The sequence below is a fragment of the Amblyomma mixtum genome, chromosome 10, assembly GCF_055824585.1.
Source record: "Amblyomma mixtum isolate Tamu chromosome 10, ASM5582458v1, whole genome shotgun sequence".
NCBI classification, from domain to species: domain Eukaryota; kingdom Metazoa; phylum Arthropoda; class Arachnida; order Ixodida; family Ixodidae; genus Amblyomma; species Amblyomma mixtum.
In genome coordinates this window covers 175,706,488-175,778,391 of record NC_143021.1, presented here as the reverse complement: position 1 = coordinate 175,778,391, position 71,904 = coordinate 175,706,488, and the positions used below count along the sequence as shown (strand labels likewise).

General features: G+C 46.2%; 2 protein-coding genes across 2 annotated transcripts; both read left to right on the top strand.

Annotated features, from left to right (window-relative positions):
* The first annotated feature begins 27,059 nt into the window (after positions 1-27,059).
* LOC149327806 (uncharacterized) lies at positions 27,060-37,632 on the top strand. Its single transcript, XM_089562746.1, has 5 exons — positions 27,060-27,602; positions 30,187-30,304; positions 33,350-33,483; positions 35,408-35,507; positions 36,379-37,632. Exons 1-5 carry the CDS (start codon positions 27,512-27,514, stop codon positions 36,563-36,565), a joined length of 630 nt encoding a protein of 209 aa, XP_089418872.1. The 5' UTR covers positions 27,060-27,511; the 3' UTR covers positions 36,566-37,632.
* A 13,294-nt stretch (positions 37,633-50,926) lies between these two features.
* On the top strand, positions 50,927-66,052 carry LOC149327805 (uncharacterized). Its single transcript, XM_089562745.1, has 5 exons — positions 50,927-52,912; positions 55,855-55,975; positions 58,595-58,728; positions 60,329-60,428; positions 61,249-66,052. Exons 1-5 carry the CDS (start codon positions 52,822-52,824, stop codon positions 61,580-61,582), a joined length of 780 nt encoding a protein of 259 aa, XP_089418871.1. The 5' UTR covers positions 50,927-52,821; the 3' UTR covers positions 61,583-66,052.
* The last annotated feature ends 5,852 nt before the right edge of the window (positions 66,053-71,904 follow it).

The following is a 71,904-nucleotide window of genomic DNA, read 5'->3' as shown; positions in this document are numbered from 1 at the left end:
GGAGCTGATATGGGTGCCTGCCCACTCAGGGAATCCTGGAAACGAGGCGGCCAACGCTTCAGGCCGAAGTTCCCTCAACCGGGCACCGGCGGCCGCCAATCTCGGGTTCTGGCGAGAGCGCACGCACTCATTCAATGAAATGATAGAGTCCTGCAAAAGCCGATCGTCGGCTCTACCCTCCACCCCATCCCTTTCTCGACAATTACCATCAGACACTTTGATACCTAAAAAAGGAGGAAGTGATCGGCTGGCGCAGATTACAGACCAACTCCTTTCCTAACCTACACATATCTAATAAGATGTTCCCGACACAATACAGAGCCACCTGCCCTTGGTGCGATGCCACACCTACACTTTATCATATCACGTGTGAATGCGAACGCAACAAAGCATTCCACCAACACGAACACCCGAGTGCGGAGCAATGGGAGAGTCGGCTCACCAGCGGCGAGCTCGCGACCCAAAGGGCCTTAGTGCAGCACGCGACTGATGCAGCACAACTCAGTGGAGCCTTGGAATAGGGGCCCACCCTTGCTGACGAGAAGCCTCAAGTCGCCAGCGCCAAAGAAGATGACGAGGACTTCACAACCGCGAAACCCTTGAAAGATCCAATAAAGTTTTCACTCACTCACTCACTCACTCACTCACTCACTCACTCACTCACTCACTCACTCACTCACTCACTCACTCACTCACTCACTCACTCACTCACTCACTCACTCACTCACTCACTCACTCACTCACTCACTCACTCACTCACTCACTCACTCACTCACTCACTCACTCACTCACTCACTCACTCACTCACTCACTCACTCACTCACTCACTCACTCACTCACTCACTCACTCACACACTCACTCACTCACTCACTCACTCACTCACTCACTCACTCATTCAGAAGGCGGCCCTGAACACCAGCTTTACCCTCCTCTTATAGACGCCTGCGCTATCACCAAGTCAACAGAAACCCCTTTTGTACCCTCTGACACACCCCAAAGCCACCCTCGACCATATCCCTTTTCTCTGCCCGGAGGATCCTCCCCCGTGGGGCCTGGAGCACCTTACCACTCGGGGGGCTTATGAGACCCTACTGCGCTCCGAGGACAGGCCAAGCAAGCCATCGCCGCAAACCGGGCTTCAAACGTCATGTCCCTCCGGGACATGAAAGTTTAAGGGCCGTGGGGAAGTGGGGGGACCACGAACTTATGTGTCCCAAACTCCCCTGTTGCAAATAAAGTTTTTACCACCACCTAGATTTCGACTTGCATGTCATTAACCCGCGCTTACTCCGCCACCCACTCTGTCCGCTTCCTGATCTCTTAACCTTGCACCTATGATTTTTCTTTAAATAGCTCGGTACGGTGTCCTTAACTTAAACTGGATCCTATTCGATAGCTTGCATGTTTCTGACCCATAGGTGAGAAAAGTGGAGGCTAACGAAGAGGGTTCAGCTAACAGCTGCTAGATGTGGGCTCTCGGCTCGTCGGGTGTCACCTCAAAGAGGTACAGGTCTGGGAATCCCGTCTCGGAAAGCTGCTCCTGCTGATGATGTTGTGACGACGTTGGACGGTTTCGAGGAGAAGGAGTTTAAAAGGGGTTCATTTTCATATTTAGAAGGCACTTTAGATACCAGAAGAAATCAGTAAATTCAGAAGCTTCTTCAAAGTCTTCGCACGCGCGTCGTCAGGACGCTTAAATACAGTTCGTGGTCCTCATATCCCTAGCTTTGGAAACTTTGCACTTCATCAGTGTACGCCCCGCGGCGCCGTCAGCGTGCGAACGCTGGCGCGGAACCCACATGCGAGGACTACGAGATCTGGCAGTCGAGAGGGTGGCAGAGGCATCGCAGAGAAGGAGTTGAATCCTCCGCGCTTCTGGAGGTGAGGTACATCGCTCGGAGTGGATGTGAAATAGGCACTAGAGAAATAAAAATGCTTCTCTTGATCAAGTAACATGGACCAAAATGAACGAGTGCACTAACATAAACAACTCAATCTCCGAGTTCCTTTTTAAGCAATTACACTATCTTAGAGCAACTTCTAGCACCAGAAAATATCGCAACGAATATTTTCCTTTCATTTTTATTTCTATTTTTCTTTCTGCCAAGGGACGTGACAAGCAATGGCCGCGTAAAACTTGGGGGCTTCTCTTCAACCAGCAATGTTTCGAGAAAAGGAAAAACATTGCAAACTATTAATGTATTGCTCGGCTCTGGTATAATAAATCGATTCCATATCAACTTCTTGTTTATACTTTCTCTTTACCTCAGGGTTCCAAGACGTACGATGCCCCTGTTAAAGGTGCACTGAAGAGGAATCTGAACTCGTCTTTTTGCCGCTGGAACTCGATCTACACGTTCCGAGCATTCTTAGAAACCTCGATTTATTGTCCTGTACGTGGCTGATTTACCTAATTAAATCGAATTAACATCCGGCTCCCGCCTTTTTTTTTTTAATTCTCCCTCGTACGGTGGGCGGAGTCGACCAACGCGTGGAGTGCCTTGCAGACAGCTCCGTGGAGGCTTTACTTTCGCTTTAGTTTGTTTTTTAGGCTTCCGTGAATAAATAGTTTCATTCGCAGATAATATAGCCGCAAAATAATCCCGGAGAAATAAAATTGCGCGCTGACTATTTGCTTCTACGGACTACTACGTATTACTCCGCCGATGGCAGAGCGGTAAGCCGCCGCGGGACTGGCTGAAAGGCACTCCACGCGTTGGTCGACTCCGCCCACCGTACGAGGGAGAATTAAAAAAAAAAAGGCGGAAGCCGGAAGTTACTTCGATTTAATCAGGAAAATCAGCCACACAGGGCAATAAATCGAAGTTTCTAAGAATGCTCGGAACATGCAGATTGAGTTCCCGCGGCAATAATACGAGTTCAGATTCCTCTTCACTGCACCTTTAAGACCGGCCACAGTGCGTGGCCGTGATGGACGATAGTAACAGTATGTGACTATAGTCAAGAATCTATATAGTAGTAGTAGTAGTAGTAGTAGTAGTAAAAGAATTTTATTCGACCATAATTTACAGGCCGAGCATTTCGACCGCCTGGGCGACCAGAAGCCGCTGTTCTTCTTCCCCTTCAGCGCCAAGCCAGTCGAGCCAGGTGGTGATGGATAGAGAGGGTGGGGGGAAGGAACCCGACTGCTGAGCAGCCGTGCAATAGAAGAGGCAATGGGCCAGGTCCGCATAGATACAGGGGCAGTTGGAACAGGAAGGGTCCGATCGATAGCGATAGAGGAAGAGGCAGGACGGGGTGATAACTGCATTCATCTGAACGTGCCGAAGAAGGCGAGACTCCGGCACCGTGAGTGATGGATGAGAGGGAGGGTAAAGGCGTTTGTCGAGGCCGAGCTCGAGGTAGGCCTCTTTTATAGTGCGGCGAAGGGTGAGTCTCCCACCGTCCTCCGAGGGCTTGGGCCAGGGGATCAACGGTGGCCGGAAAAGTGTGTCGCGGGCGAGCTGATGGGCCAGCTCATTGCCGTCAATCCCTGAATGCCTATATATTATACAACAGACGCCTTGTTATCGGTTGAAAATCGTCAGTGCTGCAACAGGGCATTGGTACAAAACAAATCATATATTTTTACGCCCAGCGCTGAATAAGTAGGTGTGCAAGAGGACATAACGTCGGCCTGTTCGTAATTCCTTGCTTCCAAGGGCTCTTTAAAGAGAGGTTTCGCTGCCGTCAAAACCCCGGTATTGCTTTTGTTTTCTCTTTTTATCGTATACCTCCCAAAGACACTTTCAATGAGCTCTGAAATTTTAATGCTTAGAGATGACACTGCTTTTATATATACCGGGAATTAGCTTCAAGTATTAAAGAACGTGAAGACTAATGAATTGGTAACTATTTCGGGATAGATTTATAACAGCTGTTTAGCTTTAAACACAGATAAGAACTAAGTATGGTATATTTATAGAAAAACGGGAAACTAATGTCTATGCTATATCTGTTGAAAACAATATCATGGAAAGTTGTTGCCTTGTCCGTAGGCAGGGATAATATTTCACCATTATTTATTTCAGAAAGAATGGCCGCGTAAGGTCTGAAGGGCTACATGCCTGTGTTACTTTAACAGATGCGCACCACGGTAGTTCCCATATATTCTTCTAACGCGGCACTGTTAATTATCCACGCCATCTCAATTACGCAGTGAGTCCATTAGGGCCAAAGCAAAAACTTACTGCAGGTACTAAGGATACACAGACGGTGCTTAGTAACGGTGCGATGACATTTTTCGATATCAGCGGTGTACATCTACTATATAGCACAATTTTTCTTTAATGACACCTCCATGCTACCAGAGAATATTCCTCGTTGCTAGCAACATCGCTGATACCAGCGGCCCTGCATACCTATATGGTCGTTTTGTATTCCAATGAGCACCTCCACGAAAAGAAGGAGCGCAAATTTAATGATGTTTGCCACAATGTCCACGTATAAATAAGCATTGAATTTTCACCTGCAAAATTTAGCAACTCCATATCAACTGACGTGAATCAACTGAGGAAGCTTACGTTGAAGCGAAAACATTTTTTTAAAATCGAAATAAGGTTACTGCGTAACTTCTCCTTACGTACCCATAAAGGTCGATGGCTATATTAGTGTTTATGTAATTGGACCACTGACTTATACTGACTGGCTATGTCTGTGTTAAAATTCAGGGGTACTTTGGCTCTCTAAAGTGCTGCAAGGCGAAAGCGTTTCCTGGCGCAGTGTTTGTTTTTATTTATTTTTTATTTTTAATCTTCTGTTTATTTTTATTTTTGCTCTTATTTTTATTTTCATATCTTATTTTTATTCTGTTTTTATTTTTGTTTATTTTCGTATTTTTATTTTTTTATTTTTCCTTTCCTTCCCTTTATTCCTTTTATTTTATTTATGAAACCCATGCATTCACCAGATGTGCTGTTATTCATGCTCGAACCTTGAGCCTTCGTGGCTGAGTGGTAGTGTCTGCGCTTTAAATGCCAAAGGCTCTGGTTCGATTCCCACCCTCGGCGCAGTTTCTTTTTAAGCAGTGAAGCCGAAAGGCGGACAAATCTGCCGAGGCGTCTGTCGACGCGGCTGCCGACAGCACATGCTAACAACACTATGAGGCATTAAAGGCTTTCGCCTTAAAACTTCTCCCTTCTTACTGAATGAGGCCGCCTTGATGCTAAGTTTTTCCTCCTTGAAAACGCGACGGCCAATGGGCCCCGCATCGCGACGGGTAGCGGCCCAAACCTTATGCGCACTGGACTTTAAACGCTCGACGGCCGCTCCATCACGGCGCTCATTGCACGCCCGCCAGTTCGGAGCCAGCCTGAAGCCCCAGTAGGCGGGTGGCATATCACGCTGCGCCGGATGTTCGCGCGGACCGTGGCATCGGGTGCCAGGCCGCTGTCGCGCGTGTACTCCACCAACAGGCATCCCGTCCCTGTACTGCGGCTCGCGTGCCACCTTTTGTTCGCTATGCCCCTGCCTCCGCCTTCCTTCTGTGGCACCGGGCAGTGGTACCACGTGGGAGTCGGGACAGCACCAAACGCTGCGCGGACCAGGCAGCTCATCAGGTGGCCGAAACGGTTTCCTCATGTGTGTCGGCAAAGCCGCCCTTTAATGGGGCTTGGTGGCAGCCCTGACCTTTGCATGTACGGCTGTCTTCTTTGAGGCTTTGGCAGCGTGCGAAGCATATGCCCTGCAGCGCCACTCGTGGGAACCTCGTTCATCAGATGTGTGTGGTGACAGCGGCCATGCTTTTGTCGGCGCGTGCGGAGGTCGCCGGTTGTAATGCGGTTATAAGGGTTCGTTGGGAACGGGCGCGGATAAGGCTCAGTCGCGTGGATCGACACGGGCAGAATTTGCGGCCTTGTTATCGTGCGCACTGTGCGAACGACTGCTTGGAAGTTCAGCTCGTTGTTTCCTCTATAGTCGGCTTCGCGTTATCCAGTCACGAATATTGGGAAGAATTAAAATATTGTTTGAAATGGTGCCATTCATTAAATCATCCGACCATGTGCGAAGACATTCACAAACCACAAGTAGTTAAAGGTTTCGAGTAAACAAGGTCATAACTGAAATATCGCACACAGTCGAGCGTTGTTATTCACGCACTGAAACTGACTCATTCTTTATGACAGTATTTTTATTTGCTCTATTAAAGTGCGCACGCAGCGCTGTCTTAGCCAGTCGTGCTTGCTGTACATGTGGCCTGACGCTTTCCAGGGTCCACACGCGATTGGAAAGGAGCAGTGCTTAAGCACCGCTAACATGGCTGAAACCGAATGAACACTTTAATGCGGTCTTTTAATTAGAAGGAAGTGGCGGAATATTTCATTGATTGTTAGTTTAACAGAACTTTCAAAACAAGTATGGACCCAGACTTGTTTTTCACAGCGCCACCTCTTCCAGTCTTATCCTTTTGTTTTTCATCCCGTGGTTGTCGTCCACTCGAATTGACGTCATTCTTAGGGCCCGGAAATTTAGGCACTAAAGAACCCCGAAAAGCGCAGGCTTTCAGGCTCTAAAAAGATATTGAAATCGGCACTATAAACTAAAAATAAGCGTTTTGTTCAGCAATCTTTACTCATTACCCACGCATCTTGGTTATTATACAGTGTCTGTCCACTACCTGAAATGGTATTAATAACAAAATAAGAAATGAGTATGACTTGTTTAGGCAGTTAAAGCAAAATATTGTTCAGTCAGACAATGCGCGTACGCAGTCGTTGAAGAAGGCTAGAAAAAAGGCTAACGTTTTTATCCCGTATTTGTCGTCCACGTGAAGTCACGTGTTCACGTGGCAGGCTCACACGAAACACTGGCACCCAAACTGTCATCGCTATAGCAAAATAAGCGTGCAACTGAACCCCGAACTCATTGGGCGGTCAGATCGCACATGGGGTTGCCGTTACACATACGCAGCCGATCATGTAACACCAACGCCTCTTCAGCTTTTCTTGGTTTAAAAAAAGATCCCAAAAAGCGACCGCTTTTATTTCTACGCTCCAGGGGTCACAAAGTAGCCTAGAAGTGTATTAAGCAGTTTACGCAAGCAAAGAAACGTGCCTCGGTAAATTTCAAACCTCGTTAGTAGTCCTAAGCTATGTGCGTATGAACTTATATTTGTCTCGCTACGTAGACTGGCATTATTGGAGTGCTGTCGCTTCTGCAATTGAAAGACCTTTCGAGCTATTCTTGGTTGTATCTTGCCGCGTATAGCACCGACTCTGGCAATCTTCCGGAAACTTTGTCGTCCGTATTCATATGTGAAGCGTATGGACGATTCAGCATGGACGGACGAACAATTTTTCTTATGCTTGCCCTCACCGCAAACGCCATTTTTTTGTTTTGTCGAGTGACTGACAACTTCGTCAGTCTGATGCCTCGCGTGACATCCTCTTCATCCGTGGCAGAAGCGATACCGCACCGTTCCCCGTCGTTCTGCGCTCTTCCTTTTGGGTCAGCGGCCACTTTCCGTCTTGATAAACCGAATGCGCTCAGCTCATGTGTCTATGATTCAGGCGGTAATTTTGTCCGGTATTTCCTTCCTCCCGGCCAAGTTCTTCTTTCCAGTAAGTGCGCCTGGTTGCAATCCCTTCATCTAGTGTGCAACGTGCTCCTATGAAGCTGCTTCCAGCGGCTGTAGTCGGAGAGTACTGCCGGCTTTGAAATGACGATGCATGCAGTACCTACTGTAGACCCCTATTGCCTAACAAATAAAAAAAAAACGATTTACTCACAATCTAATTCCGACTGACAGCTTTTTGAAAGAATGGGTCTGCATTTGTCGAGGTGAGACAAGTATAGAAAGTGTGACTGACGACCTGCGACTATGCTTCGCGCTAATTATGACGTGCAGAGGATTGACTCTACTCTAGCTGAAAAATTCAGGGGGCACTTTGACTGTCTAAAGTGCGTAGAGGCGAAAGCGTTTTCTGCACCACTTTGACTGCTTCTGTGGCACTGGTGGCGTCACATGTAATTGAGTACTAATTACTAAGTGACGACAAATCACTAATTAATGGTTAATTACTGATTTGTGCCTGAATACTAATTAACTGCTAATTAATGACGCTTAAGCTTCGCCTTTAGGAGTGGAACGCGACAGCGTGTTGAAGCGCTGCGAGGGAGTCCACGGAACGCCACCACCCGTTCGGCGCGATGCCTTGCCCTTTGAACGCAACGCTTTTTGAGGAAAGGAAATGGCGCAGTAATTCTCTGTCATCTCGGTGGACACCTGAATCGCACCGTACATGAAGGGAAAAAGCTGGAGTGGAAGAAGAAAGACAAAGATGGCCCGTAATGAAGAAAATGAAAATTGTATTTGAGGAAAGGAAATTACGCAGTAACTGTCTCACATATCTCGGTGGACACCCGTCAAAATACAGGGGGGCACTTTTTTTGACCTAAAGTGTGGTCACTGTTGTGTGGTTAAGATGTTAAGCTTCGCCTCTAAGAGTGGAACGCGACAGCGTCTTGCAATGCTTCCAGGAGCCCATAGAATGCCATCGCATATTTGCTTCTATGCCTCGCTCGTCGGTAAATTGGTTTTTGAGGAAATGAAATGTATCTGTCTCTCATATCTCTGTGGACACCTAAACCTCGCCGGAAGGGAAGGGAGGAGGATGGGAGTGAGCGAAGGCACCGTAATCACTAGACGCACCTTTGTTCTTCCCAAACCATCGAGCTGGCATGGTGGAGTGGATAGCATGCTTGTCTCACACTCCGAAGACCGGTGTTCGATTCCCGAGCTCGACCAATTTCTTACTCGGTTTTATTTATTTATATGGCCTGACTAGGAAAATTAATTAGGATAATTGAGTAATTAAGCAATTAGCTAAGCTCAGTCCCACTTGGAGCACTTACGATCCCTTCAATTGGTTGCCTGGTTACTAATTGGCCCCGTTTGAAATTCGCGGACTGGGACGTCACGACTGTTTCGACCAGCTGAAAAGCGTGACATTTCTGTCGACAACTGCTGCTTATCCAGCCTTTCAGCGCGAGTTGACGCCCTGGAACAATCCACGAGCTCAAATCAGTTAAGTAGCCCGAGTTTATCAGCCGATCCTGATATGGCTAAACTTTCATCCGACATTAAGCTACTTTCAGATAAATGTGATGACGCTGAGAACCGCCTCCGACGGTCCAATTTGCTGTTTTTTGGAATCGCAGATCAACAAGATGAATCTTGGTCCGAGTCTGAATCGCGGATTATTTCATTCTGCGCGGACGAGCTCGATGTCACAATTGATAGCCACGATATTGAGCGTGCTCACAGACTTGGCCGTTTCCAACAAGGAAAAAACCGCCCTATCATTGTAAACTTTATGAGATTTAAAGACAAAGGGCGTATCCTTTTTGCCAGCTCCAAGCTTAAAAATTCTTCCTTTTCTGTCCGTGAGGACTACTCTGCACGCGTTCGCTTGGCAAGGAAGAAACTTTTTTCGTATGGTCAGCAACGAGGTGGCTCATTTAAAATCCGGTTTGATAAGCTCATCATGAACAACAAACAGTTTGTGTACGATGCTGTTAAAGACTCTGTGGTTGAAATAAATTTATAGCGCTCACCGCAGGCACACAGGTCCTTTATGCACCAATGCTTCCAAAATCGCACGCGTGCAGCCCCTGCCCCAATCGATAAATCAGTTTCCGTTTTACTAACAAATATCCGAAGTTATTTTCCAAAGAAAGAAGCCGTGGAAGCTATATTGCAAGACAACAGCACAGATATTGCGATCTTTACTGAAACGTGGCTCACACCTGATATACTGAATGACGAACTTTTCCAAGATAAGCAATCCTTCACTTGTTTCCGCCGTGACAGACCAGGGCGTAGGGGAGGCGGCGTGATGGTTCTTGTTAAAAGTATTCTGGTCTCTTCTGCTGTCGCAGTCAATAGTAAAAGTGAAATAATTTGCGTGAACGTTTCTCTTGCTCACTGCACCAATATAATAATCGCATGTTACCGAGCACCTGACTCCGATCATTCCTTCATCGACGACCTAAGTACCATTCTGCTCGACATAAATAAACAGTTTCCCAGAGCCAACCTTATAGTTAGCGGCGATTTTAACTTCCCTGACATCGATTGGGACAATCTAACCGCATCTTCCCGCCATTCCAGAGAATTTTTGGATCTTATTCTTTCGTTTGACCTCTCTCAAGCAGTCAGAACACCAACTCGGGGCACTAACATCCTAGATCTTGCACTTGCATCTAATCCTGATTTAATCCAGCCTTTATCATCCATCGCCGGTCTTAGCGATCATAGCATAGTGTTGTTCAATTTTTCAGTTCGCATCACTCCACGACAACGCTCAGTGAAATACATACGCGACTACAAAAAGGCCAATTTTTCTAAAATCAATGAAGAACTAGCCAAATTTCTTCACCACTTCGAACAGACTGCCTCTTTCAGGTCTATTGATGATAACTGGTCAATGTATAGAGATAAAATTACCTCTTTAACTGAATCTTATGTACCCCTCGTTTGCATTCGTGGTGATGCCGGAAAACCGTGGTTTACCAACTCTTTAAGAAGTCTGTGCAATAAGAAAAAACGATTATTTAGAGAAGCTAAGGGCTCCAACTTAGCGTCTAAATGGGATAAATATTTTAGCTGCCTGAGAAATTACACCAAGTTGCTTAAGAGCACTAAAGAAAATTTTTACAGCAATGACCTACTCGATATCCTTCGAAACAACCCCAAAAAGTTATGGACTATTTTAACTCCAGGTCGTAGCGGTTCGCATAATATATCTTTATTAGATCAAGATGGTTTTCATGTTCCAAATGAGCTTCGCTCGGACGTAATGAATGCGTACTTCTCATCTGTTTTCACCCACGAACCAGCCGTAAACATTCCTACATCACAGAGCCTAAATGTATCTGAAATGCCACCTGTTAGTATCTCAGCCGAAGGAATATGTAAACTTATTGAAGATTTAAAGGTATCAAGTGCTCCTGGGCCCGACAACATTTCTGCGAAAATTCTTAAATGTACCAAAGTAATATCCAGCCACTTCCTGCAAATCATTTTCACGCAATCTATTTCTAGTGGCCAAATTCCGTCTGAGTGGAAGATTAGCCGAGTCGTGCCTTGCTTTAAGGCAGGAAACCGCTCTGATCCATCAAATTATCGTCCCATCTCGCTAACATGCATTGTGTGTAAACTACTTGAACATATTATTTACTCCCAAGTAGCTAATCACCTCGATAGAAATTCTTTTTTCTTTCCAAACCAACACGGATTCCGTTCTGGCTACTCATGTGAAACTCAACTTTTTGAATTTACGACTGACCTCCACCTAAACCTTGACACCTTGTTTCAAACAGATATCATCTACCTCGATTTTTCTAAAGCTTTCGACCGAGTTCCCCACCAGCGCCTTTTGGCTAAACTTTCCTCCCTTTCACTGCACCCGCTGATATTATCATGGATTCGCAGTTTCCTAACTAATCGTTCGCAATACACCGTCATCGACAACCATCCTTCTACCGTTACTAAAGTTACCTCCGGAGTGCCTCAGGGCTCAGTTCTTGGGCCGCTCCTGTTTCTTGTCTTTATCAATGACCTTCCTGCTGGCATTTCATCATCCATCCGTTTGTTCGCAGATGATTGCGTTCTTTACCGCCGTGTTAGCACTACGAACGACCTGTCATTGCTGCAGGACGACCTGAACTTGATACAAAGTTGGTGCTCTACCTGGCTCATGAAATTGAATGAAACTAAATGCAAGTTTATGCACGTGTCCCGTAAACGATCTAACCTGCACTTTTCATACTCGCTAGACAGGACCGCGCTATCTGAAGTTGAATCCTACAGATACCTCGGCATAGAAATAACAAGTAATCTTAACTGGTCGAAGCACATTACGTCCCTGGCTGCTAGCATTTCTAAATCACTAGGATTCATCAGACGATCGCTCACATTTTCTCCCCCTAAGGTTAGACTAATCGCATACGAAACTTTCATCCGCACTAAACTTGAATATGCATCGAGCATTTGGAATCCCCATCAAGAGTATTTAGCAGATATGTTAGAGGCCATTCAAAATCGAGCAGCTCGGTTCATAACATCAAATTATGATTCTTGGTCGAGTGTTACTAATATCAAATCCTCCGTTGGTCTACCTTCCTTGGCATCCCGTCGTAAGATAGCAAGGCTCTGTCTATTTCATAAACTTTATTATAATTTTCCCCAACTGCGTGAGAGCCTAATTTTGCCCCCTTTAGGATCATCGCGACGTTTGTTTAATTGCCGTAGTATCCAACGCATTCATGGTTCAACCAATGCGTTCAATTCCTCGTTCTTGCCAGCTGCCATAGCCGAGTGGAATGTCCTTCCTGACAGTGTTGTGAATGAAGTTAATTCCCTAAAATTTAAACAGATGTTAATTGATTTATTCCCCAAATGATTCCCGTTGAAGGCCCTTTTTCTTTTCTTCTTTCTCTTTTTCTTTTCTTTTTTTTCTTTCTTTTTCTTGTGTTTACCTGCTTACTCGCTTGTTTTTCTTTTGAAGTGTTCACAGCTGTATCTACATGTGTCTAAGTTTATGTTCCAACTTTGTTCTTTGTTCTTTGTGACTTGATTACTGTTCGACCCCCCCCCCCCCCTTATGTAATGCCCCCTGGGGCCCTTAAGGGTAAATAAATGATGATGATGATGACAACGATGAGACTTTAAAGGCTTTCGCCTTAATATGAGGGATCGTGGGTGCAACTACCCAACAAGAAGAACGATACTGAGTTTCGTGTTACCGTGCAGGCGTGGAGCAAAAATTCGTCATGAGCACCATTGCCATCATCATCAGCCTATCTAGGTACACTCCAAAAAAAATGCGTCTTTCATGAATTTCCAAGTATAAATGTCCTGCGCCAATTGAGGTCAACTTATCCGCGCAAATATTCGAATTGCAACCTGCCAACAAGCCTATTATTAACCTGTGCTGCTCCCTCTTTAATCTGAAGTGTTTCCGTGAGCTCCTAAATATATGAAATATTACAGGTTGTGAAATCTCCAAAGACGTGAGGTTTCAATCTACCAGCGTATTAGTTGTCAGCAGTTTAGCGAAACTACCGCCTGTGACGGGAATGCAAACTGTTGCTTCTCGGAAAAAGCAAGCTCCAGCTTTTAACAGCTCCGAGGCAACCTGGTGTCTTAGTTTTCAATACACATCTCTATACACATTTCTTGTTGGCTGAAGAAATTGTCACGCGCTTAGGCATCATATTTCGTAAGGAGCCATTTCCGGAGCCATTATTTATCTGACTTATCTTTGTCTTTGTTTCTCTTTATCGTGGTTTTATTTCAGAAAGAAATGTCCTTCGCTAGGTCCGGTATCAAAAGCACAGTCGGCACGCTGCAATGAGGCAAAACACTGAAACATGAAAACGTCCTTAAAGCTTGAAATATAAGAACCATCGCCAAGGATGTGAAAAATTCTGCCTCTCGCGTAGTCGCCAGCTGTACATATGTGTTCCACTGTCCCTTGGATGCTACCTGCACAAGTTTGGAAAATGTCTGACTTTTCTTTGAGCCCTGTATCCATATGGCTGAAAGCTGTAGTAACAAAAGGTAATTTGTATCAAGCTGCTGACACCGCCATCCGTAGGTTTTCGATATTTACTCAAGGACTGAAAAGTGCCCAAGAAACTGGTTCCGTTGACACTCTAAAAAGGCTAACACATTTATGTAATATTGGTCATACTCACCCAGCCTTTCGAGACGCGCGTAAGACCCAGCGCTCTGATCACCACCTACTGTGAGCTCGCGAGTTTCCAATGCAACATACTGTGGGTCAATTTAGAAACCTAGGAAGCGTGCATTCACTGAAGTCCAAGTTTCCCTGCTGTTCACCGATCGCGCCACGTAAAAAATATTCACGAAATGAAAATTTGGAAATGTCCCGTGCCAGTGCATACGGGTCAGCTCATCATAACTATCGCAGTCTCATGCACGAACAACCCCCCCCCCCCCCCAAAAAAAAAAAAAAAAAAGAAAACAAGTGCGGAGCAGAGACAGAGCATTCTTTGGTGCGCCTTTTTTCTCCAGTGATACAGACATGTCCCACATCACAATTCGTCTGCGCGAAGACAACTCGGAGGAACACCCCTGACAGACATTCGGGTTTGCTGCAATTGCAAAATACGCACAAGTACCCACTTTCGCGACACTGAGAAATAAATGTAATAAAACAACTACCGAGACTTGCAGAAATGCAAATTCTCTGGGAAAGCGTCCCAAAGATAAGGGCAGAGGGTGCTTTTCGGGCACGCATGAAGCTGCAGCACATGAGGCTCAAAGACGCTTTTTCACGGACGCGTACTTTTGAGTTGCAGATTCGTCTTCTATTCAGTAAAGAGAAATCTTTTCCCTATAGTGCTTCAGCTCCGGATGTCTGCAAACAACTACTCACAATCATTCTGAAAACTTCCTGGTCGACATCGCGGCCATTATTTCAAATAAAATAGATTCTCTATAATAAACATCGAAGGGAACAAGAAATGTGTTGTAATTATGCGTCGTGCGATTTAAGACCAGCTGTTTTTTTTTAACTTTGACTGCATCATCAAAGCGTTAGTTGGAGGGTCTATTAGAGTCCATTCGCTGCACTAAAGCAAACTCGCTCCAGACTGCTGACCCTCGTCAAAGTTCTGGTCATGAAATGAAGTGTTTCTTTTCTTGCATACACCCCCCTCTCGCCCCCTCGGTTAAATTCAGGAATGAGTCATTGCGGTGAAGAGCGCTTAAGACGAAAGTGTAGATAACAAGTTGACGCTAGGACAAGAGCTGACTCTAACGGCACCTTTATTCACAAACATTTCGCTTAAAAGAAAATGCACAGAAAATATATGAGGCAAAACCAGCGATTATACACAAAAAATGGAATTGATTAAAGCATATCAATTGTAAAAGATTATCATAAATTTTTTAGTAAATCCACTGTAGCTCTGTTCGATAACGAGTTCATTTTCCTGCCCGCTGCTCGACGGCAACGCAAAACGCGTAATCTTTTTCTTATTGTCGTCAATCCATTTATTTCCTCTGTATATTCCTGTTGAAACGAAAAACTTCATGAAAGAAGCTTCTATTATCAGCTCTTGTCCTGTCTTGTTATTTCATCTTAGACCTCCGACTTCTGTGCTTTTTACACTGGAATCGGTAGTACCTCACCCGACATACGATACTTCCCGGGTTATTCCGGGTAATTCCGGTACCTTTTTCATCAGTGAAGGCGGCAGGGTGGTACTTTTTTGGTTATTACGTATGACGTCAGCGGTGACAGAGGTAGAATTTTTCCTCATGCAAATTGTCTGTGCGGCAGTCTTCGCACGAGCCACAGATTCAATTAGTTAATGAAAATAAGGGCAAGACGAAAAAAAACTAAGAATGACAAGGCGACACTTGCCACCGAAGCGACAGAGGTAGTAGGCACAATATTGGTAGTATGTTGGAAAAACTGGTCCAACAAAGAACCAAAGTGAAGCCATCGATTTCCAATACTGTGGCGATTGCCTGTGATGCCCGGGTAGCTCCAAGCAGTTTGTTTCTACATATAAAGCTATCAGCTGTTTTCGTGTTGGGGTTTCGTGTTTTCGGGTCTTAGCATTTCCCAGTCGTCTAATCGCGACTTTTATTTCCTTCGGAATAGGTTCTGTCGTCTCTTGGCGGCGGCAGAGATGGTAAAACCCACACAGGAAAAACCCTGGTTGCCTTGAGCAAGTGGAGGTATGTTGAGAAAAGGTAAAAAAAAAATGTCCTTAAAAGGGGATACAGAAGAACGGGGTATGCAAATGAAGGGCTCGTTACTGCATAGGTATGAAGAAAGAAAACACTCACATAAACCAAGAAAAACACAAGGGAATTGTTTTTAAATTTTTATTTGTAACGTTGATAAATGTAAAATTAGGAGATTAATCATTTCATGCTTAAAATATAATTAATTAGAAAGAAGGGAAGAGGAACTACCACATGACACTAGCGGAATCCGAACGCCCGGCCCTCTACCAACACAGATACATCAGCGGCTGTTCAATCTTGTGCTTTCGGGTGCATTTTTGTCACATGTAAACAAACCTTGAGAGCGTTCACCAGTGCCACCTTCGTCCGTAGCAGTTGATAAAAAACGTCCTGTATTACGGCCAAGGCCACACTCTTACGATATAGTGAGACGACCATCAAATAATTAGCGGTAAGCGTGTAGGCAGTGGACTATGTACAGCGTGTCTGTGAAGAACAGGCATCCAGCTTTAACCAAGGACGACCACCTTAGAGTTCAAGCAGTGAATGATAACGTAAAAAAATATTAATGCGGATTGCGCAGAAGAAGTATTGAGTAGGATAGCTAGAAGGGATAATGGGAAGATGGCTCTGGCGACGAAAGATATGATTGCGAAACGCGAAAGCATGAACACCTCGAGCTAACGGACAGTAGAACTGGCAGAGCTCTGAAAGTTGATGAAGAAATTTAGGGCAACTCACATAAATGAATATAACACATTGACTGAAGTAAACAGGGCGATAATGAAGGGGGCATCAGCGTAGAAGAACTCGACATGCCTCTAATAAGGAAAGAGGAAGCAAAGAAAGCCTTGCAAGCAGAACTAAGGGGAAAGCAGCTGCTGTGGATCAAATAACTGTGTATTTGTGGAAGGACGGTGGGAAGATTGTGCTAAAGAAGCTGGCTGCCCTGTATACACGCTGTTCCTCACGACCTCACCATAACTCATCCCCATAACTGGACATTGGACTGCGTACCTACATCCAGTTATGAGCAGGATACATTTGAGAGCTTCTATGAAAGCATAGAATTCACATTACAGTAAAATGAGATCGCAAACAGTATATTCATAGATGATTTCAATGCCAAAACACAGAAAAAGCAGGCATTGAACGATGCAGTGGTGAATTATGGCCCAAATTCTAGCAGTTGCAGAAGGAAGCTTTGAACAGAGTTCGCAGAAGAAAACAGTCGACGAATCATGAATATCTTCTTCGGCAAACAGAAGAGCTCCAAGTGGACTTAGGAGAGCCGAAGAGGTGATATTAAAAATGAAATGGACTTGATATGTGTCCTTCCCGGCATCGTATAGGATGCTCAGGTGCTGAGAATCCTATCCTAAATCTGACGACCACAGAACAGCAAAGTCTCAAAGTCTGAAATCAACTTCAGTTTGAACACAAAATGGGGAAGCCGAATGAGGGAGATCCACATAAGCGAGCTGGCCGTTAGAGAAAATGTAGAGAAGGTGGGTATGTCACTCAAGAACTGTTATTACACTTTAGATGAGGTCGACGAACGAAGTGCAGAAGTAGCGATAATGTTCCCAATATAATCACAGAGAGCGTAATAGAAGGACGGCAGTGGCAAATTTTCCCATGGCACGAAAGATGTAGTTAAGAGAGGCCAAAGCATGAAAGTTTCAACTGACTTAGTAGAAATAAAGGCGGCTGATTTTTGCTAAGCCAATCCATCAGGTTAAGGGGAACGACACTACAAGTTATAACATAGAGAAGATCAACCATGCTCTAAAAAATGACGGAGCCTAAAAGCGGTGAAGAGGATATTGAGCAAAAGCAGAGACTAGATGCACACACTAAGAGACAAGGACAAGGTGATTAGGAGCGCCGATAGAGTAGTTAAAGTAGGCGAGAAAGTTTACACTGGTATAGAAGGCTGAGGAAGGAGGATGTTGTCGATGAAGGAGGAATTATGTGCGTCGGCTGTAGCAAGTTATGCAGTACAGAAGTCCTTACAAGCAATAAAAAAGGGAGAACATCAGGAAAGGATTGAGCGGCTGCGTAGTTCGTGACAACAGGCACAGTGGTTTTGATTCTCTTCGCACCCTGTATTCGCAAAGAGCATACTGCAAGCTTGTAAAAAGTGTACTATTATTCAATTCGCCAGAAAGGGGGCAAAAACTACGCATTAATTAGCGTACCCGAGTCGCTCACAATGTCTCAAGGTAACATGTTATTGAATTGCATTACCGTAGACTTCAGTAAAACAAAGGGCAAGGCGGGCTTTCAGCAATTGCCATATTATTCCTAGAAATCACGTAATACAGAAATGCATAAAAATTCTCTCTCTCTCTCTCTCTCTCTCTCTCTCTCTCTCTCTCTCTATATATATATATATATATATATATATATATATATATATATATATATTCATGATTATTACAAGAAATATCACCTGATTCAACAGAAAGATTAGTAGTGATGGAGAAAATTAGCTTCCAGCCAGATATTTCCTGAAAAAATATTCTTAGTTTATTAATTCCTCATGGATCCAAACCACAAATTATCAGATAGATGCACTTCACAATGATTCGCTCGGTTGCGGTGACTGCTGGCCTCCTTCATATGCAAGGGCGTAGAAAAGGCACACGTGAAAATAGTGGGTTAAATCTATAGCACGGCACAGCATTTATAGGCTTCACTAGGAAGGATATGAGATTCCATTTAGAAAAAGGAAAAAGACACTATTTCTCTTCTGCTACTGAACGCGTGTTCACAAGAGCTATTCAGGGAACTGTATTCTGAAGCGTTGTGGATAAATGGTAATGTAAGATACCCTGTCAATCTTCAATTTGATAATGATATGGCCCTGCTGAGTAGCTCAGCGCACGACTGATATGATGACTGTAGGACAGAGAGAACTAAAGCAGAATGATGAATCTGAAGATAATATGAAGATAACGAAATAATGTTGGAAAGTCTGGAAAGTCGACAACTGTTTACCTAAGGCGGCGGGCTAGTGGAAGCTGTAAGCGAATTTGAAGGTGCGCACGTGAAAGGTTAATTTATTTATTTATTCAAAATACCCCCAAAGGCCCTCATTTGAGGGTATTACATTGGGGGGGGGGGGGGGGGAGTACAAAGCATTGTTATAAGGTTAAAAATATTGCCCTAAAATAAAATAGAAATCACAAAATATTAATCATAGATAGGCATTCACAGAAAGAGTCGCAACAATGCGCATAACAGCAAAGTTTGAGCATAAATAACAGCACCGCTAGAAAAAGAAAAAGACGACACTGGAAAAGCTGCCCTGAAGTACAAAACAAAAAATATGAAATAAAAAGAAGACAAGGCGGAAGAAAGAACGCTCAAAAAAGTATCTTTTAGTTGTTGAAACATGAGTGCATAAGATGTTGGAATTTATTTAGATCAGATTCTGTGGCAATTTCTGATGGCAAAGCGTCCCATTCGGTTATTGTGCTTAGTAAAAAAGATTAGGCATAATGGAATGACTGGCAGTTAATGCGTTTAACTTTGTAAGGATAATCGCGACGTGGAAAGATAACTGGCGGTGGCTGAAAGAATTCATCATGAAGGGAAGGATGGTGATAAAGCTTGTGGAAGAGTGATAGACAAGAAATTTTTCGGCGCAGTGCTAAGTTATCTAACTCGGCTTTAGTCTTCAATGAGGTGACGCTGGTGTAACATGAATAATCAGAAAAGATGAATCGCGCAGCACGGTTTTGCAGGGCTTCGATGTTACTGATGATATAATTCTGATGAGGATCCCAAATGGCAGACGCGTATTCGAGTTTCGGACGGATTAATGTGCTGTACGGTAGTTTTTTTACATGTGTCGCGGCCTCTTTTAAATTATGTTTGAGAAGTCCGAAAGTACGGTTAGCGGAGGCAAGAGTGAGATTAATATTGTCACGAATATTACACAGCACACAGAGACACAAGAACTGCTCCAGTCTGCCGAGCGGTCACCAGCAAGAAGACGAACCACTTCTTCTTCTTCGTCACAAGCGAGATGGCGAAGCACTTCTTCTTCGTCCACTTCTGAGCTGTATCATTGCTCCCTCCCCTGCAGCATCGCCTCGATGCGGGCCGCTTTCACAGAGGGAAAAATGGGTTAGACACGGAAAGTGAGACACAGCTATCACGACACACGACCGGCGGCACTCAGCGTCAAGTACAATAAGCAGGACGGTCGTGGTACGGCTTCATACGAACGACGTGCACAACATCCGGGTGCGGTGGTCTGCGCGAAGGGCGGCCTGGGGTTGCCGGTGAAACTTCGTACGTCACGTCGCTAATGCGGCGGAGAACTCGGTAAGGTCCGAAGTATCGGCGCAGTAATTTTTCGGACAACCCACGGCGACGAACTGGTGTCCAAACCCACACGTGGTCGCCTGATTCGTACGTAACAAATCGCCGTCCGAGATTGTAGCGGTCAGCGTCGGCGTGCTGTTGACGGTGTATTCGCTGCCTGGCCAGTTGACGTGCTTCTTCAGCCCGCTGAACGAAAGTGGCGACGTCAAGATCTGGCTCTAGGTTACACTGAGGGTCGACGGGCAACATGGCATCCAAAGAAGTAACAACTGGACGACCGAAGACAAGCTGGAAGGGCGTGAGCCGCGTTGTCTCTTGCAGGGCCGTATTGTAAGCGAACGTTACGTATGGGAGAATTTGGTCCCATGTTTTATGCTCCACATCCACATACATGGAGAGCATGTCGGCCAGGGTTCTGTTAAGGCGCTCTACCAAACCATTTGTCTGTGGGTGGTACGCTGTTGTACGCCTATGGCTGGTGTGGGTCAGATCGAGGACTGCCTGAGTCAAGCGGGCTGTGAAAGCAGCTCCACGGTCAGTAATTATAACCGCAGGAGCGCCATGACGCAGCACGATGTTGTGTACAAAAAACGTAGCCACTTCGACAGCAGTTCCGTTTGCAAGCGCCGTTGTCTCAGCGTACCGCGTCAAATAATCCGTCGCGAGAGCAATCCAACGTTTTCCAGTGGATGACTTCGGGAAAGGGCCGAGTAGGTCCATTCCCACTTGTTGGAAAGGCGTCTTCGGAGGCGCTATGGGATGAAGAAATCCTGCGGGTTTGAAGGGAGGAGACTTACGACGCTGGCAGTCGCGACAGGTTTTGACGTATGTCCGCACTGATGGAAGTAATCTTGGCCAGTAGTACCTCTGCCGAATCCTCGCTAAGGTACGACTGACCCCCAGGTGGCCGGCAGATGGTTCGTCGTGGCAAGCGCTCAAGATATCAGGTCGCAACTCGGACGGGACTACGAGCAGAAATGTTGCAGTGTTGCTCTCAAAGTTGCGCTTGTAGAGGACGCCGTTCTGCAGAGTGAAGGATTTGAGTCCACGAAGAAAAACACGAGGAATGCGGGGACCGTCGCAGCCTTCCAGGTACGCGATGAGCGGCGCTAACTCTGGGTCTTCCCTTTGAAGCTGCGCCATATCGGTTGCGCTAACAGCACCAAGGAAAGAGAAGTCTTCAGTGATTTCCGGGGAAGCAAGGTCCACTGGCGCGCGTGATAAACAATCCGCATCTTGGTGCTTCCGCCCCGACTTGTACACGACCGTTACGTCGTACTCCTGCAAACGGAGGCTCCACCTCGCCAACCGCCCAGATGGATCTTTGAGGCTGGCCAGCCAGCATAACGAGTGGTGATCACTGACAACGCGAAATGGTCTTCCGTATAGGTATGGGCGGAACTTACTGATGGCCCAGACTACCGCAAGACATTCTTTCTCAGTCGTTGAATAGTTGCATTCCGAGCGCGAAAGTGTACGGCTTGCGTATGCGATGACTCGTTCGGCGCCATCCTGCCACTGTACCAGGACCGCCCCAAGGCCTACGTTGCTAGCATCAGTGTGTATGTCAGTTGCTGCGGCGTCATCGAAATGGGCGAGTATCGGTGGACGTTGCAGGCGGTGGCGGAGCTCCACGAAAGCATCCTCTTGGTCGCTTCCCCACAAGAAGGGTGTGTCGTCTCTGGTCAGCGCTGTTAAGGGTTCAGCTATTTTGGAAAATCTTGGACGAATCGTCGATAGTAAGAGCACAGTCCCAAAAAACGTCGAAGGGTCTTTTTGTCAGTGGGACGCGGGAAACTGGAGACAGCAGCGGTCTTGTCGGGATCTGGGAGAACACCGCGCGCGCTGACAACATGGCCGAGGAAACGAAGCTCCTCAAAACCGAAATAGCATTTCTCGGGCTTGATCGTAAGTTGCGCACATTGGAGCGCCCGGAGCACTGTGCGCAGCCGCTCCAAGTGTTGCTCGAAGGTGGGCGAGAAAATGACGACATCGTCCAGGTATACGAGGCACGTCTGCCACTTGAGCCCAGACAAGACAGTGTCCATCATGCGTTGGAAAGTGGCCGGCGCTGAGCATAGTCCAAACGGGAGCACCTTAAATTCGTATAGACCATCAGGCGTCACAAAAGCAGTTTTCTCGCGGTCTTGCTCGTCCACCTCTATCTGCCAGTAGCCGCTTTTGAGATCCAAGGAGGAAAAGAACCTGGCATCACGTAGTCTGTCGAGTGCATCGTCAATCCTGGGGAGCGGGTAAACGTCCTTTTTCGTCACGTTGTTCAGTTTGCGGTAATCGACACAAAATCTCAGGGTGTTGTCTTTCTTTTTCACGAGGACTACCGGTGACGCCCATGGACTTGTCGACGGTTGAATGACATCGTCGGCGAGCATTTCGTCCACTTGCCTTTTAATGGCTTCGCGTTCCGTCGAAGAAACGCGGTATGGGCGCTGGCATACGGGTGGTGTAGTCTCGTTGGTGATAATGCGATGCTTTGCGACAGGCGTACGACCGACCCTGGAGCTTGTGGCAAAACAACCCGCGAAGTCGGTTAGAAGCGCCGAGAGAAGAGCCTTCTGCTCAGGCGCCAAATCGGGATTGATTCTGACGGACGGAAGGACAGGGCATGGTGGGGCCTGGTCTTCAGGGCTTGTCTCCAGGGCGCACACTTGAGGCACCACAGCGAAGTCATGCAGGAAGGCGACAGCCGTGCCCTTGGCGAGGTGCTGCAACTCGTTGGCAAAATTTGTAAGGAGCACACTAGCACAACCGTCTTGTAGTTGGACGAGCCCGCGAGCGATGGCTACTCCTTTCTCGAGCAGCAGGGGTACGTGGCTATCAGCGACACCTTCGTAGTCGTGGAATAAATCATTCCTCACGAGAACTAGCACACTGGACCGGGGTGGCACCATTACGTCGTCGTCAACAAGTCGCAGAGCAGTGAAGCGTGAATCGTCTGTGTCAGTGCGTGCCACGGCCCGTTTCGTCGAGAACGTGACCCGTGATTCGTGGAGGTCAATGACAGCACCGTTCGTGTGGAGAAAGTCAAGACCGAGGATCAAGTCCCTCGAACACTCACGGAGGACTACAAACTCGCCGACGTACACAAAACCACGGATATCGACACGAGCTGTGCACCTGCCGGCAGGGATAATCAGGTGACCCCCAGCAGTGCGAATGCTAGGCCCCGACCACCCCGTCAATACTTTCTTCAGTTGTACGGCAAGGGCCAGGCACATGACAGAATAGTCGGCACCAGTATCCAGCAAAGCGGTCACGTCGATTCCGTCAATTTTGACGCACAAATCGGAGGTAGCGCGTCGGATGCTGTCGCTACTCGCTCCCGGAGAAACATCGTCGCGTGGTAGTGGCGCAGGAGGATCTTCACAAGTCCCGGCATCAGCGGCCTTGCCTCCAGAGGCCGCTGGAATCAGTTTTCCCGGCGTGGACTGGGAGAACGGCGTCCGGAGTAGCCTGCGGCTTGACGGGGGCTTGGAGAACGGTAGCGTCGCGGCGACGGTGATCGAGCCTCCTGGTGGCCTGACGTGATGTGGTTCTGGCGCGACGACAGATGGAATGCTATCTCCTGCGGTCGTTCCCCGTTCTGAGGGCACGGGTCGTCCGCCGCGAAACCACGCAGGCCCACGCGGCGGTATGGGCACGCCCTGTAGAGGTGACCCGCCTCGCCACAGTGATAGCAGAGGGGCCGACGATCCGGGGCACGCCACACTTCACTCTTTCGCGGCCGCTGATAGGCTGGCGGAGCGTCACCACGAGGGGAGCTCGACGAGAGCACTGCTGGAGTCGCGGCAGTGACGTCGTACCGAGGGGCCTGGCGCAGGACGGACGCATACGTGGGCCTTGCATCATGCTGGCGAGGAACCTCGGAAATCTGGTGCTGTTGTGCTGCCAGGCGCACCTCGTCCCGGATGACTTCGCTCAGTGGCGTGAAAGATGGCGTCTCGGACGGCGTACGGAAGGCCTGCAGTTCCTCTCTGACGACGGATCGGACCAGCTCGCGTAGAAAGGCCGCGTCGATACCGGGAGGCATGGAGATGGGATCAGGCCCGAAGGTGTTGACGTCGCGATTGTACTGGCGGGCTCGCTGTTCCAGCGTCTTCTCCATAGTTGCCGCCTCGGTGAGGAACTCTGCCACAGTGCTTGGTGGGCTGCGCACGAGTCCTGCGAAGAGCTCTTGCTTGACACCCCGCATGAGGTGGCGAAGCTTCTTGTCTTCTGTCATGTTGGGATCCGCGCGCTTAAAAAGGCGAGTCATGTCCTCGTAGTACATGCGTACACTCTCGTTGTGGCGCTGGTTGCGCGAGTGTAACGCAGCTTCTGCTCGCTCTCGACGGTCTGCATTCGGAAAAGTGGCTTTAAGATTGCGGCAGAAAGCTTCCCAGGACGTAAACGAAGCTTCATGATTTTCGAACCATGTCCGAGCCGACTCTTCAAGTGCAAAATAGACATTGTGGAGCTTACGGTTGTCACTCCAGCCGTTGTAACGGGCAACCCGTTCGAATATCTCGAGCCAATCCTCGGCGTCCTCGAACACGTCGCCATGAAAAGACGGGGGTGTTCGTGGCTGATGACAGAGGATGTGCGCCGGGAGCGTGGTCTCAGTTGCCATGGCAGCTGGTGCCTCCGAAGGCCGGGGTTGCGTCGCCCTGGTTGCAGCCGGAAGGAGTCCAAATTCAGGGGACGCTCCACGGAGGCGGCGGCCGCGGCGCTGGTGAACTGGGGTGAGATCCGTATTGGTCGGTAGCCTACGCGGGTCTGGAAGCGTACCCCGCTCCTCCACCAGATTTGTCACGAATATTACACAGCACACAGAGACACAAGAACTGCTCCAGACGAACCACTTCTTCTTCTTCGTCACAAGCGAGATGGCGAAGCACTTCTTCTTCGTCCACTTCTGAGCTGTATCAATATGATGATTCCATGATAAGTCGGATTGAAGGTTAATGCCAAGATACTTGTAGCTTGTGGTGAATTCTACACTATTGTTATCAAGAAAGTAGGCGGTAGGAATACGTGGCTTGTTGGTGAAATACATGAGCTTAGTTTTGGAAAGATTTAAAGGCATTAACCAATTAGAACACCATGTGCTTATCGCTTCAAGTTCAGACTGCAGTGGCTGGCTGTCAGTGTTACAGGTTATACGTCGATAAAGCACACAATCGTCAGCAAATAGTCTGATTCTGGACGTCACGCAATTGGGTAAGTCCTTAATATAGATGAGGGAAAGTAAAGGTCCCAGTACACTGCCTTGTGGAACTCCAGACGTAACATTAGCGTAACATGAGTTAGAGTTGTTAACTGATGTGAACTGGATTCTAGATGAGAGAAAATCTGCTATCCATGCAATAACATTAGGGTGAATGTTCAGTTGGGAAAGTTTAAACAACAACCTTTTGTGTGGAACGCGATCAAATGCTTTAGAAAAATCTAAAAATATTGCGTTAACTTGAAAACCAGCGTCAATCAGTGCATGAATATCGTTAATAAAACCGGCAAGTTGGGTGTCGCATGAGTAGCCCTTGCGAAAACCGTGCTGATGATCGAAGATAATGTTATGATTTTCAAGGTAGTTGATGACCTGTGTATGTATAATATGCTCGAGTAATTTACAAACTGTACTTGTTAAGGAGATGGGACGATAGTTAAGCGGAGGAGCACGATCACCTGATTTGAAAATGGCCGGCGAAATGTCAAATATCGAAATACATAGCTAGGAGAAAGATTTTATAGATTGTATTTGGCAGTAACTTTCGGATCGTAAATAGCAACGCAGAGTTTTCTCTCAAGAAGAAAACAAAAAAATTGTATGTTTCCTTTACTAATATACGGGAGAGAAATTTGATTATTGAAAAAAGCTTAAATTAAGGTTAAGAAAACGCTGCTAGCTCTGGAAAGAAAAGATATCGATCTGACGTTAGCAAACACCAAGATAGCAGAGTGGGTCAGGAAACGAATGGAAGCCAATTTGGACCTGTTTTAAGAAGTAAAAATGGGCATGGGCAAAGCATGTAAAGCGAAAGCGAGATAAGCGATGCTCCCTTAGGGTAACGGAGTGTGTTCATATAGACGAAAATCATAGCAGAGGGCTGCAGGAAGTCAAGGTTATACATGAAATTGAAAGCTTGCAGAGATAAGAGGACAGACACAGGCAGGTTAAATTGGAAGAATATCGTAGAGGCGTTTGCCTTCATATGGACTTTGTTAAGCTGCCAATGGCGATGCTAAAATGTATCAGAATCAGCACCATTTTTCACCCTTCTTTCATGCTAACCTTTGTTTTCTGAAGGTATGGCCGCTTACAGGGTTTCAAGAAGGCGGATGAGCGGCTCCTTCTCCGCCTTCTCACCAATACATTTCTGTGCCCGGCAGCACTAAAACACTTTGACCCTTCCTTTAATGTCAGTTGCCCGAACAGTAGTGCGGTGTCTTCTGACACCTACCACATGGTGTGGGCCTGCCCCTCAAACCCGGAATTCCCCCCCATACCCAACCCAACCCGGGAGGACTGGGAGGCGACCCTGCTCGGCTGCCACGACTTACAGGCACAACAAGGCTTAGTCGGGCGCGCCCGGCCGGCGGCCCCCGCCAATGGGGTCCCATACTAGGGACCTCCACCTAGCGTTTGTAAGGATCAGTCCCTTAAGGGCTGATCCAAACATCCTCCTGTCTCTTTCATTAAATGTTTTCGCCACCACTACCACCACCCACTGGGTTGCAGGCATCCTTCTTGTTGCGGCCCAAGAATAAGGAACTACCTGTAGCCCGTATATGTCCCCATACGGCAATGAAAGCTCCAATAAGCGGATTCCGCGAATAAAAGGCGTCATTTTTTCCCTGACTGCGAATTGTGAATACTCATGCCCCTTTCGCACTAAGGTTCCTCTGCACGCGGCGCACAAAAGATGCAGCCATGTCTAAAGCGTGCCTAGTGTTGTTAATTTTTCGTTGTTGCGCCTGGCGTATGTTAGCCGTTGACGCCGAGAAAGATTGCCTCGCGTCTTATGTCAAGAGCTCGCGACCTCCGGCGTTATGCGACACCGGCATCCGGTGGTGGAATAGCGGCCGAGTTGCGTCCGGCCGTGAAACGCACGACACTTCAGTTATCGGGTGCCGGTCGAGGGCGGTGCGATGCCTAGTGAGCGTATGGAGTTCTTAGGTTCCTCGTGATATGGGGTGACATCATGACGAGTGTTCTGTCCCCTTCGCACTTTCCTCTTTTGTCGGATTTCACTCATGCTCGCGTATATATATACGTGACACGTTTGCTGAAATAAACAGTTGGAAGTTAGCGCTCTTCACTCTTGTGCCTTATCCCGGCCCTGCCTTCTACCCGAACTGCCACTGAAGCCTAGGGCGCCTGGCCCAGTAGAGTTCTTCGAGGCGCGCAAAGTCGGACCACGCACTTTTTTTGTCCGAAAGTGGCCATGGCAACGCACGTCACCAGCGCATTTGCGGGCACTATCCTCACCTTGGCGCCACTGCTTGCTCTTCTTCAGATCGTGGCTTCAACAGAAGGTGGGTGCATGATCTTAATCTAGTGATCTTGTTCTTGACTTATCTAGTTCGACCTCACAATAGTTGCACAGGAGTGGAGTGGTGTACAACTGGCCCTTTATTAGACCAGTTGGGAGCTTAAGGAACTTTAATCTAACGTAGCTACTGCTTCGATTTCGAAATGTTATTGCAATATAAGCTTTTGAAGTAATATGAATTCATACACAAAAGCTAATCAACAATAATGTACAATACGGTTTATGGTTTATAGATGTTTAACGTCCCAAAGTGACTCAGGCTATGAGGGACCCCGTAGTTAAGGGCTCCAGAAGTATCGACCATTGATTCTTTAACGTGCACTGATATCGCACAGTACACGGGCCTCTTGAATTTCGCCTCCATCGAAATTCGAGCCCCGCGGCCGGGATCAAACCCGTGTCTTTCAGAAAAATGTACAATCAAATGATACGCCCGGTCGACATCTACCTTCCGCTTTTTTATTCTGGATGAAAGAATTATCCCACTGACTTCTTAAATATAAATAAAAAATCGGTATTTGAATACGTATGTGTATATTGCGTCTAAATGCAAAAATTAAAAACCTTTGGAATGGCTAGGTGACCGACATATGTCAGTTTTCTCCTCCACAATAAATAACATCTCTTCGATAGTCGTAAAGATTAAAGGGATCGTGAAAGGATTTCGATGGGCATATTCCAGTGCATCAGATTTTCAGAGGTGGTCTTTGTGAAGATTGGAGTCAAATTGAAAGCTCTGTGTGGACCCAGTAATCTTGAAATAGTTTTAAATATTGCTGCTTGTGTACCTCGAAACCGATTAGGGCGACACACCTCACCACGTGTCTCCTACCCCGATGCCGTCAGTTGGCCGAAGGGTCAGCCTTCAATCTCGCCCCATCTGCCCACTCATGTCATCGGGGTAGACAGGAGCGGTGGTGAGGCTTGTGCCCTAACCGGTTGCGAGCAGTGATTCTTGAAAAAAAAATATTTCTAAATTATAGGCCTCACACCGATCTTTCAAGTTGGTCTGCAATAAAGAAAATAACCACCTCTACAAATCTGTTGCAGTGGAATATGCCCATCGAATTAATTTCATCGTCTCTTTAAAATAATTTGCTCAGAGGTACGGCACCTGCTGGCGCAGTTTGCCGCATGATGGACACTAAAGTAACTCTTGTTCTTTGGTAGGTGCGTGAGCTCACCCAGACATCGGTTATATCTAACAGCGCCATCGTAACGACGTTAAGCGGGAATTGATTGCTCCCCTTTTTTCTGCAAAGCTAATCAAAAGGTTAGATGGCCTTGAGGTGCACTTGTTAATCATACGTGCAGGCAAACTGGCTGATCCGCAGGTAAAAAGTACAGCCTGGGTATTCACGCTACAGAAAGTTTTACTGTGTTTGCGTTTCCGTCCTTGCTTATCACTTCTCTCAATTGTGGCCAGAATGCACGAATGCATCTATGACGAGTTATATCAATGGCATCCTTATCTCTGAAGCTCGTTATCGTTTTTGAAGTGCGCTAGCCCAAGGGCATTCTGACATCTTTACGCCATTACGGCCGACCTGTTGTTATCTGTTCGTATTCCCCAGTTTGCCCCTTTAAAGATTCTAACCGCAGCGCCTGCCTGCTTGTATGTCTTCTACTACGGCCTCCGTGCCTTTTTGCAAAGCCACATGAAATAAATGGGAATTATGCAGGGTATTGGCTGTGCCTTTTCTCTGAAAAAAAAACTTTTAAGTCAGCGAATCAGGGCTCATTTTCTACAATGTGCCGGTGAAGAATGACCGCACAAACATACTTACATACGTGGAGATTCACCTAAATCTTTACCTGATTGTAGAAATAGGCTGTTTCAGTCACATTAGGACGGTGTTGGGGCATAGCGCTGGTACATCATAATGCTGCTAAGAAGTGCTAACTAGCAGGCTCAATAACTAATAGCGAATAGTTAACTTTTTAACTATTACTGTTGGGATTCTTATTTGATGAGAGTAGTGCTGCCCACCGTAAGTAATGCAAATATCAGATTATAGATTTCCGAAAATGCGGTTCCTTTGTCGCTGTAGGCAAATTCTTGCTATATCAAGACAAAATGCATGCGCTTGCGAGAAACATGTAGGCAACCTTTGCAGTGCACGCCACTCGTCGAAATAGCCAAACTTCGTTGGGCCACAGCGCCGAGGGTAACAGCATTTCAGAAATTCGAAAAACTGATATGGGTATTAATTACGGTGTTCTACACGCCTCTCAAAAATTATGCATGCCTACAGGAATAATTAAAAGTTATCTATTCACTACCAGTCAATCAGCCAGCTAATTAGCACATCTTAGTTGTATTCAGATGTACTATACTGCTGAGAAAGCTATGAAGAAAAAGTGCTCATGAAACACAAAAACTCCATCTTTCAAAATTGTGCAAACTCTTAGGTGAAAAAACACAATGTATAGAAGAGTCTACAAACACTTGGATCTCGTTATATTATTTAAGCAGTTGTAGATCCCCTTTTGCACTTTTAATGGGAGAATTTAGTTTTTATTGTGTTGCTTTCATTAACTAAACTTTAATGTTAATCGTTTTCCAGTCACGCCTAGTGTTGAACTAGTCCCCGATGTTTGTTCCTGGGAAACGACGCGTGCCTGCTACGCGCATCTTGCTGTTGAGAAGAATGAAACGCTGCTGACAGACGCAGAGGCGTGCAGGTAAGAGACCGTTATTTAATGGGATTGTTATTATAAAAATATTGCAAACCACTTGCGCTGATTTCAGAAGGGTGGTACAAGCATAATACATGCAATGGTGTGTGTAAAAGAATGCAGAGCTTAATAAAGCCCATATTTGAATCTGTGGAACGCGTACAGGTTGAGCTTAACAAAGAAGAGAAAACACATTAGGTTACACCAAAGAGCTAAAACATTGTCACTGGGAACAGAATATAAACAAACTAATGTCACTGTAGACAAGATAAGAAAGAAGTTATCGTTGGCGCAAGAGATCACGTTATTTTTTAGTAGATTCCAGTTCACTATTGTGAGTGCGAACAACGAATACTGCAAAGAGTTGTTCATTTTTTATTTCGCACACATGCCATAAAGGCATAGTTTCGGTTCGCTATATACTAAAGAAAATCGCGTAAGGTGTTTTCATGCAGGAACCGGAGAAGGCTACTACTCTCATTTTTGTTGGTCAGCCATTTGGAGAAATCCTCCTCCCTTGTCGCCATTAGTTCATTTGTTACGCGAGCAAAAGAGAGTTGTAGTGAGGCTATGCCTTTGCCGGGTAATGTAACTTGACGTGATAAAAAGAGGAAAGCTCTGAGGCATATGGGTATCGAGCGTAAGCAAAGTCGAACGAATATTGCATCATTAGCCATCTTTCTTACATCCGGCACAAATTTGGCGTTATATCCAGATATATACTTTTTGGTGCCAACGCATGCAGCGCACGAAGACAAATCGTTTGACACCACTTCGAATGTGCTATGTCAATTAGTATGGCCGTAATAGACGTTTTCAATTTCGAGAAGCCTTGGTTTGGGGAACCAAAGGTGATCGGTGCAAATCAATATCATAAGCTCCGCTTTTATTCGAATCTTAATCATATGCCCTGTAACGCGCTGAATCGTTTGATACTACTTCGAAGATTCTACGCCAATTAGGTGGTCCACAATGTATGTACCATTAGCGCGACCCACTGGTCCCACTTAAACCTCCCTGTGTTTCACACTAACGCGACCTTCAGTAACGGGTGTATTTGACCTAACGCCCTAAAAACCGTCTTTGGAAGCATGCAAAGTACGAGAGTACAGCTAAAGCACGAGTTGCTGTATATTTTCTTGGAAGTGGCTCTCTACCTCCTTTTCTCTCGTATTTCCTGCCTGTGTACTGTGTTGCGCAATCGCCCAATTCTACCCTGCACCTTGGTCAAGGATTCACACCACGGTCCCAGTCAATCATATGTCGTCAATACACTCTAGCTCATTGCCGTTCATGGTACGTACAGACTGTAGATGGAGGCTTATGGAAGGGACGCTGACACGCATCTATATCCGCTCTCTAAATATGAATTGCAGTGCACCTGCGCTGGCGGCAGGGCGCCGTGCGCTTCATAGCAACTGAATATGCCTTTGCATAGAATACAGGAAGCCCTATCTGTTAAATTTTTTTTTCAGCGAAACGCAAAACTTTTCACAGGGCTGCCACGCTAGCGTGCACGAAGCTCTCAGCATGCCTTGCGTATTCATCAGATCCACACTGAAAGAAATTTTGCCCGTCCAATTTTTCCCCCTGTCGCATACCACTCGCTTCATCCCTACCCCAGTAGCGAATATTTTTTGCGGATCTCTTGCTGTCCGCCTGCGTTCTAGAAGCTTAAACAGCCAAAAATGTTATACAGTACACAATCCAACTTAGGCACAATAACTAATAACTGGCTCATTTCAATTGTAAATACCGATCACGGAAGTTTTAGTCCATGACCGTCTGTTGGTAAAAACACTAACCAGCACATAATCGTATGGCAAAGGGGGGGGGGGGGATTGTCGATATTTAGTGTTGGTATTTTAGACGAATGTCATTGCGCTTGTTCGCTGTCTTCTCAGGCAAAACAACTGACCTGATGCCATCGGTATAAACCACTTCGAGAGGCGAGTCTAGGATTAAAACACAAATAGAAAAATCGTGCTCTATTGCACTGAACAAGCACTCAGTCGTCCCACTTCTGAAGAAAATTAAAAGGACTAAACTTTTCACGCGAAAGCCCATTACCGGGAAAAAGCACCCATGGGAAATTGTTAAGAAAGGCTATAGACTGTCCATAGACATGTGTCTACAAAGTTTATAGACTCGCTATAGACCAATCCCAGAGAACAGTCGATAGAGAATACAAATGCTATAGACAGTCTATACATTTAACGTGATGCACTTTTAGTATGTTTTTATCTGTACGCAGTCAATACACAATCAGTGCGGAAAAAGAAATATCTATAAGGAGGCAAAAGAGTCTATAGGAAGTCTATAGACACTCTATAGACCCTTTCTATAATTGGAGCGCCAGGAAAGCTGTAGTTATTTTGAGCTTTCATTCGTGCACGTTGTCTTTTCTACTGTTTTTCTGGTAATGTTTCTCTAATTAGGTTAGAAACGTTTGTTTTCGCCAATCCCTCGGCTTGACCAGCTGAAAGGGACAGTTTTGAAGATATATATTCGAACGCCCGTGAACGCCAACCTTTCTGAAAGCAGCGATACGAACACATACACAAAAATATTCGTTCTATATTTTTAATTTCACTGTGAACAAGATGCTTCGCCGTACACGAAGGTCATTTTTTTTTTCTGATTGGCTAAAAACACTTAAATTAACCACCGTTTTGATTAAACGGCGACTACTTGTAAACGCCAGCCATTTTTTTCAGCGCCTTCAGTTCCTTCGTTGACACATCAGGAAACAAAGCTATGTGGCTGTTAAGAGGCGGTCGCTATAATGAAAAGGAAAAGTAGTTCAGTCGTTGTTTTTTTAAGAACGAGCGTGTTGCTGCGTGCTTATTACGGAGAAGTCCAGTTAATCGCTGCATTTTTTTTTTCTGTTCACGCGCCGACATTACTTATTGGTGATTTCCAATACACTTAAAAAATCGAGTATGTTGATTTGAGGTTTTAGAACGCTCTTGTTCGTGACGAAATGCTTTGTGGTTGTTGTCTGTTTTCTGCAAAGATGAAAAGTTTCGTTTCACTGCACTTTCCACACAGAGGACCTCCGCTTCACAGTCGATGCTACAATCAACTCAGTGTTTGCCCCGATGAAGTGAAGGCGAACTTCAGCTTCTTCGAAGAAGGTTACAGGCTCCTTCGGGAATTCGATTGCGACGAAAATGAGGTTATAGGTGGGTGTACTCCTGGCTATCTTATTTTTTTTAAAGATTACCCAAATTTTAACTTCGCAATAAGTGCCCTCTGCATTTTCTGTCTTGGTGGTCTCCAATGACAGCTTTCTGTCGCTAAGGTCGATATCTACCAGTATTTCCATATCATCTTCGCTCGTCTCTGCGTTCTGTCCTTTCCGGTGCCCATCTTTAGCAGCTTTATTTAACGTTTGGCTACACGGCTGCAGTATTGTGTGATAGAGTTTGAGTCCGCTCCTTGATAGCTCATGGAATGAAAGAAAACGTTGTGAAGGAGCTTCGAAGTGACCTTGGGAAGCTCTTGCGAGAACGAAAACTGTCTAATTGTTATGTCTGGTTGAGAGGGCGGAAAGAGAGTGTTTTCAGAAACACACAAAAGGATGCATATCTGTGTTTAATGTTCAGCGTACACGACCATCGCTTCGGCTGTCGTTCAATTTGTATTGTCCAGAAAGCCTGCCTGACATCTACGGCGTTCTCTCTGTTTGTTCCAACAGTTCTTTTATATCAGTATTAGAGCTTACTACGACACGCTTTGCGTAAAAACATGCTGATCGAAGTCTTATATTTTAGCTTTTCATTTTATCCATGCTCATCCTTTTCTGGTCATAACAAGTTGGTAGTGTCTCGACTATGTTTTCCTTTTTAAGGGCGCAAGTGTTATACACTTTATTCAGGCTTAGCCCTCATAACAGTAAGCCATGTCATGGCGCCTAAGCGCTTTGTGCAGCGATGGAAATGTGAGCGAACTGCCTGATATTGATCTGTAGCACGAGACATAAATTACAATAACGCGACAGATCAGTAATCCGTGCAGGGAACCACGGGCCATAGTGCCTTGGAGCAACACTATTTTTGCTTTTCCGCAACTCCTGTTTATGGCCTCTGACACACAGCGTGATTACTCCGTCGAGCGAGACACGACCAGGGCGCCCAGGGACAATTCGATCTCGACCTACGTCTTGTACCGCTTAGGGATTTATCGCAGTGTTTCAGGAGCTTTACCTGAAAGGTTCCCTCACCACCTACTCACCTGAATCTTATCTGTTCGGACGAGTCGGCGACATACAGTACCGGTCCTACCGTGACAAGTCGTTCCCGTCGATGGATCTCAAAAGTGGCTGTTGGCAGATGAAAGCTGAGCAGACATATTGAAAGAAGACCGCCTTCTTAACGCAGCACGACGTTTTCGAGTTAAAGATGCTTCCGTCTGGATCTTGATGCGATGCAGCAGCGGTCCAGCAAACTATGTCCATATTATTAGCCAGCTTAGGTGCCGGACTCGGCTCGTGTCGCCACCTTCACAACGTTTTACATAAGGCAACTGGGGAGAGCAGTTCAAGCGGCCAAATCTCCGGACTCACACTGAAGTCAATGATAGAAGGGTCACTTCGCCTACGAGGAACGGCGGCTGCTAGGCCATGTTGGTACCAGTGGCGCTGGGCTGTATGACACTCAAATAGCAGCCACTTTCGCGGAGATTCTACAGTCTGCATAGGAAAAGGTGTTCGGCAGGTAATTTTTTTTATCTCCTCGCTTAATCGCAGTGGACTACTCCACGAGGTGCGACCGGATCTCTCGGCGATGATAGGGGTCACATGCACGACAGAATATGCGACTTTTGGCATTGATCACTACGTTTTGAGCGCATCATCTGGGATTTCCGCAATGATTTTTAAGCAACTTCGGCCAAAAGCAGCGGCCATTATGAGCCCGACGACCGCTGAGTACATGTGTGCTTGGGCCGCCCCCGGTTCACTTTCTTCTCTTTGTGGTCGGGGTTGGGTTTGCCTAATGGACAATTTAGTACCAGGCTTTTAGTTTGCCGGCCTGTTGCCCTGGTGGCCTCCTCGCGACAAAAGTTGTCAAATATTTGCGTGAAATGATCCTTCTTGTACTCTTGCAGGCGTACGCAAGTTGTTGGCTTGCGTTTACAGTGATTTGATGAAGGAGTGCGCCAGAAAATATTTGCTCCTTGTTTCCGGAGGACCGATCGATGAGTGCTGGTGAGACGGTTTTGGTATTTGTTTTTTTTTTTTTTTGGGGGGGGGGGGAGGGGGGTCTAGCGTTCGAAAGACTCTGAGGCTATGAGGGACGCCGTAGTGGAGTACTCCTGATGATTTCGACCACATGAGGTTCTCTAACGTGCCCTGCCATTACACTCACCACACGAGCTTCTAGCATTTCGCTTCCATCGAGATGCGACCTCCGCAGCCAGGATTGGATCCGCGTCTTTCGGGTGAGCAGTAGAGCAGAATAATCACTGAGTCAGCGCGGAAGCGCACGTGAGGTGGACTAATTTGGATTGCATTAAGAACAGGTTGGTAGCGATATTAAAGCAGGAAGGCTTACATTTATTTTCTGATGATCATAGTGCGTGTTATCAAAACCTTACGCAACCTTTACCAAAATCCAGTCATAGCTGTGCTACCAAACGTACAATGGCATTGTCGGGCGGCTTTTGACCACTCTTACGATTTTTTTAAACAGTCTATAGACATTCTATAGACAGTCTATAGAATTTTGTCTATAAAGCATATAGACTCGCTATAGATAAATACTACAGAACTCTATATAGGGAATACAAATGCTATAGACAATCTAGAGATTTATGGCCATACACTTTTGGTAGACTTTTGCCTATGGACAGTCTATAGACCAAGAATAGACAAAAAGAAATCTAGGAAAAGGCAATAGAGTCTGTAAGAAGTCTATGGACTGCCTATAGACCGTTCATCTGAGGGCGACGGGCATGAACTTTAAAACTTTCGGGAATAAGTGAACAAGAATCTGCTCGTACAAAATTGTGCTCCGGGAAAGCCTCTAGTAACGCCGATTCCAAATATATATATATATATATTTTTTTTTTTGCTGCAGGATCCATGCAGTGTTCACGATTTGTGTAGACGAGACGACACAGAAGAGCTGCCCTACAGGATTCGAAGCGTTCCGAGAATCCTTCAAGAAGTTGAGCGCTTCAATGCAGATGCTGCGAGGCTGTCAACGATCATCTGAAGCCACTGTCGTTCCTCGACGATCATCTGAAGCCCCTGTCATTCCTTAACTATCATCTCAAGTCACCGCCTTTCCTCAACTATCATCTCAAGCCACTGTCGTTCCTCGGAGCATCCTCGTTGGACTAGTGGCGCTCTTCTTTTTCTTACGTGTACAAAGCACGTAGAGCAAGAGAGAGCGAAGGATCAAAAGGCATAGCGGGTTTTTCAAAGTACGCTTCGCAAGTTTACAAAGCATATCTTGGATGCACAGGATTGTGTTTTCACTCGAACAAGTACACATGGCAAACTCTGCCAAAGAATAAAACTACCTGGCAGGAAGAGTTTATACTGTAGACGTTGTTTTAAATGGGGAAAAAATTTTGCACTCAGTCTCTGGAAAGGAGAGCACAAGGAGAGAACAGGTCACTCTTGTGCGGCTCTTCCACATCGAAATGAAACCAAACAAGTTTAGTGGTCTAGCGAGGCACAATTACAATTGCGCTGCGCGCCATTAAATAGTTGACATCTATAATAAAGCAGTCATGAAAGAGGCAGCACAACCACTCATCATGCTTCATGCTAATTAACCAAGAATTCACTCAAACACAACGTTTCCTATTTCAGTCTCTTTTGTTCCATGGATCTTCTTGAAAACCGCTAAAATTAAGAACATTTGAGACACTTTCGGTTCTTAAAGTTCCCGCAAACTCCGCGAACATTCTCTTTTCGCCAGATTTACCCCTCAGATGCCCACGAACAGGCCAAATTCGCTGAATGAAACATCACCGTGCCCGACCGGGGCACAAAAGTGTCCACTGCACATGTTAAGACTTCTTCAAGATATATGCTACCCTTATTTTACGTTTTTGGTTGTTCTGCACCAGCAAGGCAAACATGGGCAAACCCATCTTTCGTTTTGTTGTGACGTTCGCAAAAGAAGGAAAAGTGAAGGAAATGCACCCAAATTCAGCAATTTAGTAAGGAATTATGGACACGTATGCAGATCAAACAAAACCAGGAAAAGTAGTTTGACTAGAAAACGAGGACCGGGCGATTTAAAAAAAAATAGGAGATCACTCTGTCCATCGGCGCTGTCCTCTCCATTTGAATAAATCCTAATGAAAAGTTCACATACCGTCATAGCCCAGACATCTCCCCTGCCTCGCATATTAATGTGATTGAAGAAGCTGTCCATTAGAACGTGAAGTATAGGGCCGGCCCTTATCTCTGCGGTCACATGCTGATGAAGCTCTCAAGACGTCTACCCAGAATACTCCGCAAATGCCTAACTCCAGCCGGTTTGGTGGACTACCGCCACCTGATGTAAGCGTGCGCAGGAATAATGGCATACAGAACCAAACTACCAGAATAGGTTTAACTGACGGTCCACAGGGAGCAACGTATGATTGTGTTGATGACGGTGAGCTGCAAGAATCGAAGCCTTTTCACGATGCACGACAAACGCTTCCACGACAACCTATAGGCAGTGGGCACATATACCGCTTAGCAAATCTTCGAACTGAAACAAAGAATAAATTTCGTTTCCCCACAACGCAAACGCAAGAAAGGATTTCTCGTGAACCTACGCTAAAGCTGGGTAAGAAAAATGACAGCTTAGAATGACAATTCACAAACGGTTGGTCGATGCCATGCGACTAATGGCTGTATGTGTAGGCCGAGTGTCAGGGTCAGGTCTTATTCACGCACAATTCTGCGCTGCATGGGCCTCATTGGCACAGTCGTCGCAGCAAGATTTTTCGAACGAGGAAACTGTTCATCAGGCGTCCATGCTCTGTATGCTCTTGGGGTACATCCACTGGTCTCCTGTGCTAATAGCATAAGACTAATCTCTCGAGCTTTTAGTACCACACATAGAGTTTCTTACTATTACCTAGAGGGAAAGCTGGCGGCGCTGCACTTCAGCCACCATGGACGCCCAAAGCATCATGGGGCGGTGAGGTGCTTGTTGCGGCACAGTCGTAGTTTATCGGGAACACAAAGTGGCACTACTGAGATGTTTCATTCCGAAAACGCTGTTCGTGTGTGCGCAGACGACTTTCACGCGAACACAGTGTGCAAAAACCATAGTAGTAAAAACGCATAGACACACAACGCCAATAAAAGGTTTCACTTTTCCGAAATGCCATTAAAAAACTTCTTAAAGTATCTAAGCAACAACACATTTTTTTAAAACATATTTACTTTTAAAAATGTGCTTGTTAATTACGAAATATTAGCTTTTATAGTGTTCAATGCTTGGCCAATAAGAGAGCGAGTCGTCTCTTATTTTGGGCAAACTTTGCACTTAAATGCTTTTCTGCTCATTTGTTGCAATCATTAGACAAGATATTGAATATTAGGACGTTTGTAGTTATCAAACAGCTTTATTTTTCTATTATTTTTTGGCCAAAAGTTGCTGTTCCGCAACAAGTAGCTCACCGCCCCATTATGCTTTGAGCGCCCATGGTGGCTGAAGTGGTCTCGAGGGGTCGCCATGCAAACTCCCATAGACCAGCTGCCAGCTTTCCCTCTAGGTAATAGTAAGAAACTCTATGGTACCACATGAAGGCAATAGGAACACAGAGGAATAGGAACTGGATAGGAACGCTTTCATTACTAGACCTTAGGCCTGCAGGTAAACTTTGCTTTCTCTCGCACATAGATCGTTCAAATGAACATCCTCTTCTGCAACGATAGCCTCATTGCCGAAGAGGGACACTTATATTGTTCCTCATTTGGAGCCAAGCACGACGGCCTTTACATGGATCTTGATCTTCCTTCTCTAAATGTTATCTAATTTCTGGTCTTTTAGAGGCCAAAGATTCCATCTGCTTTTAATGGAAAACAGCCATGTGTATTTAGCGCGTTCACCACTTTCAAATAAAGGAGCTATACGGAACATTGGCTTGCAGATTACTGCATACCACAGTTTACAATGCAATTTCAAGTTGTCGTTCGAGATTATTTCTAAAGCACGGCCTCAAGTTATGATGTTGTGAAACGAAGAATAGTAAGACAATACCAAACGATGGCTCTTGCAGGCCATTCATTTGGGTTGCAATTCCTAAAGCACAGACGTGGAGCGCGGCCTCCTAAATTGGGCATGGGGCGGGACTGCTCCGGCCGCTGCATTCGGATGGAGAGTGCAATTTCTTGTTTTTTCAATCCACTTTTTTCACATTTTATTCTTTTCTGTCTTTTTTTTTGCGGTAAAATGCTTAGTCCGCTACAACTATTTATAGCAGAGCGGTTTGGGTAACTTGTTTGTATTTACTGATCTCACGATTTAAGGATGGTCACCTCTCACTAGAAAATCGGAAATGGAGGACGGCACTAAGTGAGGCGAAATCCCTGCCGTAAGCTTCTTGCACACATGGCTCTTGCCAATCTGCACAGTGGCTGCGTCCGCAGTTCGGTTTATCGATATGAGCACAGCTATTCACCTCAGCATCGGGCGAAGGAGATGTCGAAACGCCTCATACGTGGAATGCAGCAACCCTGTTATGCTTCCGCTTCAGCTTGCAAGCACAAGGCACAATGAAGCCCAATTTGCAAAGGAAAATGCAAATTCGAACATAGAGAATAACATTCACTCTAGTTAACGTCTGCATGCTGTACAGCCTGACTAACTTCGTTACTAATCTGTACCGTCAAAAATAATAAATGGCATAGTTGGTGTCTGTCGTGTCCGGTCGCTGTGTTGAATGCAGCGAAAGACGCACACGGTACTTTTAGACTTCGTTTATTTTAAGCCGATGAGGGTGCGACCAGCGTCGACCGAGGTAGGAGCCGAACTGGCCGCCCGAAGAAAGGAGGGAGTTGAGAAGCGTCCACGGGAGGGAGTGGCTTCCCAGAACAGGAGGAGGGTGCGGGGGCGCACCGTGGGGGGGCATCTGGTGACAGCGTGCGACGAGGGGCAAGTGTCGTTAGGAGGAGGATTGAGTGGTCGTTAGGAGGAGGATGCGAACTGTCGTTAGGAGGAGGACGCGGGGGCGCACACACACAAAAGCAATAAGGGGACACAACACTTCCTTCCCCCTTAGAAAGTTGCCTGGTATCGTGCAGGGGGTCGGCGCTCACGCGTGGAGGCGCGCTGGCTTTGTGCGCTCGGGGGAGAAACACTTGTAGGCTGGCTGTTGTTCGCTGTGTCTCCTGGGTCTGTCCTGGGCGAAGTCTCTTCTTCCGGGAAGAGGTGCCAGGCTATGTGGGAAAATGGTGCACGTGTTCTCTCCGCTGGCGGACAGCTCTCAGACGGCGTCGTAAATCTACGCAGCTGGTTGAGATGTCGGCGTGCTACTGTGCCATGTATGTTGACGAGCCAAGAGCGCAGGCCTATGCGTCTGACAATTGTAGCTTCCTCCCAGCGTGGCTTTTTCAGAAACTGTCGGGCGAGGACGCGCTGCCCCTCATTAAGCGTGCCGCAGCGCGGAATTGCTTTTTCTTCCCGGAACGTGTCTGCCTTTGGCTCGGGGAGGATGGCTGTGAGCTGGGTTCGCATTTCACGCTCGAACATCATTTTCGAGGGGGTCTCGCCTGTTGTGCTCTGAACCGTCGTGTGCTGCTTGAAGAGAAAGCGCGCAAGGCGGCGCTGCAGCGAGCCTGTCTGATCTCTTTCAAGGGCGCGTTTTAGCTCGGCTACGTAGCGCTCGGCTTGTCCGTTTGTCGCTGGGTGGTAGGGGGCCGATGTAACTGATGAGATCCCGTTGTCGCGATAAAACTTGAGGATCTCCGCAGACACAAACGGTGTTCCGTTGTCCGACACTACCTTGCGCGGCAGGCCGAACGTTGCAAATAGTGATCGGAGGTTGTCAATGACTGCTGCCGAAGTCGTCTGTCCCATTTGCCTTATCTCAAGCCACTTTGTGTAGGCATCTACGACCACAAGGAAAGTGCAGCCCTCAATTGGTCCTGCAAAATCAATGTGCAGTGTGTGCCATGGTGTGTCTGGCTTTTCCCATTCTGGGACAGGAGCTTTCGGCGGGGCGCTCCGGCTGCTCTGGCAAGGCTTGCATTCTCGCACCACTGTTTCGATGTCGTTGTCAATGCCAGGCCACCACATGTAGCTTCTGGCACACTTTTTCATTGCAACGATGCCCCGATGTCCGGCGTGGATGAGAGACATAGCTTGTGCGCGTAGTTCTCTCGGCATCACAACTCGGGACCCAAATATGATGCAGCCGCGATGGGTGCTCAACTCTGTAGCTCGCCTGCGGTAAGCGTCGAAGTTGTCCCCTTTGAGTTTATGCACGTTGCCTTGTTGAACAGCTGTGTAAACTAGCCGGAGAGCTGCGCACTTCTGCGTAGATGCTGCAACTGTGCCTGCTGTAAGCGGAGGTTCTGGCAGTGCTTCGAACATCAGAACGTCTCCTGGTGGAAATGGTTCGTGAACAGTTGCGTCTAGTGGCAGACGGCTTAGCGCATCGGCGTTTTGATGTTTACTCCCATTGCGGTAGACCAGAGCGTAGTCGTACGCTGAGAGTTTGATGCACCAACGTGTCATTCGCGGAGACAAAGTTGGTGGCATAGGCCTTTGTGGTCCCAGAATGCCCAATAGCGGTCGGTGATCGGTTATAAAGGTCACCTTCCGGCCGGCAATGTACTGGTGAAAATGTGTCGCCGCGTAGACGATGGCTAGCCCTTCTTTGTCAAGTTGCGCGTAGTTGCGTTCTGCTTGCGACAACGTACGTGAGGCGAAGGCGATGGGAGCTTCCCTTCCTTGCTCGTCAGTTTGCGATAGAACCGCGCCGACTCCGTACGGTGATGCGTCGCAAGCCAAAAGCAGAGGCTTCCTTTCGTCGTAGTGGCGGAGGACTGTACATCTTCGAATCAGGTCTTTCAGGGCATCGAATGACTGCTGATGGCGTGGCGACCATGTCCATGTCACATCTTTCCGAAGGAGTTGGTATAAGTCGTTGGCCACGGTAGCTCTTTGTTCCAAGAACCGGTCGTAGAACGTCAAGAGTCCGAGAAAAGCCTGTAGCTCCTGCTTGTTTGTTGGAGCTCGTGCTTCTGTGATCGCTCGCACTTTGTCCTCGGTAGGGTGAATGCCTTCCGCATCAATTCGGTGTCCCAGAAATTGCACCTCTGGCACCGCAAAACAGCACTTCGATTTGCTTATGCACAAATTAGCGTTTGCTAGCCTTTCGAGAACGAGCTCTAGGCGCACTGCATGCTCTTCAGTGGAAGTGCCACTGATGATGACATCGTCAAGGTAGACACAAACTCCTGGGATGCCCTGAAGCACTGTCTCCATGAATTTTTGAAATATGGCCGGGGCTGCAGCTACGCCAAAAGGCAGTCGCTTGACTTTGTACAAGCCTTTCAGTGTGTTAATTGCCAATAATTCAGCAGTTGACTCGCTCACCTTCAGCTGCTGATACGCCTGGGTGAGGTCCAATGTGCTGAAGACTCTTGCGCGACGTAGTACACTGAATACTTCTTCAGGTGTCGGTAGCGGGTAAGAGGACGCTTTAGTCGCAAGATTGACGGTGCTCCGGTAGTCTCCGCAGAGGCGTATGGTTCCGTTCTTCTTGCGAACTACGACAAGTGGTGTGGCCCATTCTGAATGCTGCGTCGGCTCGATGACACCTTGCTGCTCCAGTTTGTTCAACTCTTTTTCAACTGAAGCTCGGAGAGCAAACGGCACCGGCCTGGCCTTCAGAAATTTGGGTTGCGCGTTGTCCAACAACTCCAGTGTGACCGGGGGCCCTTCGTTTCCTGGAATCTCTTCCGAGAATACTCTTTCGTATTTCTCTTGCAGTTGCTCAACCATGTTCTGGCTCGGCGTCTGGTGTATGCCGCATATCATCACGCCTAGTGGAGAAAACCAGTTTCTCCCTAGAAGGCTTGATCCTGTGCCCTTCACAACAAGCAGAGGTAGCGTATGGGTCTGGCCGTTGTAGTTAACCTGCACGTTGGCAGAGCCCAATAGTGGCAGATTCTGTCCTGACCACGTTCGCAGGTGCGTGTCGTCTTGTTGCAGGGCGGGTGCGTCAGATGGCCATGAAGTTCGGAACGTGTCCTCACTGATCAGAGTACAGGCTGCGCCGGAGTCCACCTCGAACTTAATCAGCTGGTGATGTACGCTTACTTCTGTAAAAATCTTCGGTCGCGTGCCGAGATTCATGGTGTTCAGGTCGTACAACACAGATGGTGTTGCTGATGTTGTTCCATGGAGATCAGATAGCGGCGTATTCTCTGAGGCGTTGACGCTGTGATTAGGCTGGGAAGGTGACTTTATCTTGGCAAGTCTCCGTTTCGTAATGCATGCTCTTTCGATATGCCCTCGCTTGTGGCAAAAATTACACGTGGCTGACTGGAATCGACATCCCTGGGGGTTGTGTTGGTCGTCACACCGCCAGCAGCGTTGTGCCTTTTTGACCGATTTTACAACAACAGAAGGCTTGCGCACCTGGTTGCTTGTCTGGTGTACCGGCTCGGTGTTCCGGCGAATCCCTCTCTGCTGGTGACCGGCGCTCTCCGCTCGAACGGCGATGTCGTAAGCTTTGCTGAATGTGAGGTCCTTCTCAGCGAACAGGCGCTGCTGCAGTGACTCGTCACTCAGTCCGCACACAAATCTGTCGCGTAACATCACGTCCAAGGGAAGCATGGTGGTGTTAGCAGAAGAAGCTGCGTCTCCCTCCTGCCCGGTAGCTGTTGTCGACAGTGTTCCAAAATTGCAGTCGGCAGCGAGCTTCTTGAGCGCGGCTACGTAGGCGCTCACAGTTTCTCCTCCCAGTTGATCTCGTCGTTGGAAGCGAGCCCGGCTGTAGACCTCGGATGGCCTTGGGTCGTAGTGCTTTTGCAGCGCTTTTACGATGTCGTCGTAAGACACTGCCGCTGGTGTGCTTGGCTGAATAAGGGCGCAGACAGTATCGTAGGTCTGCTCCCCGCACAGCGTCAGCAGGTTGGCCCTCTTCAAGGCTGGGTCTGTGATGTTGTTAGCTTCAAAGTAGAACTGAAGACGTCCAACCCACGATGACCACGATGAGCCGTTGAACTCTGGTATCTGATTGGGAAACCCTCGCGTAGCCATGGCTTGTCAATAGCGTTGCGTAGCGCGGGTCGAATCCACTTTCTCGTCGCCACTGTCGTGTCCGGTCGCTGTGTTGAATGCAGCGAAAGACGCACACGGTACTTTTAGACTTCGTTTATTTTAAGCCGATGAGGGTGCGACCAGCGTCGACCGAGGTAGGAGCCGAACTGGCCGCCCGAAGAAAGGAGGGAGTTGAGAAGCGTCCACGGGAGGGAGTGGCTTCCCAGAACAGGAGGAGGGTGCGGGGGCGCACCGTGGGGGGGCATCTGGTGACAGCGTGCGACGAGGGGCAAGTGTCGTTAGGAGGAGGATTGAGTGGTCGTTAGGAGGAGGATGCGAACTGTCGTTAGGAGGAGGACGCGGGGGCGCACACACACAAAAGCAATAAGGGGACACAACAGTGTCGATGTGTTAGGTGCATGCAAACTGCGTTCCAGCTCCATGGATCAAGAAGACAGGCGACGCTGCATGCGGACTTTTCTTTCGGCATGAAATATTTTCTGGAGATGGCTTTCAGCTAGGACCGACGGAGAGTCTTCTGTGCCAGAAGTTAATGAAAGATAATAACCAGTTTTGGTTCCAGCTTATCGCTCCGTTCTGAAAACTATAGTAAAGTGTCGATAAGATGTTAGCCTTATTACTGCAACAACAAAAAAATCTCCTGTGTAGCGAACAAGCGCTGCTATTGCTATGAAATGAAAAGGTTTACAACAATTTATTTGACGGAAAAGAAAGAATACACCGGTGGCGTAGCGCCTCTGCAACGCATCAAGAGATAACACAACAAAGCCGCATGTCTGAGAGCCCCGAAGAAATAACTTGATCAGTACACAAGCACTCGGAAAGGCTTCAATATGGTGGCCACCGTCACATGAACACATACAGCTTCATCAGAGAACATTGGCCGTTTTGAAAGGACAGCTCACAAGGCGATGTGAAAGCATCGTTTTTTGTGTGTCCTCAGCCGCTTCCCATCAAGACCAATTACCGCACCCCGAAAGAGAAACGAAAGGGTTTGATATAGGAGATTCGTTGCGTGGGATTCCCTGCCTCGTACATCGGAAAGCTGAACTGGGGTGAGAGACTGCAGCAACTCAAGAAAGGACGTCAGTAGGATGGGGAGCTAAATGAGTGCCTTTGCCGACCACTGCGAACGCTTCAACCCAAGAATCGCTTCATAGCGAATCAACGTGCTGGGATGAAGCACAATTTGCTTTAGAGACTTTATCTGAAACACGGCACATTCAGCACAGAAAGGAGAACATTGAAGTGTGCACGGGGTCTCACCCTACGCCTGCGTGTAGGGCCTACACCACGTGACCAAGGAGAAGAAGCGAATTCTGCTGTGGGCTGCGTGCTGTGCATTGAGTCGCCCCTGAAGAAGGGTCTCAGTCTCTAATTAATTTTCAACCCATGGCTGGTACCAGCCCCTTGTGTGACATATGCTTGAGTTTTAAATAATTGAATTCAACGTGGCCGTGACAAATGGCAGTTCCAGAGCAGGAGATACACAGGGAGACAGCTTATTAAACAACGATGCTTACACGCGCGTTAGCGGCGCGATACACAAGAATAGACGCCCTTCCTGCGTGTGGAAGGCGATACGCGTCATACACGGACTACTTGTAATTATTTTAGGTCTACCGTGACTTCCGTATAGATTCTGGAAGCTGTCTAAACACACTCTTGCCTGTATTGAACGCAATTGTACCTGTGGGCGAAATCAAACGCGTGTCTCCGCAAGCTCGGCCCCTGGGACTTGCCGTGATAGGGGGTGGGGTGATTGCGCTTAGCCGCGGTGCACCTACGAACTACTCCAAGTATATTTTTCTGTTACAGTAGGATACAAATAAAATAAAACATTTATTGGTAACAGTCGACTATGATCCGCGGTGTGCTGTGCAACCAATCACTGTAACCAATAACTTTATAACCAATCACAAGAGTAAACTAAATCAGCTGTTTTATGCTTGACATTATAATGAAAAACTACCAAAGGCATCCCAATTCCATAGCTTTTGATTTCGTCTCGTGGTTGCCTGTTTGTTTAGGTATTCTGGCAAGTTTTAACAGCGGGCTACTTTTTGTCGCGGAATAATTTTATGTGGCGATTACTATAGGTGAGTTGTATCCGGCTATTAAGCACGCCCCGAAGGTACCTTTAATCCAGTGGTAACGCAAGGGAATGATAAAGCAGTGCATAGAGGCGATATGTTTATGTAATATATGACTCATATGCCAGGGTGAGAAACGAGACAGCGGGAAACTATGTGAAGGAAACGATATTTATCCAAGAGAAAACAAAGCGCATGCTAGCTGAATCAGCACACTTAGAACATACGCTTCGGTACCATAAAGTGTGTGACCGCGACACCTTTCTGAGCCGCCCAGTTCTGGTACCTGCACAGTGATGATGAATTGAGCTTGGCTCTCAAGCGTGGTGTGAACGTTGCACCTCTTCCGTGCCCGTCCAGGATACATAGTTTGCATACTCGTCAAAGCGGCTGCCATTTTCGGACCAGAAATCGCAGTAAAAGCCTGTGCGTTTTGATAATCAGCTTACCGCCCACCGATTGCCGCTGAAGTTGTGGAAGCCAGCTTTGGGATCGAAATGCTTATATTGTGGCATAAAGACTACGGATGGGGATGGAAGGCTGCCCTTTTGTGTGTAGGCGCCGTGTCGCATCGCTTAGTCTGTGGCGGCCTTGGAGGAAGGAACAATCAGGAGAGGCCATCGCTATCCCAGCTGCACGCCATAAAGTGAGCTGGAAGTCACACGCTTTCGCAAGGAATGTTGGGAGTCTTTGGTCGACGCGCAGCCAATAGTAACAGCCAATAGCGGCGAGGTCGGCTGTACTGCCTGACGCCGGCAAAATCCTGGGGGAGGGGGGGGAGGGGGGCAAGGGTGAAGCCGGCTTCAAAAACTGTGACGTAACCGCCTCTTCTGAGTTCTTTCCCTCCTGCATGGCTGCGGCAATCATAGCCTCTTAGTGAGTCAACAATGTCGGCCGGAAGAGTAAGCGGACCGCGCCTCATCAGCAGCTCTGCGGCATCTTCCGGAAAGGCGGCTGGTGGCGAGATAATGCTATGCGGTGAAGCGTAACTTTATCCTTGCTGGCTGGCATGAAGTTAGCCTCGCTTCCGCCCGAGACACTCTGATACCGGCGGACTTATCGCAGAGCGCTGCATCCTCAGCCACAATGACGCGCTGTTGGCTAACCCATCCGATGAGCCATGCAGGATGCGCGCTGCTCTTCTGACATGCTTCTGCCTCTCCCAGTGAAGGATACCTCTGGTATCTTGTTGGCCATCACTTTCAGTCTATCCCCGTCACTGGCTGCTGCATTGTCATGACACCCTGGTCAACAAAACTTTCCTTACCAGTGTAACCGGAAAAGCGGAAATGGGCCTAATATTTACTACAGCCACATGTTGTTTGCACTTCGTAAATGCTGGCGTGAATAACAGCTTTATAATATATATCGCATACAGGTATCGCATGCGTGGCCGATTGAGTCATACAAAAATAACGTAGAAAAAAATTGCATAGTTCGACTCCCCTTAGTCAGGAAAAATTGATAATTAATCAAAATTATGCTCTATTTTATGGCATGACACAATTTAATTGGGACAGGTGGCGGAGTTTGCAAGTTCCTAGATGGTTGAGGTAATGAAGTAAGCGAAATGTGAAGTGAGCGACTCAAAATTCTGGCCTCCTTACCGCGAGTGGCGCTGGCATCCATCCTATATGCATTGCGACCATAATGATACCCATGTTGATCATTTGAAAACGTACGGTGCGAGTTTAGGGGCTTTTGTGCGTGTTTGTGTGCTTTGCTCCGAGCTGCCATTTATTCCTTTTTTTTTCGTTTCAGCCATTGTGCGGCTGTTGAAACCGAAACCGAAACAACATTAGAAAGCAATTCGATAATAAATTATTCAGTGGTTGTAGGAGGACACGACGTGTTAGTCCGTGTATAATAATGTTATGCGCCTCATTAGAGCGAAGAAAACATGCACGCAAAAGTTACGTTATATACTACTTTAAGGTGGATGTCACAGTGAGATTAGGATAGGTTGAGCAATATAAAGTAAAAGGCTCCCGTTTACTATGCTATCGTGGTTCCCTGCACAGGCGAGAACTATGTGTAAGGTGCCTGAAGAGTAATGATACAGCTGGAGGCATGGCCGAATTACTGAGCGTTGACGGGAGAATGGCAGTTTTGATTTCATCTTAATAAGAGGTAGGATGTAGGACTGAGTACCTACATCCAGTTATGGTGCTGAGACGTTTGAGAGCTTATATGAAACCATAGAATTCACAATTCAGTGATATCACATCGCAAACAGTATACTGACAGATGACTTCAATGCAAAACAGAAAAAAGCAGCGATTCAGCTGTGCACTAGCGATTTATGGATAATATTCTCGCAATCGCAGAGGGAAGCTCTTAACAGAGTTCGCAGACGAAAACAGTTCACGAATGATGAATACCTTCTTCGACAAACAGAAGAGTTCCAAGTGGATTTAGGAGAGCCGAAGAGGTGACATCGGAAATGAAATAGCATGGATATGTGTCTCCCTGCCGGCATCGTGTAGGATGCTGAGGTCCTATAGACATGGTGTAATGTGAAGAGCATAGGATAGCAAGGTCTCAAATTAGCTTCAGTTTGAACAAAAAATAGAGAAAACGAAAGAGGGAGTTCCACATTAACGAGCTAGCTGTTAGAGGAAAAGTAGAGAAGGTGTGTATGTCACTCAAGAACTGTTATTACCTTTTAGTTGAGGCCGACGAACGAAGTGTAGAAGTAGTGGTAATGTTGCCAATGTAATCCCACTGTGCGTAATAGAAGGAAGGGTTGGGCAGCTAAGAGGGGCAGTGGAAAATTTTGTCATGGCACAAAAGATATCAAGAGAAGCCAAAGCATGAAAGTTTCAACCGACATAGTAGAAATAAAGGCGGCAGAATTTGGCTAAGCCAATGCATCAGCATAAGGGGAACGACACTACAAGTTGTAACATGGACAAAACCGACGCAGCTCTCAAATCTGAGCGAGCCTAAAAGCGGTGAAGAGGAAATTGAGCATGAGCAGAGACCAGATGCAGACACTAAGAGAGAATTACAAGGTACTTAGGAGCGCCGATAGAGTAGTTAAAGTAGGCGAGAAAGTTTACACTGGCGAAGGACGCTGATGAAGGAGGCTGTCGTCGATGAAGGAGGAATTATATGTCGGCGGTAACAAAAGATGCAGTAAAGAAGTCTTTACAAGCAATAAAAAGGGGAGGACGTCCGGCAAGGGTTGAGCGACTTCGTATTTTCGTGACTGCAGGCACAGTGGTAATTCCGAAAACGTATTGAAAGCGTGCAAAAAGAATAATATTATTCAATCTAAGAAAGGAGGCAAAAACTACGCATTAATTAGCTTACCTAAGTCGCTCCCTATGTCTGAATGTAACATGTTATTGAATTGCATAATCGCAGACCTCAGGAAAGGGAAGGGCAAGTCAGGCTTTCAGAAATAGTCCAAATATATCCTAGATAACACCAAATACAGAAATACGCAGAAAAATTAATGTCCATATATATATATATATATATATATGGACATTATATATGGACAAAGGCTATGAGGGATGCCGTAGTGAAGGGCTCTGGAAATTTTGACCACCTGGTGTTCCTTAAAGGGCAACTGCAGCACTTTTTTGAGAATTCCGCGATATTCAAGAATTCAAATCGATATAGGCTGTAGGTAAAGCATGCCGAGTGTTCTTGCACTATCATTTTAAATAGTTACGTAATCGACGATTGAAATGTGCGCTTTTCCCCAGTGCACCGGAGGAGTGCACGGAAACTCAGCGTGACGTCACGGAAGGTATGATTTCAAATTACCGTTGTCGTCAGCCGCACCCTGTCCTGACTCGTTAGACGCTGCCAAACAACTCTCGGCAGGGTTTGCATTCGGCGGCGTAGGTTTTTTTTTCCTTCAAAGCAGCCGTTTGTGCATTTGAAATGTACCGATACCTTCGATGACGTCATCATGCACCCCCCCGCTTGGCGTTGTGCGCTGCGGAGAAGCTTGAAGGACGTCCGGATTTTAATCGGCGATTACTTCACTATTTCAAGTGCTAGCCCAAAAAGACTTCGCATGCTTTACCTGCAAGTTTCACACATTCGACCCTCTTAAGCTCGTTAATTTCTAAAACCTATGCAGTTGCCCTTTAACGTGCACTGAAATCGCACAGCACACGGGCCTCCAGAATTTCGCCTCCATAGAAATTCAGCCGCCGCGGCCGGGGTCGAACCTGCGTCTATCGGGTGAGCAGCCCAGTTTCCTTCAACGAAACTTATACTTTCCTATTATATATATTGTATATATATAACTGGTAACAATATTATATATATATATATTTCTATGATTATTACAAGACATATCATTTGATTGAACTGAACGATTAGTAGTCATGGAAGAAATTACCTTTGAGTGAAATATTTCCTGCAAAACATATTTCCAGTATGAATTCCCCATTGATCCAAACAACAAATTAACAGATAGATGCATTTCACTATGATTCTCTTGGCTGCTGTGACTGCGTCCTTTCCTCATATGCAAGGGCGTAGGAAAGGCACACGTGAACATAGTGGATTAATTCTATAGGACGGCACATCAGTCATAGGCCTCACAAGGAAAGTGATGAGATTCCATTTAGATTTCTCTTCTGCTACTGAACGCATGTTTAGAGAGGTCATTCAGTTAACTCTATTCTGAAGGGTTGTGGATAAATGATAATGGCGGATACCGTAGTAATCTTCAATTTTCTGATGATATGGCCGTGCTGAGTAGCTCAGCTCACGGCTGCATATGGTGATTGTAGGACCGAAAGAACCAAAGTAGAATGACGGATCTGAGGAGAATACGAATGAAATTAAAATAATGTTCAAGTCTGGAAAGTCGACAACAGTTTACATCAGGCGGCGAGCCAGTGGAAGTAGTAAGTGAATGTGAACATGCGCACGGGAAAGGTTAGTGACCGGTGAAACATGAAATATCGAAAAAAATAGAGAGTATTTCGCAGTTACTCTAAGGTCGAAAATAGCAACGCAGAATTGTGTCTCAAGGGGAAAATATAAAACAATTGCGTCTTTGTTTTAGTAATATACGGGAGAGAAATTTGAAGTTTGCCGCAAAAAAATTGAAATTAAGTTCAAGAAAACGCAGCTAACACTGGAAAGAAAAGTGATCGATGTGACGTTAGCAAACAGCAAGAGAGCAGAGTGGGGCAGGAACAAATGGAAGACTGTGTGAACCAGTTTTAAGAAGTAAAAATGTGCATAGGCGACGCACAGGCAAAGGTTAACGGAGTGTGTTCTTCGGGCTGCAGGAATTCAAGTTTATGCATGAGATTGAAAGCTTGCGTGGATAAGATGACAGCAGCAGGCAGGTATAACAGGAAGAATATCGGATAGGCCTTTGCCTTCCTGTGGAGTTTGTTATGGTGTCAATGACGACACTAAAACATCGTTTCATAGGCACCACCATTTCATACTATTATTTCTTGATAACCTTTGTTTTGCGAAGGTTCTGTTGCGGCTCAAGAATGGCCAGCTACCTGCAGCACCTCTATGTCCCCATAGGGCAATGAATCTTGCTCAGCTCCGATATATGCATTCCGCGAAACAAAAGGCGTCATTTTTTTCCTCGAATTCGATTTGTGAATACTCACGCGCCTTTGGCATTAAGGTCCTTCTGCATTTTGCGCATAGAAGATGCAGCCATGTCTGAAGCGTGCCTAGTATTGTTAATTGGTTGTTGCTATAAATTGCGTACGTTAGCCGTAGACGGAGAAAAAGATTTGCCTCGCGTCTTACGTCAAAAGCTCGCGGCTTCCGGTGTGATGACGTGCCGGCATCCGGTGGTGCAATAGCGGCCGGGTTGCGTCCGCCCATCAAACGCACATCACTTCAGTTATCTGATGCCGATCAAGGGCGGCGCGATGCCTAATGGGCGTATAGAGTTCTTAGGTTCCTTGTGATATGCGGTGACATCAGGACGAGTTCTGTGTCCCCTTTGCTGTTTCCTCTTTTCCCGGATATCACTCTTTCTCGTCCATATATACACATATATGTGGCACGTTTGGTGAAATACATAGTTGCAACTCCGCGCTCTTTACTCAAGTTTACTATCCCATCCCATCTTTCTACCTGCGCTGCCTAGGAAGCCGAGTGTGCATATAGAGTTCTTCGAGGCGCGCAGTGTCGGACCACTTAAGTTTTTTGTACAAAAGTCACCATGGGAACACACCTCCGCAGCGCATTTGCGGGCACTATCCTCACCATGGCGCCACTGCTTGCTCTTCTTCAAACTGTGGCTTCAACAGTAGGTGGGTGCGCGATCCTGATCTAGTAATCTTGTTCTCCACGCATGTGTGGAGTGTTGTAGAACTGCCTCTTCATAAGACCACTCGTGAGCTTAAGGAACATTGATATAACTTAACTACTCCTTGTATTTCGAAATGTTATCAAGCAAATACGCGATTACTGAAAAACTATTGAACTAATATATGTTAATACACAAAAGCGAATCAACAAAAATGTACAATACGGTTTATGGTTTATGGGCTTTAACGTCCCAAATCGACTCAGGCTATAAGGGACGCTATAGTAAAGGGCTCCGAAAATTTTGACCAACTGGGGTTCTGTAACGTACACTGTCATCGCACAGTACACGAGCCTCTAGAATATCGCATCCATCGAAATTCGACAGCCGCGACCGGGGTCGAACTCGCGTCTTTCGGAAGAATGTACAATACAAATGCTATCTCCCGTGGACAACAAAATTATTCCTTTTCATTTCGGACGAAAGAATTGTCCGACTGACTACTTAAAAATAGTTTAAAAATGGTTATCTCAATAGGGATCTGTGTAATGCGTCTAAATGCAAACATCAAGAAGCTTTCGCATGGCTGCGGAGCCGACATATGCCAGTTTTCTCATGCACAATAAACGGCATCACACCAATAGCCGTTGAGCTTAAAGGGACCCTGAAATAAATTCTGAATGGCACATTTCAGTTCAACAGATTTGTAGAGGTGAGAGATCTGTGAGCATTGAAGTCAAATTGAAAGCCCTGCGTGAACCCTATAAGTTGGAAATAGTTATTAAAAATCACTGCTCGCTGTAGCAAGCAAACGATGAGCGTGACAAAGCTCACCTCGTCCCCTACTCCGATGCCGTGAGTTGTCAGAAGACTGAGCTTTCAAGCTCGCCTCATCTGCCCACTGATGTAAACGGGGTAGACAAGCGCGGTGAGGCTTTCCCCCTAATTGATTGCGAGCTACTGCGATCAGCGATTTTTAAAAACTATTTCTAAATTATAGGGTTCACGCCGAGCTTTAAAATTTGACTGCAATATCCACAAATACCACCTCTACAAATCAGTTGCACTGGAATATGCCCATCGAATTAACTCCAAGCGCAGTTTGCCATATCGTGAACACTAAAATGACTCTTATTCTTGGGTATGTGCGTGCGCTCACCCAGAGATCGCTTATTTCTAACAGCGCCAACGCCACCATGTTAAAGGGGCGTTGATTGGTCCCCTTTTTCCGCAGAGCTAATCAAAAGATTAGATGGCGTTGAGGTGCACTTGTTCATTCACAAAATTAGGTGAACTGGCTTATCCGCAGGTATAAAGTAGAGCCTGAGTATTCACGCCTTGGGCAGTTTAACTGCGTTTGCAGTTCCGTCCTTGCTTATCACCGCTTGCACACGTGCTTTGTGGCCAGAACGCACGGCTGCTTCTATAATGTTTTATATCGACATCAGTGGCGTCCTTATCTCATACGCTCGTCATCGTTTCTCAATTCCGACACCTTTACACTATCACGGCCGACGCGTTGTTATCTGTTCGTAGGCCCCGGTTCGCCCTGTAAAGATTCTGAGCTCACTCCCAGCCTGCTTCCATGCCTTCTACTGCGGCCTTTCGTGACAGCCACATAAAATAAGTGTGAACTATAGACTTCGTGGCAAGAAGGGTGTTGACTGTGTCTGTTCTCTGGAGAGAATATTAAGTAAGCGAATAGGGGCTCATTTTCTGCAACGTGCCAACGTTCTGCAACGCAGTGCAGCTGCCTTTTGTCTTAAAAGCCTTGCTTTCAAGCTGCTGCCAAGCGAAAGGAGGCTGCAGCTTAATCAAGCTGTCTCTCACAGCTTTTTCTCCGCCTGCGCTGTTTGTTTCTTTACAAGGCAGAAATCTAAATTTGAATTTAAGAATGACTACACAGATACACATACAGGCTGTTTCGCCTAAAACTTTACCTAATTTTAAAAATTTGGTGCTTTAGTTACAATAGCACTGTTTTGGGCGTAGAGCTGTCAGTGGTGTAGTACGTCATAATGACGCTAAGACGTGCTAACTAGCATGCGGAACAGCTAATACTAAATAGTGAATTTTGAACTGTTACCATTAGGATCCTTAATTATTGAGAGGAGTACAGCGCACCGAAAGTAATATCCATATCAGTTTTTAGAATTCCGAAAAGGCGGTTCCGTTGTCGCTGTAGCCTAAAAAATTCTTGCCTCATCAAGGCAACATGCATGCACTTGCGAGAAGCTTGTAGGCAACCTCTCCAGTGCACGCAACTCGCCGATATAGACAAAATGTTTTGCACCACAGCGCCAAGGCAAACAGCGTTCTCAAATTTATAAAAACTGGTACGAATATCACGGTGTTCTACACGTCTCTCAATAGTTAAGGATGCCTACAGCAATACTTAAAGAGTTAGCTATTCAGTATTTGTTAATCCGCCAGCTAGTTAGCACATCTGAGCTGCATTCTGATGTTCTACACCACTGACTATGCTATGCCGAAAGAGTGCTGTTGTTAACGCAAAAAGTCTATTTTTAAGAATTGAGCCGCCGCGGTGGCTCAGTGGTTATGGTGCTCGGCTGCTGACCCGAAAGACGCGGGTTCGATCCCGGCCGCGGCGGTTGAATTTCTTTGGAGGCGAAATTCTAGAGGCCCGTGTACTGTGCGATGTCAGTGTACGTTAAAGAACCCCAGGTGGTCGAAATTTCCGGAGCCCTCCACTACGGCGTCTCTCATAGCCTTAGTCGCTTTGCGACGTTAAACCCCATAAACCATTTTTAAGAATTGTGTAAAGTCCTTGGTGAAACACAATGTATAGAATGGTGCAGAACCACTTGGAACTAATTATATTATTTAAGCACTTTTACATCCCCTTTTACACGTTTAACGGCAGAATTCAGTTTTCCTTTTAATAAGTTACTTTCATTGCCTGAAATTTAATGTTAATCTTCAAAGATCTTTGTGACCGGACAACGACGCGTCAGTGCTACGGAGGGCTTTTTCCTGAAATTACTCGCCCGCTGAAGGAAGACGCATTAGGAAATTTTAACGACGAGGTGTACGCCAAGGTATGCAGGTGAGTGACCGTTATTCAATGGATTCTTTATTGTTATTATAAAAATACTGCAATCTCCATGCGGCGATTTTGGCAGGGTGGTATAAGCGTAATACATATAATGGCATGTACAGAAGAATGCAGAGCTTAATAAAGTTGATTGGAATGTATGAAAAGCGTACAGTTGGACTTAACTGAGAACAAATACACTCATGACGTTACGCTAAACAACTGAAACATTGTCACTGCGAACGCGATACAAACAAACTAATGTCACTGTAGACATGAAAAGAAAGATGTTAATGTTCGCGTCGAGATGACGTCGTTTTTAGCGGATTGAAGTTCACAATTGTGCGTGGTCAAAAAGATTGCTTGAAGGAGTTTTTTTATTTGGCACACGTGCTATAAAGGCGTAATTTTGGTTCGCTGGATATAAAGGAAATCAGGTAAGGTGTTTTCATGCAGGAAACAGAGAAGGTTACTAGTGTTATTCTTGTCGGTTAGGTGCTTGGAGAAATCTTCCTCCCTTGTCGCCATTAGTTCCTCTTGTTACGCGAGGAAGAAAGAGTTATAGAGAGATTATGCCTTTGCCGAGTAGCGTAACAGGATGAGGAAAGAGAGAGTAAAACGCTGAGGCAGCGTATGAGTATCGAGGATTAGTAATATTGAACGAATATTGCGTCATTATCACGTTCGCTATATCTGGTACAAATTTTTCGTTAAAACAGGATATCTACTTTTTTATGTAGACGTATACAGCGCAAGAATACAAATTGCTAGACACCGCTTCGATTGCCCTACCTTTAATACTTTAGCCATAATGGACGTTGAAGTTTCAAGGAGTGACGGTTTGGGAAACCAATGTTCGTCGGTGCGAATCCCCATGATAAGCCACGCTTTGATTTGAGCCACGCCTGAAGACACGCTTTGAATCCCCGCAACGCGCTGAGTGGTTTGATGCCACTCCGAGCATTCTACACCAATCAGGTGGTCCACAATCTGTGTACCAATGGAACCACCTACTGGTCCCACTTAAATGTCCTTGTGTTTCACGCTAACGCAGCCTAGAGTGATGCTAGTATTACAGTTTGAAAAGCGACTTTGTGTGGAAGAAAAATACGATTCTGCAATTAAAGCATGAGCTGCTACTCTTGGCACTGATTGTCTGCCTCCTTTTCGCTCATATTTGTTCCTGTGGGCTGTGCATGCCCAGTTGCTTGACTAAATAATTCTACAGTACACCTTGGTCAAGGTTTCACACCCGGTCCCAGTCACAATCGTATGTCGCCGATCCACTCTAGCTCATTGCCGTTCGTGGTACGTACATAGTGTAGATGGAGGCTTATGGAAGGGACCCTCACGCGCATGCATAGCCGCTCTCTGAATATGAATTGCAATGCACCTGCGCTGGCGGCAGGGCACCGCGAACTTCGGAGCTCCTGAATATGCCTTTGCATAGAATACAGGAAGCCCTATCTGTTAAATTTTTTTTTCAGCGAAACGCACAACTTTTCCCAGGGCTGCAACTCCATCGTGCAGGAAGCTCTCAGCATGCCTTGCGTATTCATCAGAGCCACACTGAAAGAGATTTTAGCCGTCCAATGTTTCCCCCTGTCGCATACCACTCGCTTCATCCCTACCCCAGCAGCGAATATTTTTTGCGGATCTGTTGGCGTCCGCTTGCGCTAAAGAAGCTTAAACAAACAAATAAAAAGGATATATCGTACATGATGCAACTTAGCCCTAAAAACTGATAACTGGCTCATTTCAAAAGTTAGCAATGATCACTAAAGTTTTAGACTATGACCGTCTAGTTTGTAAAAGCACTAACCACCACAAAATCGTATGTCGAGGTGGGGTGCCGATTTTCAGTGTTGGTGGCATAGAATACCGTAATTGCGCTTCTTATCGGTCTTCTCAGGCAAAACCGCTCACCTGATGCCATTGGGATCAACCACTTCGAAAGGCGATTCTAGGATTAAAAGACAAATATAACTGTTCTATTGCACAGAACAAGCACTCCACTGCGTACAGTCGTCCCACTTATACAAAGAATTAAAGGGGCTAAACTTTTAATTCGAAAGCCCATTGCAAAAACCACCAATAAAAATTTTTCTGTCCATAGACTTCTGTCTATTATGTTTAAAGACTCTCTTTAGACGAATCCTAGAGAAAAGTCTACCGAAAATACAAATGCTACAGACATACTATAATTTATGGCCATACCCATTTAGTAGGCCTTTATAGGTAGACAGTGTATATACTATAAATATAGAAAAAGAAATATTTAGAAGAAGGCACTAGAGTCTAAAGGAAGTCTATAGCACCTCCAGTTCCTTTGTTGACACTACAGAAAACAAAACTGTGTTGCTATTAAGAGGCGGTCGCTACCAACAAAAAAAAGTAGTTGAAAAGCAGTTGAGAGTAGTCCAGTTAATCGCGGCAGTTTTTTTTTCAGGCATCGACACTACTTATTGATGTTTTCCTATACACTTAAAATATCGGTTGTTTGTTTCGAGCCTAGGAATGTCCTTGTTTGTGGCGAAGTGCTTTATTGTTTGCTGCCTTTGTTTATGCAGGCAATTTGCAAACGTTTTATGTAAAGATGAAAAATTTCATTTCAATGCACTTTCCACACAGAGAACTTCCGCTGCAGAGTCGATGCTACAATGAACTCAGCATCTGTCCCGATGAATTGAAGGAGGACTTCAACTCTTCCGAAGAAGGTTACAGGCGCCTTCGGGAATTCACTTGCGAAGAAAACGAGCTGAAAGGTGAGTGTACTCTTGGCTATATTTTTTTAGATTATCCAAGTTATGACATGACAATAAGTAACCTCTGCTTTTTTCTGTCTTGGTGGCCTACACTGACAGCTTTCTGTCGCTAAGGTCGACCTCTACCTTTATTTCTCATAGCATCTGCGGGGGTCTCCGCGTCCTGTTCTTTCCGGTGCCCATCTCTAGCATCTTTCTTTGGCTATACGGCTGAAATATTGTGCCATAGAATTTGAGTGTGCTCCTTGATAGCTTTTGGAATCAAAGAAAGCGTTGTGTCCGTGCTCCGAAGTAAGCCTGGGAAGCTCTTGCGAGAACGAAAACTGTCTAATTATGATTTCTGGGTAGCGGGAAATGGTGCGCAAAAATAAGTTTTAGAAAACGCACATAAAGATACGCATCTGTGTTTTGTGTTCAGCATATGCGGCCATTGCTTTGGCTGTCGTTCAGTTTGTATTGTTCATAAACTTTTGTGACATCTACGGCGTTCTCTGCATAGGTGGCAATTGTTCTTTTATATCAATATTCGAGCTCACCTCGAGGTGCTTCGCGTAAACGCATGCCGATGGAACGCTTATATTTTATCTTTTTATCGTAGCCATGCTTATCCTACTCTGTTCATAAGAAGTTCTCTTCACTGCGGCGTAAGAGCTGGTAGGGTCTCAATTCACCGTTTTCTGCAGAGATGCAAATGTTTGCGAAATGCTTGATATTGATATGTAGAACAGGACATCAGTTACAATAACGCCACATATCACTAATCGGTGCTGGGAACCAGGGAGCATAGTGCCTTGGAGCATTATTATTTTTGCTTTTCCACACCTTTTGTTTATGGCCACTGGCACAAGGTTTTTTTTTTTGTTTCGCTTTGCCGAGCGAAACACGAGCAGTTCGTCGAGGGACAATTGCGACCTTGCCGGACAGCTTGTATGACTTAGGGATTCACCGCAGTGTTTCAGGCGCTTTATATGAAAACTTCCATCACCACCTATTCTCCTGAGCCTTATCTCTTCGAACGAGTCGGCGACATACCGTAGCAGTCCTACCGTGACAAGTCGTTCCCGTCGATGCATCTCTAAAAAGTGGCTATTGGAAGATAAAGGCTGAGCAGAGGTATTGAATGAAAACTGCCTTCTTAACGCTGGGCGACGTTTTCGAGTTCAAGGTGATATCGTTTGAATGTTGATCCGATGCAGCACCATTCAAGCAAACTATGTGCTCATTATTAGCCAGCTTGGGTGCTGGAATTTGCTCGTTTTCCTAGATAGCGTCGCCACATTCATGACGTTCAGATATGGCAACTGGAGAGAGCATTTCAAGGGGCGAAACCTCCGGACTCACACTGCAGACTAAAAACTGTCGCTTGGCCTCCCAGGAACGGCCGCTCCACCTAGGCCTCGTTGGTAGGGGGGACCGTGTGCTCAATGACCTTCATATAGCGGCCACTATCACGCAGATTCTACATTCTGCATAAAAAAAAGGTTATTGCAGGCATTTTTTTTTATCTCCTGGTTTTAACGCACTGGACTACTGGTCGCCTTCACGCGACAAAAGTTGTCCAAAATATTTGCGTTGAATGATCTTTCTTGTACTCTTCCAGGCGCGCTCAATTTGTGGCTTTGCGTTGGCGGTCGTTTGGCTAATGACTGCGCCGTAAAATCTTCGACCCATGATGACGGAAAACGATTCGACGCATGCCGGTGAGCCGGTATTGGTTTTTGGTTTTTATGGAGTTTTGAGTCCCAAAGCAATTAAGGCTATGAGGGACGCCGTAGTGGAGGTCACCAGATTCTTCCGACCACCTGAGGTTCTCCAACTTGCCCTGACATCGCGCACCAAGCGAGATGCTAGTATTTCGCTTCCATCGAGGCGCGACCGCCGCAGCTAGGATCAAATCAGAGGCTTTCGGGTGAGCACTCGAGTACAATAATCTTTGAGCCACCGCAGAAGTGAGGTGGGCTAAGTGGAATTGCATTACGAACCAGTTCGTAGGGATGTTAAAGCAGAAAGGCGCACATTTCTTTTCTTATGATCATAGTGCGTATTATCATAATCTCATGCCACCTTTATTAAAATATAGTCATAGCTGTGCTACCAATCGTTCAGTGACATCTTTGTGATGCTTTTTCTCACCCTTATGAAATTTTTTGGGCAGTCTATAGACTGTCTATATACTTCTGCCTATAAAGTCTACAGACTCTCGATAGAAAAAACTTAGAGATCTTTGTATAGGGAATACAAATGCGGTGTTTAATCTATAGCTTTATGGTTATAGACTTTTGGCAGACTTTTATCTGTAGACAGTCTATAGAGTATGAAGAGAAGAAACAAAATATTTACAGGAAGGCAGTTGAGTCTATGAGAAGTCTATAGACTGTCTTTAGACCACTTTTCTAATGGCAACGGACCTGACCTTTAAAACCTTCGCTCATAAGTGAAAAAGAATGTGCTTGTAGAACATTGTGCTCTGTAAAAGCCTCGATTAACGCCGATTCAAAATTTTTTTTTTTGTTGCTGCAGGAACATTTCAGTGTTGGCCACGTGTACAGAGAATATTTCTCGCGAAAAATGCCCTATGCTATACGGGGCGTACCAAGAATCCTACAAGAAGATGATCGCTATATTTCTGATGCTCCTTGGCTGTGAACGATCGGCTCAAGCCACTGTCATTCCTCAGCGATCATCTGAAGCCACTGTCGTCCCTCAACGATCGTCTGAAGCCATTGTCATTCCTCAAGGATCATCTGAAGCCACTGTCGTTCCTCAGCGATCATCTCAAGTCACCGTCCTTCCTCACAGCATCCTTGTGGGACTAGTGGGAGTCATCTTTTTCTTACGTGTACAGAGCATGTAGAGCTAGAGAAAGTGAAGTATCAATTGGAACGTAGCGGGTTTCGCAAAATACGCTTCGTAAGTTTACAAAGCATATACTGGATGCATAGGATTGTGTCTTCACTCAAACAAGTACACATGGCAAACTCTGCCAGAGAATAAAACTACCTGGCAGGAAGAGTTTATACTGTAGACGTTGTTTTAAATGGGAACAAAGTTTAGGACTCAGTCTCTGGAAAGGACAACACAAGAGAACAGGTCACTCTTGTGCGGCTCAACCACATCGAAATGAAACCAAACAAGTTTAGCGGCATAAAGAGGCAGAAATAAAATTGCGCTGCGCACACTAATTTAAAAAGTTGATATCTATATTATGAAGCCGTCATGAAGGACGCAGGACATCCAATCATCATGCTTCATGCTGAATAACCCAGAATTCACTCAGTAAAACACAATGTTTCCTATTTCAGGCTTTTTTTTTGCATAAATCTTGAGACACATTCGGTTCCTGAAATTATTTGAAACTCCGCAAATATTCTCTTCTCTAAAATTTACCCTCATATGCCGTTGAACACGGCACAATTCGCTGAATGGAACATCCGTGTACCCAATCGGGCCAAAAAAGTGTCCACTGCTTATGTTAAGAATTTCTCAAGATCTATGCTACCTCATATGACGCTTTTGATTGTTCTGCACCAGCAAGACAAACATGGGCTAACCCATCTCTCGTTTTGTTGGGACGTTGGCAAAAGAAAAAGTAAAGGAAATGTACCCAAATTAAGCAAATTGGTAAGGAACTATAGACACGTATGCAGATCAAACACAACTAGGAAATGTAGTTCGAGAAGCACTCGACGTGCAGGCGACTGAAATAAAAATCAGATCGCTTTGTTCATTGGCGCTGTCCTGTCCATTTGAATAAACCCTAACGAGAAGGACACGTGCCGTCATGGCCCAGACATCTTCTCCTCCCTCTCATTTTGATGAGATTGATGGAGCTGCCCATTAGAATAATAAATGCCAGAGCAGGTGCCGATGTGTTAGATCCATGCAAACTGCGTTCAAGCTCCATGAATCAAGAAGAGAGGCGACGCTGCATGCGGACTCTTCTTTATGGGCATGAAATATTTTCTGGAGATGCCTTTCATCTGGGGCCGGCGGAGAGTCTTTTCTGCCAAAAATTTATTGGAAGATAACAACCCGCTTTTTTCCTGCTTATTATGTAATGCAGCGCGCTCCCTTCTGAAAACTACAGTGAAGTGTCGATAAGATCTTCACCCTATTTTTACAACAACAAAAAAAATCTCCTATGTAACGAACAAGCGCTGCAATTGCTATGAAACCGAAAGATTTTCAACAATTTAATTTTACGGCCAAGAAAGAATACACTAGTGGCATAGCGCCTCTGCAACACATCAAGAGATAACAAAACAAAGCAGTACGTCTAGGGGCCACGAACAAATAATTTGATCAGTGCACAATAACTCGGAAAGGGTACAATACAGTTGTTGTTTGCTCGTGCTCAGCCGCTTACCACGAAGAGCAGATACTGCACCCCGAAAGAGAAACGAAAGGGTTTGATATAGGAGATTCATTGCGTGGTATGCCCTGCCTCGTACACCTGAAAGCTGAACTGAGCTGAGATGGTCCAGCAACTCAAGAAATGACGTCTGTGAGATGAAGACCTAAAGGAGTGCCTTTGCCGAACACTGCGAACGTTTCAACCCCAGAATCGCTTCCTAGCGAATCAACGTGCTGGGATGAAGCACAATTCGCTTTAGAAACTATCTGAAACAGGGCACATTCAGCACACAAAGGAGAACAATAAACGGTGCACGGTGTCTCTGCCCTACGCATAAGTGTATGGCCTACATGACGTGATTAAAAAGAAGAAGCGAATTCTGCTGCCTGCCGCGTGCTGTCCATTGAGTCGTCCCTTTAGATGGGTCATAGTCCCGAAGCGTTGCGAAATAATTTTCAACCTTTGGTTGGTACGAGCCCCTTGTATGACATATACGTGATTTTTAAATAAATGAATTAAAAGTGACCATGACAAATCGCAGTTACTGAGCAGGAGATATATTGGGAAACGGCTCATTAAGGAACGCTGCCTACACGCGCATGTGCTGCGCGATACACAAGAATAGACACCCTGCCCGCATATGGAATGCAATTCGATAAAGAGATCATAACGCGCCGTACAAGGACAACTTGTAATTATTTTAGGACTAACGTGACTTCAGTATAGATTCTCGAAGCTGTCAAAACACGCTCTTGCCTGTATTGAACGCAGTTCTACCTGTGGGCGAATTGAAACACGTGTCTTCACAACCTTCGGCCCTTCGGCCCTTTGTACTTGCCGCGATGGGGGGTGGGATGACAGCGCAGAGCCGCGGTGCACCCACGAACTACTCCAAATATGTGTTTCTGCTATATTAGGATACAAATAAAAAAGTGCGTGTGTTGGTTACAGTCTACTATTATCTGCGGCGTCCTGTGTAAGCAATCACTGTAACCAATAACTGTATTACCAATCACAGCAGTAAACGAAATCAGCATTTTTATGTTTGACATTATAACAAAAAACAATCACAGGCACTCAACTTCCTGAGCTTCTAATTTCGTCTCGTGGTTATATGTTTCTTTAGATAACGTGGCAAGTTTTAACAGTGGACTACTTTTTGTCGCGGATGTATTTTATGTGGTGATTACTATAGTATCCGACTATAGTTGTATCCGACTATAAGGCACACGCCCAAGGGACCTTCAAAACGGGGGTAACGGAAGGGATATGTACAGCAGTCCACGCGGCGCGATGTTTATGCAATATGTGACTCATATGCCAGGGTATGAAACGAGACAGCAGGAAACTATGTAAAGGAAACGATGTATATGCTGCAGACAACAAAACGTATGGTAGCTGAATCAGCACACTCAGAACAAAGAAAACTACCATGCGCTTACGTATAATAACGTGTGTGACCAGGGCAGCCTTCCGGGGGTTTTAGGGGAATCCTCCAAGGTGGAGTCCCTGTTAGCTCAGTTGGTAGAGCGACTGCTCCGGTGAAGCAGTGGTCCCGGGTTCGAACCCCGGACCAGGACGAATTTTTCTTTAACTGCGAAGTTTCTGAGAAAGCTGTATAGCTTTCCTTTGTAGCCGTATGGCTGCGCTCGGGTGGATGCCAATGAGTAATTACTCCCTTATTACAAATTCACTCCACCTTGGGGGATTCCCCTAAAACATTTGACCAGGACGTTTATAACTTCTGACAATGGTTTCTACCTGCAGCGTCGCGGCATTTGTATAGGGTCCTGTGTTGCCCCTGTCCTGTAAAACATTTTTCTGTATTATATTGACCGGACTCTGACAAATGTCTTTGATCTTTGACGGCGCCAAGGTTTGAAAAGTGTTTAGATAAGTACACGACTTTTTAGGCATTTTAAAGGAACAGATTACCATTAGCTACCTTGACTTTCCGAACGAGGTTTTAGATGCTTTTACACCACACGGTAAAGGTTTAACCTTTGCGCATGAGGGACCAAATGAGATCAGTCGACAGTTTTTAGACATCAAAATGTTTCTCTTAGAAAAGCATCTGTGTTGGATGTATCATGCCAGATTGGCGAAAGATCTGATGCCGTATGGGTCACCAGAATCGAAGCAGAGTCAAAAGAGGCATTACTGCATCTCGAGTCTTTGCAAACGAAGTCGTGTCCGCACAGAATGGGTGAGAGTTTCATAAAACAAGTGTCCGGGTTGGACAATCAGGGCTACCCCTACGCGATTCTGTCAGCGGGGAGTGAAACTATCATGCAGAAAGTTAAAGGAAAACGCGCAGAAGGGCCCGAAAGGAAGATACGAAGCCTGCATTAGTAGCTTCGAGGAAGGTGGCCAATTTGAGGAAGGTAGCCAATAGGTATGTGCCCATGGTGCCTTCAGGCCCTCTGAAGTTAGGCCGACTTTGCTCAATCACGGCAAGTGCGATAACCAGGCCGACCGGATGCAACAAAAAGCACGGCAAGCCCTTTGTTAAATGCGCGAAAGGCGTTGTGTATGAGATTCCACTAACATGTGGAAAGGCCTACATTGGCCAAACAGGCCACTGCGTTTATGATCGCGCAGGGGAGCACGATCGCCGTTAAGTGATAAGGAAAGTGGCGCAAATTTGACCCTATATAGCCGAAAATGCCAATGCAAGCCGCGACTGAATGGGATTAAGATTCTTGACCAGGGCAGCAACGTCGTGACGCGAGAAATAATGGAATCCTTCTTGATAAGGAATGCACACCATTGCGTCAGCGAAAGGTCTCTTACCTTGTATAGAAGCAAGTCTGCTTTGTTAAAGTCTGTCTTGTAGGGTATGATGGTGTTATAATGTTTACCAGGCATGATGCTTTCGGTGTATCCACCGCGCGTGCACCTGCTTGTCTTATATTTAAAGGTGTGAACTGCTGAATAAACAAGTCGTTAGTTTGCGCTCCTGCTGCTGTGGCTTCTGCCTTTGTGTCGTCTTTTTTCACGCATAACCTTTCATAGGATTACAAACATCTTTCCTTCCCAAACGGCTGCGGCAATCATAGCCTCTTAGTGACTAAACACTGTCGGCCGGAGGAGTAGACGGACCGCACCTCATCAGCAGCTCTGCGGCATCTTCCGGAAAGGCGGCTTGTGGCGAGATAACACACAGCGCTGACTCGTAATTTTATCTTTGCTCACTGGGATGAAGCAGCCCTCGCTTTCGCCTGAGACACTCTGATGCCGGCGGACTTCTCGCAGAGCGCGGCATCCGTAGCCACGATGACGCGGTGTTGGCTAACCGATCCGATGAGACGTGCAGGAAACGAGCTGCTCTTCTGACACGTTTCGGCCCGTCCTAGTGAATGATCTCTCTGGTATCTTGTTGCCAATCACTTTCAGTGTGTCCCCGTCACTGGCTTTTGCATTTTTATGACGCCCTGGTAGAAAAAATCGTCCCTAACCAGTCTAACCAGAAAAGCGGAAGTTGGCCTAATATTTACTCCAGCCACATGTTTGCACATCGTAAATGCTATAACAGATTTCTAATATACGTCGCATATAGGCATCGCATATGCGATCGATTCAGTCATACATCGATCATATAGAAAATTTGCGTATTTCGTCTTCCCTTCATCAGGAAAAATGAATAACTAAGCAAAATTATGCTCTATTTTACGGCGGGAGACACTTTACTTCGGACCGGTGGCGGCGTTCGCAAGTTCCTAGATGGTTGAGGCAATAGAGGAAGAATAATGTGGAATGAGCGATTCAAAATTCTGGCCTCTTTAACACGAGTGGCGCTGGAATCCATTCTAAATGTATCAGGACCGTAATAATTCCTATGGTGATCATTCGAAAATGTACGATGCGAGGTTAGGGGCTTGTGTGTGTGTGCATGTGCGTGCGTCTGTGCGCGTGCGTCTGCGTGTGTGTGCGCGTGTGTGTGCGCGTGTGTGTGCGTTTGCTCTGTTCCACTGTTACTTCAATTTTCATGCGTTATGGCGTTACCTTTCGCGTTATCGAGGAGTCTCTATTTGGTTCGCTTTACGTCGGGTAATATCGGGTTACTTCTGAGGAGCGTCAAGGCAACTGCAGCCAATGGAAGGGTAGCTTTGATGATGACATTTGAACCCTAAATGATTCTTGGTTTCGCACATATACTCCGTTTAACTATGTTAAAATCCTACCACTTTTTCTTCTTTTTCTAGCCCTTCTAAGTCTACCTGGATGGCAAAATAATCTAGGATATCCCAAATATAAAAAAAAATATCTAGAGAGTTGCATAAATTATTTTTATTTCGAATTCCAGGCAATCCGGACTCTTTAAATTTTCTGACCCGATTGACCACCTTCGTGATCCCCTGGCGTAAGAATACAAGCATGTGGCAGTCCTGCCCCAATAAAGCTTTTCTCTCTCTCTCTGTCTCTCTCCCTAATGTCCTCTGCTTCCAAACGAGTACTTGCATTAAAGAGTGAGCAAGTGGTCGTGTTGTGCCTAAGAAGAGGTATAAGCTACTCATTAGGTTTCATCGAGCAACAGCCACGCGAAGACGAGCCACTGCAATCAGGCACTTATCCAGCGAAAGAGACCAATGGTGAAAAGCACACTAAGTGTTCCAGTGGAGACTGATGACGACCCCGGTCCACTGGATTCGTCGCAGCCAGTCAGCTGGGCAGCCTCATCTTAGGCTCTCTTGTTCGCAGTTACGGCCGCTTCCAGGGATACAGGACATGGCAGAGAAAATAATTTTTCGGAGCAGGCTGCATGTGTCTGTAATATGCCAAAAGAAAAAGAGGCAGTAAAACTTTTAAGTTTCCAAACGACTTCCATCAGGACTGTCGTTTGTGAGGGGCCTATGAGGCTATTTTCTACATCCTCTTTGAGGTTTAAAAACGGAGTTTCGTATCTGAGGGTCTTTATAAGCTCGTGTCGGAAGAGTTCCGGAACATATTTGCTCTAAACGTGTCTAAAAGGAGCCGTTTGTATTTCCAGAGCTTATGAAATAATCCGTAAGGTCGTTCTTCACATCGGACACTTTCAAACGATTAGAGAGACCGAGCCTATTTGTAAAGAAACATACTTCGAGAGCTTTGTCACAAAAACCCTCGGAGTAATGAGACAGGCATGAAGCGAGAATAATCTCAGTGTTCAGTAATAAGATTGCAACAAAACGGTTCCACTGGGGTTTAGCAGAAATAGTTCCGTCGACAGAGAGGAAAAGAGGAATGCGAGATGACCAAGGTCGCAGCATCCGTTCATGCTTTGCCCTTTTCGGGTGGGCAGCATAGAACTTGTCGTTTACTTCATAATTATGAGCCTAAGTACATCCATTGCTAGCAAATGACTTCTCCCATATCCCTCCAATTACCCAGACCTCAGCCAACTGCGGCCCCCCTATCCCCGAAAACTTCCCAATCTCCTCCTCCCAATTAGCATTTTCCTCATACGCTTTTCTTCTCTTTGAATCCAGACCGTTACCCCTGACAGCCATCGCTTACTTAGCTTTGCATTAAATGGCTCGCGAATGTCGTTTCGTTTTCTTGATTTCGACTAGAACATCATTAACTCGCGCTTGTTCCCTCACCAACTCTACTTTCTTCGTGTATTTTGACATTACATCTGTCATTATAGCTTCCTGCGCTGTCCACATTTTAAGAGGAACCCATTTCGTCGGCCTCGGGGCCTCTGCCACTTAGATGAGTGCCGGTCATATGCAGCTGTTATATCTCTCTTGAGGGTTACTGGTTATAAAAATAAATAACAGCAATTTGTGTCGCCTCGCTACTGAAGCGTTCCATACGAGCCGCTGTTATGGAATTATGGGAATATAGAATTCATAAGATGTAGAAAAATATACGGAGATCCGTATGTTTTTCTGTTATGGCCATAAGCATTCAAAATTGTTCTTTACAAATTCCATACACTGTCAAGACGGCATACGGAGTCCGTAAGATTCCATACGAGCTTTTTGAGCTTTCCCATACTTATGCTTTTTGCCTTTTGATGCTTATTCATACTTTGTTTTATTCAATAAGTGCAGTTAAATCTTGATATGCCGAAGTTGAAAATGACCGGGATATTTCGTTACATCCTGGATTTCGTTACATGTAGTTTTCCCGAGAAGATCGGAAAGGGCAATGCAGAACGGAAACGAAAATAAGAAATAAATGTAAGGGAAATCACCTTGAAAATGTTTGCAGGGAAACACATTATTCGATGTGTGATGATAGCACGACTGCCGCGGCAGCCGCCGCCGTGGCTTGCGTAAGGCCGGAATGCATGGAGCTTTTTTACGGCTGCAAGTCGGCGACTATCGCCGAAAGCGCGCACTCGACGCCCGGCGTCGAGAAAAACGCCCCCCCGGCGGCAATCTGGTTCCGCCAGATATTGACTCACGGTTTCCGGTGAGACCGGAAGCGGCAGCTCAAGGAAGCCTAGAGCAGCGCAGAAGGCTCGTTCTTCTGGTTTGGCTGCCTCTGCCTGCCGCCACCTGCATAGCTACCATGGCCGACGAGCTACGCAGTGATTTTGAAACGGAAACGTTATCGTGAAAATAAACGCTAGATCAGGCATGAAATGTCGCTCTTTTTTTAGAGAACACTGCCGAATCTAGAACCTAAATTCCTGCATTTCCTTCCTGAAGCGAATGTGTCGAAGAAAACCACAGCCGTTGGTGTCCGCGGCAGATCGGTCGCCGAAAGGTAAGCGACGCCACGCATTCGAGCACGCAAATTCTTATAAATTCTTATGCACGCGTGCTAAAGCAAGTTCATTGGTGTCAAAGTGAACACTTTCGGGAATTTAACAAAACAGTCAGCGTCGCTGCGCTCACAGACCTAATTGCTCAGTGGTATTCGCCACTTGTTGATCGCAATTGCTTTTGCGTCGAGAGATACGCGGCTGCGCGCCGCCGCTTCTTCGCTATGCACCTGCCTCCGCCTTCCTTTTATGGCACCAGGCAGGGGTACCACGCGGTAGTCGAAGAACCACCAAAAGCTGCGCGGACCAGGCAGCTCATCAGGTGGACGAAACGGTTTCCTCATGTGCGTCGGGAAAGCGGCCTTTTAATGGGACTTGGTGGCTGCCCTGACCTTTCCATTTCATCATCATCATCATCAGCCTGACTACACCCACTGCAGGGCAAAGGCCACTCCCATGTCTCTCCAATTAACCCTGTCCTTTGTCAGTTGCCGCCGCTATATCCCCGCAAACTTCTTAATCTCATCCGCCCACCTAACTTTCTGCCGTCCCCTGCTACGTTTGCTTTCTCTTGGAATCCACTCCGTTACCCTTAAGGACCAGCGGTTATCTTGCCTTCGCATTACGCGCCTTGCCCAAGCCCACTTCTTCCTCTTGATTTCGACTAGGATGTCATTAATCCGCGTTTGTTCCCTCACCCACTCCGCCCTCTTCCGATCTCTTAACGTTACACCTATCATTTTCCTTTCCGTAGCTCGCTGCGTTGTTCTTAACTTAAGCTGAACCCTCTTTGTTAGCCTCCACGTTTCTGCCCCATAGGTGAGTACCGGTAGGATACAGCTGTTGTGTACTTTTCTCTTCAGGGTTATTGGTAAGCTACCATTCATGTACGGCTGTCTTATTTGAGGCTTTGGCAGCGTGCGAAGCGTATGCTCTGCAGCGCCACCCGTGGGAACCTCGTTCATCAGAGGTGTGTGGTGGCAGCGGCCGTGTTTTCGTCGGCGCGTGCGGAGGTCGTCGCTTGTAATGCGTTTATAAGGGCTGGTTGGGAACGGGCGCGGATAAGGCTCAGTCGCGTGGATTGACACGTGGCAGAATTTGCACCCTTGCGATCGCGCGCACTGCGCGGACGAAAGTTCGGAAGTTCAGTTCGCCGTTTCGTCTATAGTTGGCTTCACGTTATCCAGACACTATTACAAAAAATAAAAATCTTTGAAATGGTGTCATTCGTAAGATCAACCGATCCCGTTGATCTTACCCGTTGAAAATATTGTCAAACCACAAGTAGTTAAAGGTTTCGAGTAAACAAGCTCATTACTGAAATATGGGCACAGTCAGGCGTTGTTATTCATACATCGAAACTGAATTATTCTTCGTGGCAGCATTTGTATTAAAATCAAAATCCGCACGCTGCGCTGTCTTTCCCATGCACGCTTAGTACGCATGTGCCCTGATGCCTTCCGGAGTCCACACGCGATTGCAAAGGAGGAGTGCCTACGCACCGCTAACCATGGCTGCAACCGAATGCACACTTTCATGCGGTCTTTTAGTTAGAAGGAAGATGCCGAATATTTGATTGCTTGTTAGTTTAACAGAAGTTTCACAACAAGTCTGGATCCAGACTTGTTTTTCGCAGCGCCAACTGTTACAACCCTACCCTTTCCTATTGATCTCGCGGTTGTCGTCCGCGAGAATTGACGTCACCACGTGACAGGGTCACACGAAGCACTGGCAATCAAACTGTAATCGTTATAGTAAAATAAACGTGCAACTGAACCCCTAACTCATTGGGCTGTCAGATTCCTCATAAGAGTCGCCTCTACACATACACAGCCGATGCTTCACTCATGTCAATGCCTCTTGAACTTTTCATGCTTAAAGAAAAAATCCCACAGAGTAGTCGCTGTTATTTCTACGTCCAGGGGTCACAAAGTAGCCTAGAAGTTTATTAAGCAGTTTAAGCAAGCAAAGCAGCATGCCTCGGTAAATTGCAAGCTTCGTTAGTAATGCCAAGCTATGTGGGTATCAACTTGTATTTTTCTCGCTACGTGGACTGGCATTATCGGAGCGCTGTCGCTTCTGCAATTGAACGACCTTCTGGGCTATTCTTGGCTGTATTTTGTCG

What these genes read in the sequence shown, in the direction of transcription:
- LOC149327806 (XM_089562746.1), top strand. Translation starts at nt 27,512, where the DNA reads ATGGCAACGCACGTCACCAGCGCATTTGCGGGCACTATCCTCACCTTG. An exon ending in ACAGACGCAGAGGCGTGCAG is followed by an intron (nt 30,305 to 33,349) that starts GTAAGAGACCGT and finishes CTTTCCACACAG; the next exon opens with AGGACCTCCGCTTCACAGTC. An exon ending in GGACCGATCGATGAGTGCTG is followed by an intron (nt 35,508 to 36,378) that starts GTGAGACGGTTT and finishes TTTTTGCTGCAG; the next exon opens with GATCCATGCAGTGTTCACGA.
- LOC149327805 (XM_089562745.1), top strand. Translation starts at nt 52,822, where the DNA reads ATGGGAACACACCTCCGCAGCGCATTTGCGGGCACTATCCTCACCATG. An exon ending in AACTGTGGCTTCAACAGTAG is followed by an intron (nt 52,913 to 55,854) that starts GTGGGTGCGCGA and finishes TAATCTTCAAAG; the next exon opens with ATCTTTGTGACCGGACAACG. An exon ending in AAACGATTCGACGCATGCCG is followed by an intron (nt 60,429 to 61,248) that starts GTGAGCCGGTAT and finishes TTGTTGCTGCAG; the next exon opens with GAACATTTCAGTGTTGGCCA.